The sequence below is a fragment of the Phodopus roborovskii genome, unplaced genomic scaffold (assembly GCF_943737965.1).
Source record: "Phodopus roborovskii unplaced genomic scaffold, PHOROB, whole genome shotgun sequence".
Taxonomy (NCBI): Eukaryota; Metazoa; Chordata; class Mammalia; order Rodentia; family Cricetidae; genus Phodopus; species Phodopus roborovskii.
In genome coordinates this window covers 1,581,170-1,653,258 of record NW_026125572.1, presented here as the reverse complement: position 1 = coordinate 1,653,258, position 72,089 = coordinate 1,581,170, and the positions used below count along the sequence as shown (strand labels likewise).

General features: G+C 37.4%; 2 protein-coding genes and 1 pseudogene across 2 annotated transcripts in view; all 3 read left to right on the top strand.

The window, feature by feature from the left end:
- LOC127216912 (caspase-1) overlaps nucleotides 1–8,076 on the top strand; it is an 8,699-nt gene extending 623 nt beyond the window's left edge. The window contains exons 2-9 of the mRNA XM_051177795.1: nucleotides 41–307; nucleotides 561–617; nucleotides 3,107–3,219; nucleotides 3,836–4,009; nucleotides 4,395–4,629; nucleotides 5,104–5,244; nucleotides 7,386–7,495; nucleotides 7,927–8,076. Coding sequence (XP_051033752.1) covers nucleotides 41–307; nucleotides 561–617; nucleotides 3,107–3,219; nucleotides 3,836–4,009; nucleotides 4,395–4,629; nucleotides 5,104–5,244; nucleotides 7,386–7,495; nucleotides 7,927–8,025 — 1,196 coding nt within the window. The 3' untranslated portion in view covers nucleotides 8,026–8,076. The remainder of the gene's footprint in view (nucleotides 1–40; nucleotides 308–560; nucleotides 618–3,106; nucleotides 3,220–3,835; nucleotides 4,010–4,394; nucleotides 4,630–5,103; nucleotides 5,245–7,385; nucleotides 7,496–7,926) is intronic.
- Nucleotides 8,077–32,004: 23,928 nt separating this feature from the next.
- LOC127216921 (caspase-4-like) lies at nucleotides 32,005–39,148 on the top strand (annotated as a pseudogene).
- A 9,913-nt stretch (nucleotides 39,149–49,061) lies between these two features.
- On the top strand, nucleotides 49,062–61,808 carry LOC127216920 (caspase-12). Its single transcript, XM_051177810.1, has 11 exons — nucleotides 49,062–49,068; nucleotides 50,010–50,261; nucleotides 51,413–51,475; nucleotides 52,169–52,246; nucleotides 52,429–52,506; nucleotides 54,935–55,029; nucleotides 55,388–55,561; nucleotides 57,196–57,430; nucleotides 58,229–58,378; nucleotides 61,175–61,284; nucleotides 61,693–61,808. Exons 1-11 carry the CDS (start codon nucleotides 49,062–49,064, stop codon nucleotides 61,789–61,791), a joined length of 1,341 nt encoding a protein of 446 aa, XP_051033767.1. The 3' UTR covers nucleotides 61,792–61,808.
- Nucleotides 61,809–72,089: the final 10,281 nt, after the last annotated feature.

The window sequence follows — 72,089 nt, the reverse complement described above, 5'->3', positions numbered from 1 at the left end:
CTATTTTTCTGGGCTTGAGAAATCTTTGTGTCTTAAACAGACAACATCCTCAGGGCAAAGAGGAAGCAGTTCATCCGTTCAGTGGGCGAAGGGACAATAAATGGCTTGCTGGATGAACTTTTGGAGAAGAAAGTGCTGAACCAGGAAGAAATGGAGAGAATAAAATGTATAAATGCCACTGTCATGGACAAGGCACGGGACCTGTGTGATTGTGTCACTAAAAAGGGCCCTCTAGCAAGCCAAATCTGTATCAGGTACATTTGTAATGAAGATGGCTACCTGGCAGGAGTTCTGGAACTTGAATCGGGTAAGAACTTGTATCCCAGACTATGCTGAGAGTCAAAACCTTTTAATAACTAGTGTCTGCTTCACATATATTTCATGTGATTTGAACTCCCTCATCTCAGACTCCGGAATCAATGACTCTATTTGCATATCTCTTGTCTCTGTTGCTCCTATTCCTTCTCCCTGGTCTCATGTAGTTCACAGTACCTTCAAACTTGCTGTATAACCAAGGATTATCTTCTAATGGTGAATTAATTTCCTTTGTCTCTCTTCAGGTCCACCAGCAGAAAATTTCATTAGGAGAGACAATTTCCAGGGAGAACATTCCTCAGGTACACATGCTTGCAAATCAAGAACACTCTTTAGATACTCATCTTTTTTCGTTGTCTGTCAGCTTCATAGGGAAAATCAGCTTGAGGAGCTATCAGTAACTCCCAGGCACTGATTCTTTGATTTTTCTCATCTACATGTCTTGCTTAAGCAACAGCAGTTCTCATGGCTTCACCAACTATATTCATACTACAACTTTCTGAGTTTGTACCTCAAGTCTTAACTACCTAATTGGGTACCAGATATTACCATTCGAGTGCCTAGTGCACATATTCCTGTCTCCTTTGGAAATGTACTTCCAAACATCCCCAAAGGTAAACTTGTCAGTCTTCCCATTCTTCTTTTCAGTTTTCTTCTCCTTAGCTAATGCTGATATCATTAGCAGTTGTTCAAATGTGAAACTCAAAATGTATCCTTAGCTTTTCTTTTCCTCTCCTACCTACTTTCAGTGTGTAGCTAAGTTTTAATGGGTTCCCCTCTCAAGTCCTTTACCAACTTATCAGACACCTGTTACTTATAGCGTATAGTAGATGCCCATTACTCACTACATGGTTATTTGTGCACCTATACTTTTCTTGGTCATTGAGAAATAGTTAAACATGCCAATTGTACGGTAGACATTGTTCTATAAAATCTTCAAAACTAATAATCATGAAAAATTATATTTGTGATTGAATTGAACTTGAATGGATAAATATTATATGAAAATTTATTTAACACTATTTTTTACACAAACTAAAGCTGCCAGCAATTTAGACATAGCAATGATAATACAAACCTTTATTAAGACAACATGGATGTCAGTAAACAAGTTAACGTTCACAGTGGTTCTTGCATGATAGAAAGTTGTTTCTTATTCATGAACATTATACAAGTTATTCTCAATAAACAAGGAGCTCTCTCCTAAGCTTGAGATAGCCCACACTGTGTCTCATACACCTATAAGAGACGGCACCAGTAGAACTGTGCTTACAGCCATTCTGTGAGAGACATTGGGAAGACTATGAGAAGATCTTCTAAGAGTTTGTAAGCTCATTAGATGTGCCACAACAATTACATGCATGTCTTCTACTGGCTCCCACAGATCACTCAGATAGAATGTGTTCTGGACTGGGCATAACAATGAAGACTTTGGGAGGGTGGGAGAATCTCACAGACTGAGTACAGGTTTGAGAGTGTACAACCAACCTTTACTGGGAAAAAGGCCAAAATAACCTTAATTTACACATTTTAGAAGAAATATTTACATCCCAAATACCACATTAATATTTAAGTGGTCTTTGATAAAAGGGTGCCTTCACCAGATCCATTGTTAGTAATGTTAGAAATGACTAGCACTGCAGGTTGCAAGAGAGGTTTTCCACCATAGTTCTGAAATACTTTCATCCAGAAGACAATGCTTTCCCTGAAATCAAAAAGGCAAGTGTTAAAAAAATACTCATTCTCCTAAATCTATTAATGATGATTAGTCCAAATGTTATATATTTCATGTGATATGACATTCCTATATAATTGAATACTTTATTTAATTACACTAAAATTATCTCTAATATAATAAATATTTGTTTAATATGTAGTTACTTTAGAATAATATGTGCAGAAGCAAGACGTCTTTTTCCAATAAACGAGTAGTTTCCATATTTTTACAGTATATTAACTCTAGCTAGTTTGTATTCTTTTCTACAACCAACACATTTTGATGTTTTGGTCAAACTCTCAAAACCAATTTACAAAAACACCTTTTAAAATTAATTGGAATCTCAAAATTTCAATTGTTTAATTTCCACTCTCCAGGCATGTTTTGAAAATATACCAAGTTTGCATCAAATTATTTAGAAGTACATCATATGATTAGATATATTGAACTTGTGATTCAATAGGACCCCCAGAAGCTCAAAGAAACTGTTTTTTAAAATACCCCTCATAGATTTGTGCCATCAATAAAAAGTGACATGCATTTACAAAATTTGCAAATTAATGTTAGCACTTACACTTTATCTGACTTTCATTCTAGTAAATACATTCAATGTTGTTCCTTCATTGGTTAATATACAAATACAATAGAAAGTGATCCTGAGTGAATGGACAGAGATCATTTCTAAAAGTTACTCAATGTGATGCCCACTATTGTGCATATGTTAAAAAAATATGTAAACACATATTTTTTAAATTTTTCAATGTGATTGAATGAGATATATTTCCTAACACCCCCACCTAAAATCTCATCCTAGGCTTCAAATACTTTCCAAAATAAATGCTAAACATTTTAATACTTGTGTTATCTAAAATATTTATCAAAATACAAATTCCATAATAGATCTCAGATCACACACTGGGAATCTCTGGTTTGCAATATGCTCATTAGTAGTGGTGTGTATCTCATTCTGCTTTGTGGTAGTGACACTTGTCTTCACACAATAATAAGGCTGGAAGGGACTTGATGTGAGACCAACAGGCTTCAATACAACTGTGGTATTTTTGTCGCTTACAGAAACAGAAGAAAAACAGAACAAAGATGGTGTCACATGTCCAGGACCAAGTGGGAGCCTCAAGTTATGCCCCTTAGAAACAGCCCAAAAGATACGGCAAGAAAATCCTTCTGAGGTGCTGTGCACAGAACTGGGATGGAGCAAGCTGAAGAGCAGTGGTTGTTTGTCACAGACACAGTCATTGCTATGTCCCCAGAGACTCGATAACACACTTTGCCTTACGTCAAAGATCCCTACCTCCTAGAATCTCAAGTTTACTTTGAGTTTACGCCAATTCCTTGGTATACAATAGTAGCAACAGGAAATCAATGGCTAACCTTAGATGCTTACTGTGAACCTAATACTACTCCATATACTTTTATATAAAACAAAGCAGTTAACCTTCAAAATGGCCCATTTTAGAGATTAAGAAACTGAGTCAGGTATGGGTAAATATTATGTCTAGAGTCAATAGAACTCAGTGGAATTGGCTTTACAATTTAGGGATCTCTAGCTTTCTTTTTCAAAATTATCTCTTCAAAGTTAAGGGTAGATGCTCAGAAATCACCTGAATATTCAAAAATTCCAAAGTGCTCTTGAATTAAGATTCAGTGCCCTTCCTATACTTAATCTAATCTTCACAAGGTTGGTTTCTTGAAAGGAATAGAAGGAGGGAATTAAGAATGATCATAAACACATAAAGTAAACATTAAACTAAACAAGGCTGTTCACTGAATCTGCCCTTCATACAGATTTACCCAATAATGAATACATCCACTCGTACACGTCTTGCTCTCATTATCTGCAACACAGAGTTTGAATATCTTCCAAGGAGGGATGGAGCTGATGTGGATCTCAGAGAAATGAAGTCACTACTGCAGGGTCTGGGATATACCGTGAAAGAAAAAGAAAATCTCACAGCTCTGGTAAGATTTCTCAAAATACGTAAATTATGTGTATGTCTCTCATACAATAGATAATGCCAGAAAACATGTTGGAGAAATCTTAAACTCATGCTAGTTTGTAATGATGACATCCTTCGGTGAGGAGCCACTGAATATTACATATGCCTGCCATATGTTGCAATGCTTTACCAAAGTCTCCTCTAACATCTAATTGGAAAATATTTCTACCACCTAAATGATCTCAGCATGACTTTCTTTAGTCTTTATAGCCTTGATTTTCATAAAATTGAAAGTTAGAATTTTTCTCTTCCATGTTACTCATTTTCATGTAATTATTCAAGGACACCCTTTACTGTTTCTAGTGAAATGACAGTTCATCTAACATCACTGGTCTGCTCTCTTCCAGGAGATGACTAACACAGTGAAGGAGTTTGCTGACTGCCCAGAGCACAAGACTTCTGACAGTACTTTTCTTGTGTTCATGTCTCATGGTATCCAAGAAGGAATATGTGGGAAGTCATATTCTGATAAAGTAGCAGATGTTTTAAAAGTTGATACTATCTTTCGGATGTTGAACACTTTGATGTGCCCAAACTTGACAGACAAGCCCAAAGTTATCATCATTCAGGCCTGCCGTGGAGGTAAGTGCTGGTGGATTCACAGCCTGACTTTATCATTTACATACAGATAATACTTTCTAGTGTTTGGGGGTTGACACCTAAATATCAAACATCTGTTTTACTAATCAGATAATTAGGCACTCTGTGGATTGTTATTTCAGATTTTTCAACTAGAAAATATCACGATCAAGAATCAATGCATATATACATATATATGTATGTATATACATACATATATATAACATTTGGATGTTATTGGATTCCAATTAAAAAATAATTGACTCATGGCCTATATCAAACTTTACATACACATACATACATACATATACATATATATGTACATATGTACATGTATACATATATGTATTCACATTCATATTTGTATATATAACTAAAAAACTAATACATTTAGATGTAGAATTTAATGAAAGTTTCAAAGAAACAATAATTCCCTTGGAAATTGTTAGAAATGAAAGCAATTTTTTGCCTTCCTAGAGAACCGAGGAGTGGTGTTGGTGAAAGATTCAGCAGAAGGTACTGGAAAGAAATTCTTAGTGGATGCAGATTTGGAAGATGATGGCATTAAGAAAGCCCACATAGAGAAGGATTTTATTGCTTTCTGTTCTTCAACACCAGGTAAAGGATTTTTTGTATAGATGATCTTCGTAATGGTTACTGTTAGAAAGAAGCACCTACAATCCCAAAGTTGCTATGAGTAGTTGGGAAGGAAGGCACATAACAATCTCCTGAAAACACACACACCAGATAACCTATGCTACATATTAGATATTAAGTGGCTTTAATGTGAGAGGGTTTTATACATCAAAACATATATTCATAAATAATTCAAATATATGCTAAACAGTAATAGTCAGCTCACATCTTGACACTTCCATTTATTACATCTTATATTAAGTCTAGCTGTTTCATCTTACTGAGATTTCTTTGACTTTCTCATAAATATTCGTAAATATACTGCCAAGGTGGCAATGGCTGAATATGATGTGTGAAATATTGGACAATTCCTAAAATATCTAACACTAAGTTATTCTTATTATCAAAGTTTTAATTAGTAATCTCACTAAAGCTACTTACTATGTTAAGGTTTAAATGAAACTCATTTGAGTCTTTCATTTCCTGAATTTTGCATTTCCTGAGGCCTACATTCTTTTACTCAAATGCATCTTTACGTCTTTGCCTCTGATCAAATACCTTACAGATTATGTTACTGACTATGGTCACAACCTCCAGATATAATATACTTCTACACTGGGTAGACCATACCTTAATGTATATATCACTATATTATTTTCCAATGATAAATTATCGTAGTTATTGATACAATCTAGGGTCATAGAGATTTGTAGAATTATTGGCTACTAATATATTCTGGTAGATAGAGAATCATCTTCAGAAACATATCAAGTAGTTTGCAGTGAGGCTCTGTCACATAGTTTCATACCATTGGTCATGCAGACAGCCCTGATTACACTCAATGAGTCATAAAAATTACAAAATAGCATGCACAGAGGAAAGCAGCATATGAGGGGATGTATTGGTTTATGAGTAGGAGGGACTTAATGAGATGGTAAGGAATAAACATAATCAGATGCATTTTATGTGTCGAAGAAATAGTCAATGAACAACAATGTGTTTAACTTTAAAACACAATAGTAAAACACCAACACATTTTCATCTTAAGAATGCCACAAACTATATTACTAGATTCAAATGTTCTTTTATATCATTTCCTAATATCTTGACCAAAAATCCCTGTCTGGTTAGTATTTCAGTTTAATAAGGATCAGGATAAACAAATAGGCTGAATAGTTGTTTATTTAGGGAGAAATAATTCACAGCCTAGACAGATGAACACCAGCAAGTTTCACCAGATGCTTTCCTCTCTATGTCCGGCCAACAAGAGAGTGTTCCCCGGCTCCTCCTCAGACCTCCTTCCATAGGTCACTTCTGCCCCTGGCTCCACCCCCCAATGGGCGTGCTCAGTGGCACAGAAGGAGACAAAGTGAATATCACTCTACAGGTTAGAGTCTTCCTCAGATCTTCCATTCTTGACATCCACCCTGTTGGTTTGTGTATCTCTTTCGTTTGCTGTCTTCACTATTCTTTGTAAATAGTTCAAACTTCATGTATCTTCCACACCCACTACCAAACCAAGTTGCAATTTGCCTGTGTAAATCCCAAACACACAGTAAGATTTTTTAAAAAGAATCTGGCCTTACTAGTACTTTTATGAGAATCAGGCCTTTTATTCTCTACTTAAAGACATTCACATTCTTATAGACATACTTGCTTCTACTCCTCATTTCCTTTACCCAGCTCAGATTTTTGTAGCTATTATGTATTCTTCAAATATCTCTTTCTTTACCAGAAATAATTTCTCTCAACTTGTAATTAAAATCCTTGCATTTCAAAATGTACAACAGACTTAAACCAGTGTCATTACATGGCACCCTGGAGACACACACTCAGATACTCCTTCTCCCAAGCCTAATCACTCTCTTACCCTAGGGACTGCCTTTCTACTAGATTTTTCACCTCTTTGACATAAGGAACTACTTCATCTGAAAAATCTGCATTGCATACAGGGAAGAGGTATTCATTGAATTTTATATAATTATCCATTGAAAAATGGCAGGCAGGCAGTTTTTATGATACAGTATGGACTCTTTAATGTGTCCAGCAATAGTGGAAAGGCTACAGTGGCCTGTATCCAGGGTAAGGTCTGTCATAAGATTTGAAATATATGTTATTTATAGACAACATCTCTTGGAGACATCCTATCAAGGGCTCTCTTTTCATTGTGGAACTCATCAAGCAAATGAAAGAACATGCCTGGTCTTGTGACTTGGAGGACATTTTCAGAAAGGTAGGACTAATGCTGTATCAATTCTGCTTCCCTGGTCTTTGCTATTTAATCTGTCTCTACAGGGATAGCTCAGAACATGTTGGTCTTTTAATAATGTCATCCTTTAAAAAGAGTTTTGTATTATTATTATTTTTAAGTTGGTCAACTATCCCTAAATGGTGCCAATGTTTTATGATCAAAAGTCTTAAGAAATAATCATTTATATTAACCCCTACCCTGTCTTTAGTAGAAAATGGAGAAGAATGTAATATCAATGTGTCCATATTTGTTAATTCTAGCAAGACAGCTTAATAGTCTTGAAGATATTCTCACAGCTGCGGTTCTTACAAATGCCATGAGTTGTTTATTGTCATGCTAACCAGTGCAGTTTCTTTTTTCATTTCAAGTCAAGATTCTGCTCTCTTAAAATATTGACTATAAATCTCTTCTAGGTACGATTTTCATTTGAACAACCAAAATTTAGTTTACAGATGCCCACCACTGAAAGGGTGACTTTGACAAAACGTTTCTACCTATTCCCAGGACATTAAAACAAGTATGTTGTACCTAGGTCTTTGTGTGTGTGTGTGTGTGTGTGTGTGTGTGTGTGTGAGTGAGTGACTGCATGCACGTGTGTGTCTACCATGGGGTTTGGATAAAGACCACTAGAGTAATAAAACTTATCCTGGCCCAGGTTTCTAGGTCTAAGATAATTATTGGGGAGAGTACAGAAACACAGAAGGGTGCTTTGTTTTCAGTTCTCTACAAAGGGTGCTTTCTTAATGTTCTCAGATTTGGATGGTACTTTCTCAGGGTGGGTTGTGAAAGGCCCATGGTCTATATGTCTATATTTCACTTCTGTAGGGCAGAGTACTTAAACATCTCTGTAGCACTTAAACATCCTTGGGCTCTCTGCGTAGTGAGCATACATGCCAGTATTATAGGTGATATAATCTGCACATACCTTAGCAGAACACTTACATTTGTGTAATTTCTCTTTCCTACAGGAAACCAAGAGTTCCATTTATTCTGTATCTGTTTTGGGAATCATGCTAATTAGAAGTGATGTTTCTCTAAATGATGTAATAAATCTCAAACAAAACTGAAAGGCTATCCTGTTTGTTGTTGTTGTTGCTGTTGGGTTTTCCTTTATTTGACCTGGTGCTCAGAACACAACATGAGGAACATATATTGTCTTTAATAAATTTATTCTTGGAAAGTGTATTTTGATTACTATAACCTTATACTCTCTTTGTTTTTTTCTATCCCTACAATTACTCTCCTCCATAAAATTCCCTTTTATATACCCATGTGTCTTTTGTTTTTTTAGATCCACCTAGTTTCACCAGGATCATCATGTAACAATAGGAAGGGACTGTCCACTGGAGCCTGGTAGATACCATAGTAGAAACACAATTGCCAGCAGTTAATTGCTCCTTTCCCAGAAACCATCAGTAGCCAGTGTGTAAAGAAAGTTCTTAGAATTAGCTCTGAAGTCTGAACTGGTTGAGCACCATTATTTCTTTTAAGATATCACTTGCTTGCATTTTCCTATAAACAAATAAACTTGATATCTTCACCACAAGGTGTGTGAGTTCCTCAAATTTAGAACTTGGCAGAATAGATTTAGGAGATAGAACTGGAACAATGACGGCCAAGATGATAAATACAACCTCAAAATCTTCTTGCTACTGTTGAAGCTTTGAACAAATCCCAGCAATTTCTAAAAGCTGTTCTACTTCACAGTGTCCATGAAAATGCTGTTTCAGCCCATACATTAGCCCTGAAATTTCATACTTCTACTGAGAATAGAACACAGACAGCACCCCTAGCAAATATGGGACAATTAGCATACACACATGACACTGAACAGCCCGACAGCGGGATATCATTTGAGCCTGTTACTCAGCAGCATTGATTAGGAAGAGATGAGAGAAGGGCACTCCACATGCCTCTTTGAAACACATCTTGCTAAGCCAACATTCCCTGTATTCTCCAAGTTGGTCACACTGTATTCCTGACTGTTGTCCATTGTCTATGCATGACCCTGATATAACTGTTTGCTTACATCATGTGACCAAGCATGCATCTATTATTGCCTGAGACTGCTTCTGTGAGTGAGGAGCAGTCTATGCTCAAAGGATACCACACACAATGGTAATCAGCCACTCTCAGAACAAATTTGTGCATTAATGCCATCTTACACAGTAAATCAAATGCATTCAGGGAGGACAAAATATACCTTGTTATTAAATATGGTTGAAGGGTTGATTAATAGCAATTGTTCTTATATTTAGTGACCATGTGAGTCACAGAGAACTGTTGACAGCCACATTAATAGCAGAAGTAATGTAAACTAATTAATGACCCAAGGCTTCCCAGAGCTTATAATCTAATACTAGAATACTGATTTGTAGGATGGAATCATAATTATAGGACAAAAATATCAGATTATTCAGAAACAGGTATCTTAGGAAGAAACATTTTGACATTTAGGCAAGGTTGGAAGCATCAAAGGAATTTAGCAAAATAAGTGCTGCTAAACTGAGATGTTGAAAATAAACTAAAGAAAACAGGAAGACTAGAAGAAAGGCCTACTCAGGAGAACAATATTGTAAAGATTTGCGTGTAGACTTCTAGAATAAAAGAGGATGGGATGAGTAAAAATCAGTGAGCAAGGTAGAAACCATATCAGAAAATGAGGCTGACTTTCTGATGAAGTCTAGCATTTTTGACATTTTTAAAATTTTATTATACATTCAAATCACATTCCTCCCTCCTATACTTCTTACTCCCACCCCCCGCCCCGCCCCCAGTTTGATCCTCCTCATAGTTAAGGTCTCCTATGAGGAGTCAACATAGTTTGGCCTAGACTTAAATTGAGATCTTAGAGTACTCAGTTTCATTATCAACAATAAATGAGAAAAGATGAACTATTTCAAAGTCCACATAGTAATTGTGAATGAAAGGATTTTGATGCAAATAGAAAAGCAAAGGGAAATAAAAAATTACACACATTCTGCTTATATTTATCATATATAATGAAGAAAACATACATAGGTAGCTTCCAGGTTCTTGCTGCTACACACATAATTGAACACATGTCTTTGTTGCATGGATGTGGATCATTTGGATATATGCCTAAGAGTGGGATTGCCAAGTCCTATGGTAGATTGATTCCTATTTTCCTGGGGAACCACCATGCTGTCCTACAAAATGGCTGCACAATTTCGCACTCTCACAAGCAGTGAGTGTTCCCCTTCACCCATATCCTCTCCAGCATACATAAGTTGTCATTGGTGTTTCTAATTTTAGCCATTTTGGCAGGAGTAAGATGGTATCTCAGAGTTGTTTTGATTTGTGTTTCCCTGATAGCTACAGATGTTGAGCACTTTTTAAGTGTCTTTCAGCCTTTTTGATTTCCTCTATTGAGAATTCTCTATTCAGTTCTGTACCCCATTTTTAATAGGCTTATTTGATGTATTAGTGGCCTCATAAAAAGAGTTTAGTAATGAAACTTCTGCTTCTATTGTGTGGAACAATTTGAGCATTATTGGCATTTGTATTAGTTCTTCCTGAAATTTATGGTAGAATTCTGCACTGAAGCCATCTGGCCCTGGGCATTTTTGTTTGGGAGGCTTTTGGTGACTGCCTCTTTTTCATAGGGGCTTTAGGTCTGTTTACATTGCTTATCTGCTCTTGGTTTAATTTTGGTAAGTGATAGTTATCCAGAAAATGGTCGATTTCCTTTGAATTGTCAAATTTTGGTTTTCTTTTTTTTTTCTTTTTTCTTTTCTTTTTTTTTTAGGTGTTTTAGTTACAGATTTTAGTTGCTGTTGCTTATAACTAAACTATCTGAGGTGAAGCTGGATCTGTCTGCACTACATATTCTTTTCCATCAATAACAAAACTGGTTTTCCAGTAAAAACTAATATAGCACTTTTTACAGGATTACTCTACAATTTTGTGGAATACAAAAGGATGTATTAACACAGATTGTAACAGTCTATGAATTGGAAACTGATTATCATTTTTCTCAAATACTGAGCAAAAGCTGATGGACCAAAAATTATAATTACTAAAAGTTTAAAAACTTGGGCCCTAAATCTACACAGAGAAAGGGAACTTCTAATGGTAAAAGAAAATTAACTCCTGGCTGCCACCTGAACCTACTCTCAGATAAGGGGAGGTAACCCCCCACCACCTAATTAAACATTCCTTTGCTTGCTAATAGGTAGTTATAAGGGTTTTGAAATAACCATTCAACTTTCAGTTTGGTAAAAGAAATACGTTTTATGCTTGTTTCCTTGGCAAAATATGTCTTAGATTCCATACAGCATTTTGCACTATACAACCTCCTGCTTTAAAATAAAGATTTATCACTTTCACTTAGGAAACAGGTAAATGCAAGCATAACAATGGTCCCCTTACCATAAGGCAGAAGTCGTTCTATGTTGTGTGGGAAGCACATACGCCCGCCTCCCGTGGTTTTGCATACTCAATATAGCATATCTGCTAATGCTGGATTGTATTCTCTAATCGTAGGAGAACTTGTCTACCCTCTTTAGTTAGATGTCTAGGTGAATTGGGATCGCTGTCTCCTTTAAGGATAACCCTTAGAGGTTTTAAATTGCCAGTAGATGCTTCTTAAAAAGGACATAACCATTGAATAATTCCCAATAACTTCTGAAAATCATTTAATGATCACAAGCTATCTTTTTTTAAATCACTAATTTTTGAGGCCTAATTTCTTTAGGATGTAACATGTGTCCCAAATACTTTTGATAATACTTTCTCTAATCTGACCTGTAAAGCCTTCCTTAGCTGACATGGTCTCATTTGCATTTTCATTGACTACTTTCTAGGTGGGGCCTAACAGGGATGCAGTTCCCTGAAGCTTTTTCTCAATAGCCTTTTTTCGAATCTTACCTTAACTTCCATTTTCTCAATTTCTTTTTTTAACCACAAAAATAAGAGAATTTCTGTTTTTTCTCCTCTGTTAAACTCTATTGAACCATTCATAGAAGCTCTTGTGGCTCTCAGTCCATGTTGACTTTGACCATTTTGGTGGGGGGGATGGCGGGGCGCCGTGGGGTGAGGCGCCATGGGAGGTGCAGATCACCAACCATTTCAATTAAGACACTGACCTGGTGTCTCTTTTTACCATATCCCAAGCAATTCAAATAGTACTTTTGTTAGGAGTCACACATTCATAATCACCCTTCATACAGGCATTTGTGTGGTCACTACATACATACATACATCTTTTAGCCCTCCTTTTCTCTATGCCAAGATTAGTTTGTTGAAATAAAACATCCTTAATTGAAATCTCTTGTGATATGGCTGCTATAGATAACCCTTGAATTATGAGCATCCAAAATCAGAATAAATCCCAATAAATTTATCTATGTCACCCCAGTTTCTGACAGGTTTCATTAATTTTTCCATACACTTGGCCAGGCCTTAGCCATAGCAGCAGCTCCTAAGACTGCAGACCTCTAGGTCCCATCCTACCTTTGTTCTCTGGGCCTGGGCTGCCCCCCTGCAGCTCATGTGTGATGTGACTGTAGTTGCTTGAAAAGTAAATAACCACCATTGTAGCAACTCTGAGTTCTTGGCACCCACAGGCCCTGCTGACCTGCTGCATATGGAGGACCTAATCTTTGCTTCTCTTACTTAAGCCCTGGAGCTGCATGGGGGGAGGGCTGTAGGACAGGGGATTTGTAAGGACAGAATTCTCCTTGAGGAGCAGCAGCTTTGGCAGGATGGTAGTCACAGCATTTGGGAAGCAGCGGCCTAAGCAATGTTGGGGGGGTCATTATAATGGTCCCACTCATATTTGGCCACCTCCTTCTCAGGGTCAGCCCCTTTCCCTGCAAAGAGGTTGCCTCGATCTCTCTCATTATTTTTTCTTTTTTCTCTGATCAAGGTTGGACTGAACAGGTCCCGCTTTGAGGGAAGGCTTAGTTTCAGCCACCGAAGAGCACTGGAGGAGGAATCCTTAAGGCACCAATTTCTAGAGGTCCTGCTATTGGGAGGTTGTCTTAAAGATAAAGTGAATCAGGTGCCACTAACTGGAGGCACTAGCAAGGTCCTTTTTCTTAACCCAAATTCCTCTTATCGGAAGGGTTTCCTTAAGCCTGGAAAGAAACAAACATTTTTGAAAAATTGCTTGTCCCATTTCTCACCACCACGGTTGGTTTATCTTTCTTTGTCAGCCAGTCACCTGAAAGACTATGAGGCCATCCCCCTGGGGGACACTCTGGAAGGATCCTTCTCTTTCCTTGGCCACATTCCTTCTCCCCTAGATGTCCTCTGCCATCCAAAGTTGGGCTCCAATACGACCCAACATCAACGAACCAGGACACCTAGGGGGAATCAAAGGGCAAGGGATAGTAAGAATGACAGAAAAGTCAATATTCTGATCAAGCTGCCAAATTTTATTTTCTCAGGGGAGGCTTAGATATGGCCATAGGCAGGATGTGAGCAGGGTTTGCAAGTGGGCAGGATGAAAGGGTCAGTAGAAGGAATGCCCTGAACTAATCTTCAACTGGCTGTAAAACTGTAGCAGGAGGAATATCCTGGGCTGTTCTTTAACTGGCTGTAAAACCACAAGCCTGTATCTGGGAATGCTCTTCTGAACATAGTGCTTATTTCTTAAGAGGCACTAATTTTCTATCTCAGAGGCCTGAGGTAGTGAGGATGGTGATGGTCCCCAGCAATGCCCCCCTCCCCCTCTTACTCCTTCATTTCCTCTTCACCCTCTTAAACGAGGTTCCACAAACTCCAAAGAGAAGGACCTAGTGAAGACCTCCAGCCTGGACTCTGTCCACCTAATGTTTGTTTGCTGTGGATCTCTGCTTCTGCTCTGGTCAGGGTCTCTCTGATGATGACTGGTTTAGGCACCAATCTATGAGTATAGGATATTAGAAATCGTTTCATTGTTTTTTTTTTTTTTTTTTTTTTTTTTTTTTTTTTTTTTTTTTTTTTTTTTTTTTTTTTTGTTTTGCCAGATGTGTTTGATTCTCCCCTTGATTTATGTCCAATCTAACCTCCAGTTCCTGGTCAACCTGGAAGTATGGGGAGTAGGCTCCCCCTTCTAACATGGGCTTCTAATAGACCAGTCACTAGTTGATCACTCCCACAAGTTCTGTGCCACAAGTGCCCCAGTGCATCTTGTAGGTTGAGTATTTTGTGGCTGGGTAGGTATCCCTGTCCCAACACTGAAAATCTTGCCTGGTTACAGAAGATAGCTGATTCAGGCTCTGTGCCCTCCATTATGAGGGGTCCTCACTAGGGTCACCCTTCAGGATTCCATTGCATTTCCTTTGTACTAGGTTTCCACATCCCCATGCCCTGCAATTCCAGAAGTCTCTCCTTGGACTCATTCCCTCCATCTCTCACCCCAACTGCCTGATCCCTCCTATTCTCATCCCAACTTTCCCCTAGAGCACCCCAAAATCAACCCAATTTCTGCCTTTCCAGGGAGATCCATGCACCACCCTAGAGTCTTCCTTGATTTTAGCCTCTCTGGATTTGTAGACTGTAGCACCATTATCATTTACTTAAGGGCTAATATCTAGTTATAAGTGAGTACATCCATTGTTTGTCTTTCTGTGTCTGGGTTACCTCACTCAGGATGTTTTTATCTAGTTCCATCCATTTGCCTATAATTTTATGATGTCCTTTTTATTACCTGCTGAGTAATATTGCATTGTATAAATGTGCCATATTCTCCTTATCTATTCTTGCATTGATGGACACTTAGGTTGTTTCCAGTTTCTGCCTATTACTAATAAAGACCATGTGAGCACAGTTGAGCAAGAGTACTTGTGGTAGAATGGAGTGACCTTTGGCTATATGACTAAGTCTGGGTCCTGAGGTAGATCAATTCCTAAATTTTATGAGAAACCACTGTATTGATTTCTATAGTGGCCATACAAGTTAATCTTTTTTATAATACCCATTCTGTTAGACATGAGATGATATTTCCTCCTGGCTTTCATTTGTATTGTTTGGTTGGTTTGCTTTGTTACATACATGTTGGCAACTTGTATTTTTGGTATAAATATGTCTATTTATGTTGTTACTATTTTTTTAATTTGTTGCCTTGCTATTAAGTAGGTTGGCTCTCTCATATAATCAGCATATTATCTTATCAAATTGAAAACCTCCCATGTTGCATGCTGTGTTCACTTTGCTCATTGTTTCTTTTGGTTCCAGCAATTTTTTACATTAATTTATTTAAACTGTGCTTTTAAGGTGATGGGAGAAAAATCATTGCATAGACTATCATGAGTGGACACTACCTCTGTGTTCCAGTATTGCAAATTGTTTGTCTAAAGTTAAATTTTTGATGTATTTTTTAAAATTTGTTCAGAGATAAAGATCTAATTTCATTCTACATGTATGGATCTAATTTTCCTAAAAATGTTTATTAGAAGGACAATATCTTCCATATTATTGGTACCTAGTATTATGGTTGAAAATTAACTGATGCATACCATAGCTATAACTATACTCTATTATGTAGGTTTTATGCTTGTTTCTCTATGGGCCTCAGTCCACTTTATTTAGCTTTGTAGTTATACAGTGTGTTTCATATAACTTTATTTTTCAGTCAAATTTTCTTAGTCTATTTTATATTTTTTGAGTTATAATACAATAACATCATTTCCTTATCTCTTTATCTCCCTCCAAATCCTCCATGTTTCTCTTTGCATTCTATTCTTTCTGTCTCTCATATCCCTATGCATTCTCTAACTCTCCTTGATTTCTCACACTCCTTACTCTGAAACTGTCCTTACTCTCTTACTTTGGTGGGACATTCATACATTTTGTGAGAACATATTGTTGTGATTGGTTTACTAAAGAGCTGAAAAGCCAATAGCTATGCAGGATGTATAGGTGAGACTTCCAGACAGAGAGAGGAAGTAGGCAAAGAAAACAAAGGTTCAGGGGAGACACCAATGAGACATGGAGTAATTTAAAATACTGAATGAAAGACAAATCTCCATGCAGTAAAGCATGGATTGATAGCAATGGTTTAATTTAAGTTATAAGAGCTAGTGTGACAAACCTGAACTAAGGTTGAACTTTCACAATGAATAACTCTCCATGTCATTATTTTGGAGGTGGCTGGAATGAAAGATGAAGACTCATTGTATCTTACTCCCTCTTCTCTTTTATTCCCCCTCCTCTCTCATTCCTCCTGCTCTCCTTATTTTAATATAAAATTTTATTTTTTTTCATTCTCTCTATCCCTTCTTGCACTCATTCTAACATACAGACTAGTTTATTTATTATCTTTTGTTGCATACAAACATGAATTTTCAATTTTAAGTTGTGATATGAATGTTAATGGTTTTCCTACTTTCATAAAAAATGCCACTTGACTTTAGTCTGTTTTAGTTGTGGCTATTTTAATATTTTTAACCCTTCAATTCCACAAACATATGGTATCTTTTACCACTTAGGAAAAATGTATTTTTAACTTTCTTTTTATTTATTCTTTGTGTCTTTCACATCATGCATCCCTATTCTATTCATTTCCTCATTGTTTTGTATCTGCCCTCTGCCCTTGCAACCCATGCCCCTGCAAATAACATAAAATTTAAGAGAAAAAAAGGAAGGAAAAAGAAGGAATTTCATCATGGAAATTATGGAAGCTGTAGTGTGGCACAATGAGTCATGCTGTAAACCCCTTTGTCCATATATACTTACTGCAAATATTCGTTGCAATGGTCTTTGGTATAGTTCCAGGCCCCTGGTTTCTGCTAAAGTATCAATGCTGAGACCTCACTGGGACTGCTCTTGAAAATCCTGTTTTGCCCTGCATTGTGGAAATCCTTTAGCTTTGGATCTGCAGAACTGGCCTCTTCATGTTCAGATCACAGATCACAGATCATAGATGGGATGGATGTTGGAATGGTCGAAGTCATAATCTTGTTCTGGACCTAGGTAGTTGTTGAGTTGGTTATCACCAGATCTCCTTTATCCTCACTACTGTGGTGATCTCGCAAGCATTGCCCTGGATAGTTCAACCCTTGCAGCCATGAGCAAGGGAAGGGGATACTTCTTCTGCTTTCACATTCTCAGGGTTAGCTCTCCCACACCTACACCATCAGGGCCCATTATACTGTGTTGTCCAGACAAGGTCCACAGTCACTCTCCTGAGTTCTTCAGCTGATAGGGACAGGGGATGTTCTCCCAATCTTCTGACCTCAGGGCCAGCTCTCCTACCTGACACAGGTGTCAAGGGCTGTGAGGGAAGGCATCTCTTCACTGCCCATACCACCATATGGCAGATGGGGGACAGGACCAGCTCTCCCACAATCATGTTCTTGGGTCTTGGGGCAGTTCACTGATACCCTTGTCAGTAGGGTCAGCTCTACAATGCTGCCCAGGTGAGGTGCAGTTGATAAGGGGGTGGGTCAGCTCACTTGCCTACCATAAGTGATAGGGGTTGTTTTTCTTTTGATACAATTATTGCCTATGAAACACAAACTCGAGACTCTTTGCACACATGAAGTTTATTGATAGAGGGGAGAGATATGGGGGTAGCTGGTGGCCAACTGAAAGGAGGGGAGAGAGGGGAGAGAAAGAGAGCAAGGGAGAGAGAGACACAGAGAGAGAGCAAGAGCAAGAGACAGATGCCCTTGCTTTATAAGGGAAACCTGCTCATGCGCAACAGAGTCCTCTGTGCAGCCAGGTAAAGCTTCAGCAGCCAGGTAAGTCATGACATAGAGTAGACATGGCCAGGAGCATCCTGTCCTTCATCAGGGGGCAGTGTCAGCAGACTGCTGGTGCCCAACAGGGGTAATGTGGAAATGCATCTCAATTCTGCCTGTGCTGCCATATGTATGGCAGATGAGAGATAGGACTTGACCTCACAAGCTCACATTTTGTGACCCATTCATCTCTGTCCCCATTAACAGAGTCAGGCCCTGCACCTGGGTGGACAGCATAGCAGAGCTGACTCTGTTAACAGGTGGAATGAGCTGTGCCCCTCTTATGCCCTCACGGCTGGCTCACCTGTGCCTGTTTGCAGAGTCAACTCTACTTTGGTGACAGGAAAGTTGCAGAGATCATTATACCAAGTGTTGCAGCTGGTGAGGGGTTAATTTCATTCCTGTATAGATTTTTATAGCTAATTTTTGTGAAATTTACTTCTTTTTTTTAATTTTATATAACCAAGTCCATTTAAATGAAAACAAACCTTTGTAGACGATATTTGGGAATTTGGGCTTCGTTCTTTCCAAACTACTTCCGGCTGGTAAGGGGTACAGTCATGGGGGATTCTAAGAAGATGCAGAAATCCTGGCTGTAGTCTGCAAGGCTGATTTGTCCAGCTGTTTTGAATGTAGGACCACCTGGTGCTCTGTTTCAGGTGATCCGGCTTGATCAAACCACATTAGTCTGGAAGGAATCCACAGCTTTTCATTTTCTGTGGAAACAAAAATAGAAATTCTTTTCCCCAGTAACTTGTACTTGAACTTAAATTTTGGAGTAAAAACATTTTTTTTATTTAAATTATTATTTTAAATGTCGATCCCAGTTTTCTCTCCCTCCCTCCCTTTTAACCTCTCTAACCTCTCATATGCACCCTAACCACCCTCTCCTCCCATCTGCCCACCACAATTCCATATGTAGGGGAATGCCATCCACTTGGGGTCATGTAGATCTGACAGGTCATGTAATGTAGGGACTAGAGCTTCTCTCCTGTCTCTAGATTAAGGCAGTTATCCCTCCATCAGGGATGTGTTATCAAAGTCCTTCTGTGCACAAGGGATACATCCTCCTCCACTGTCTGAGGACCCTTAGACTGCTCAGTCCTTCTGGCTGAGACCCATATCCAAGGGGGCATGAGTCAGTCCCATGCTGGCTTCCCAGCTGGCTATCAGTCTGATGGCCCTTAGCTAATCCTTGCTCAGGTAAGCTGTCTCTATGTATTTCTGCCACCTGGTCTTGTCCTCTCCATCTGCATCTGGGTTCTAGTTTGACTCAGTGTTTATGTATGGGTGTTTGCTCCTGTTTCCAACAGGCATTAGATGAGGGCTCCATGGATAAGTTAGTTGTTGATCTCACTATCCAGGAAGGACATTTATGGTATCCTTTCACGGAAGCTCAAATTGTTAGTTGCCAGCAGGCTTGTAGTTCTCTAGAATTTTCTTTGTGTTCAATTTTATCTTCAAACCAATATTGGCTCCCTCTTTTATGCTCTCTCTCTCTCTGTCTCTCTCTCTCTCTCTCTCTCTCTCTCTCTCTCTCTCTCTCTCCTGTCTTCTATTCCTAACCAGGGTCAATCTTCCTGGTCGCACATGTTTTCCTTACCTCCCCTCATTTTCTCCTACTTCTCTCTCCATTCGCTGCCCCTCCACTTCACTTGAGCTCTGGGGGGGACTTGTCCCTTCCCAGTTCTGTGAGGGATTTTATATGAATCTCTTAGAATACACCTTGTATCCTAGTTCCTCTGGTGGTGTGATTTATAGCCTTGTGAACTTTTACTCTAGGTCTAAAATCCATATATGAGTGAGTACATACTGTGTTCCTCTTTTTGTGACTGGGTTACCTCATTCAGGATGGTTTCTTCAAGTGCCATCCACTTGCCTGTGCATTTCAAGATACCATTATTTATTTCTGCAGAATAGTATTCCATTGTGTATATGTGCCACATCTTCATTAACCATTCTTCAATTAAGGGGTATCTAGGTTGCTTACAGGTTCTTGCTATTACAAATGGTGCTGCTATGAACATAGTTGAACAGATGTCTTTTTGCATGGATGAGGATCATTTGGGTATATGCCTAAGAGGGGGATTGCCGGGTCCTGTGGTAAACTAAATCCCATTTTCCTGAGTAACTGCCATACTGATCTCCAAAATGGCTGTATGAGTTTGCACTCCCACCAGCAGTGGAGGAGTGTTCCCCTTTCTCCACATCCTCTCCAGAATGAGTTGTTATGGGTTTCTTGAGTTCTTTGTGTATTTTGGAGATCAGCCCTTTGTCGGATATAGGATTGGTGAAAATCTTTTCCCAGTCTGTGGGCTGCCATTTGGTCTTGTCAACTGTGTCCTTTGCCTTACAGAAGCTTCAAAGTTTGAAGAGGTCCCATTTATTGTTACTCTCAATGTCTGTGCCCCTGGAATTATATTCAGGAATCAGTCTCCTATAACAGTTTCTTTAAGGGTACCTCCTACTTTCTCTTCTAAGAGGTTCAGTGTGGCTGTATTGATGTTAAGGTCTTTGATCCATTTGGACTTTAGTTTTGTGCATGGCAACAAACATGGGTTTATCTGTAGTCTTCGACACACCCTCATCCAGTTGTGCCAGCACCATTTATTGAAGATGCTATCATCGCACCATTGTATAATTTTAGCTGTTTTGTTGAAAATCAGGTGGTCATAGATATGTGGGTTAATAACAGGATTTTCAATTCGATTCCATTGTTCTACTGTCTATTTTTGTGCCAATACCAGGCTGTTTTCAGAATATCATTCTGTAGTAGAGCTTAAAGTCAGGAATGGTGATGCCTCCTGAAGTTCTTTTATTGTATAGGGTTGTTTTAGCTATCCTGGGTCTTTTGGTTTTCCATATAAAGTTGATTATTACCCTTTAAAAATCAGTGAAGAATTGTGGTGGGATTTTAATGGGTATTGCATTGAATCTGTAGATTGCTTTTGTCAAGATTGCCTTTTTTTTTTTTTTTTTTTTTTTTTTTTTTTTTTACTATGTTTATCCTACCTATCCAAGAGCATGGGAGATCTTTCCATTTTGTGGTATATTCTTTAACTTTTTTTTTTTAGAGTCACAAAGTTCTTATTATATAGATCTTTTACATGTATGATAAGCATTACACCAAGATACTTTATAGTGCTTGTGGCTATTGTAAAGGGTGATGTTTCTCTGATTTCTTGCTGTGTCTCTTTGTCTTCTCAAAAAAGTAGGGCTACTGATTTTTTTGAGCTTACCTTTTATCCTGCTATTTGCTGAAGGTTATTATCAGATGTAGGATTTCCCTGGTAGAGTTTATTGTGTCACTTCTCTAAACTATCATATCAGTTTGACTTCGTCCATTCCAGTTGGGATCCCTTGATCGCCTTTTGTTGTCTTATAACATTAGCTAGAACTTCCAGAACAATATTGAAGAGATATGGAGAGAGAGGTCAGCCTTGCCTTGTTCCTGATTTTAGAGGAATTGGCTTAAGCTTCTATCTGTTCAGTTTGATGTTGGCAGTTGGTTTGGTGTATATTGCTCTTATTATGTTTAGGTATGTTCCTGTTATCCCTGACCTCTCCAAGACCTGTATCATGAAAGGGTGTTGAATTTTGTTGAAGGCTTTTTCAGCTTCTAGGGAGATAATCATATGATTTTTCTTTTTCTGTTTGTTTATATGGTGGATCACACTGATAGGTTTTCTTATGTTAAACCATCCCTGCAATCCAGGAATGAAGCCTACTTTGTCATGTTGGATGATTTCTCTGATGTATTCTGGAATTTGGTTTGCCAGTATTTTATTGAGTATTTTTGCATCAATGTTCATCAGAGATATTGGTCTGTAGTTTTCTTCCTTAGTTGTGTCTTTGTGAGGCTTGGGTACAAAGGTTATTGTGGCCTCATAAAAAGAGTTTGGCCATGAACCTTCTATTTCTATTTTGTGGGACAGTTTGAGGAGTAGTGGTATTAGTTCTTCCTTGAATGTCTGGTAGAATTCCGCACTGAATCCTTCTGGCCCTGGACTTTTTTTGGTTGGAAGGCTTTCGATGACTGATTCTATTTCATTGTGTGTTATAGGTCTATATTAGTTGTTTGTCAGTTCTTGATTTAATTTTGGTAAGTTATAGTTAATTTTCAATTTTTGTGGAATAAAGATTTACAAAGTATGATCTCAAAATTGTCTGGATTTCCTCTGTATCCGTTGTTATGTTCCCTGTTTCATTTCTGATTTTGTTAATTTGCATGTTCTCTCTGTGCTTTTTCGTTAATTTGGATAAAGGTTTGTCTATCTTGTTGATTTTCTGAAAAAACCAACTCTTTGTTGCACTGATTTTTTTGTATTGTTTTCCTTGTTTCTATTTTTCTGATTTCAGCCCTCAAGTTGATTATTTCCTGGCATCTACTCCTATGGTGTGAATTTGCTTCTCTCTGTTCTAAGGCTTTCAGTTGTGCTTTTAATTCTCTTATGTGACTATCTTCTGTTTTCTTCATATGGGCACTTAGTGCAATGAACTTCCCTCGTAGCACTGCTTTCAAGGTGTCCCATAATTTTGGGTATGTTGTGTCCTCATTCTCGTTGAAGTGTAGAAAGTCTTAATTTGTTTCTTTATTTCTTCTTTGACCCAGGTGTGGTGCAATAGCACATTGCTCAGTTTCCATGAGTTTGCAGGTTTTCTGTGATTTGTGTTGTTGAATTCCAATTTTAAAGCATGGTGGTCAAATAAATACAGGGGACTATTCCTATTCTCTTGTATCTGTTGAGGTTTGTTATGCCACCTAGTATGTGGTCAATTTTAGAGAAGGTTCCATGTGGAGCAGAGAAGGTGTATTCTTTTGTCTTTGGATGGAATGTTCTATAGATGTTTGTTAACCCTAGTTGAGATATGACTTCTGTTAGTTCTTTTGTTTCTTTGTTGAATTTCTGATTTGTGGTCCTGTCTCGTGGTAAGAGTGGTGTATAGAAGTCTCCCACTGTAAGTGTTTGAGGTTTAATATGAGCTATGAATTTTAGTAGCGTTTCTTTTACGAATGTGGATTCCTTTGTATTAGGGGCATAGATGTTCAGAAATGAGACTTTGTGTTGATGGATTTCTCCTGCGATGAATACGATATGACTGTCTTCATCTCTTTTTTGAAATTTTGGTTTGGAGTCTAGCTTGTTAGATATTAGGATAGCCATGCCTGCTTGCTTCTTGGTCCCATTTGATTGGAAAATCTTTTCCCAACCCTTCCCCCGAGTTAATGTCTATCTTTGAAGCTTAGATATGTTTCTTGTATGCAGCAGAAGGATGGATCCTGTCTTCATATCCATTCTGTTAGCCTGTGCCTTTTTATAGTTGAGATAAGACCATTAATGTTGAGGGTGAGAAAGGACCATTGATTGTTGATGCTTGTATGTTTTAGGTTTGTTGTTGGCAGGGTATTGTGAATATATTTGTTCTGCTTTACTCTTGGTTTCTGCTGTACTTAGATTATCTGTAGCATACATTTTTGCGGGCGTGGTTACATTCCTTGGGTTGGAGTTTTCCTTCCAATACTTTCTGTGGGGCTGGATTTGGAGATACATATTGGGAAAATATGGTTTTGTTATTAAATATCTTGCTTTCTCCATCTATAGTGATTGAGAGTTTTGAAGGATATAGTAGCCTAGGCTTGCATCCGTGTTCTCTTAATACTTCTAGAACATCTATCCAGGACCTTCTGGCCTTGGGGGTTTCCATGGAGAAATCAGGTGTAATTTTGATAGGTCTGCCTTTATATGTTACTTGTCCTTTTTCCTTCACTGGTCTTGATGTTCTTTCTTCATTCTTTATGCTAGGTGTTTTGATTATTATATGTCAAGGGGTCTTTTTTCTTTGGTCCAGCCTATTTGGTGTTCAGTATGCTTCTCGTACTTTCATGGGCATGTCCTTCTTCAGATTGGGAAAGTTTTCCTGGATGATTTTGTTGAATATGTTTTCAGCACCTTTGAGTTGGGCTTCCTCCCCTTCCTCTATGCCTATTATTGTTAGCTTTGGCCTTTTCATGGTTTCCCACATTTCCTGGATGTTTTGTGTTAAGGATTGGTTGGATTTTTTATTTTCTTTTGTCGATGAATCTATTTCTTCAAGTTTATCTTCTGCATCTGAGATTCTTCAATCTCATGAATTCTGTTGTTAATGCTGCTTGCATCTGTAGTCCCCAATTTTTTGCCCAGTTTTTCTATTTCCAGCATTCCTTCGGTTTGTGTTGCCTTTATTTTCTTTATTTCACTTTTCAAGTCTTGAACTGTTTCCTTCACCTGCTTAATTGTTTTTTCTTGGCTTTCTGTACTTTCTTTACTTTCTTAAGGATTTTGTTCATTTCTTTCACTTTTTTATTTGTTTTTTCCTCCATTTCTTTAAGGGATTTTCTCACATCTTCTTTGAGGGCCTCTATCATTTTTATGATGGTAATTTTTAAGTCATTCCCTTCTGCTTCGTCTACTTTGTTGTAGTGTTCCATTCTAGTTGGTGTAGATTCCCTAGATTCTGGTGGTGTCATGTTTGACTTTCTGTTGTTAGGTGTTTTCTTGTATTGCCTTCTTCCCATAGCTTCTTCCTGTAGGTGTTGGTGGGGTCTCCCCCTCTCTCTATGGTTATTCCCTGGTGGGTTTATGTGGGTCAGTGATTCAATATCTGTAGCTCTGGGTGGTCCAAGCTCTTTAGGAGGTCTCTTCACAGACAGGGCCCCAGTGATGGGGTCAGGGATGAGGATCCAATAGGAGATGCCTCTAGCCAATGGCTCTAGCCAATGGCTGGCGGAAGAGGACAAAGGCTGAGCTGAAACTTGGGTAGTTTCTGCACAATAGTCAGATCTCACTAGAAACTGGGACTCTCAAGCTGAGGCCTCTTTCTTTAGCAGAGGCCCTGCTTTGGAGGTCAAGGATCTTGCTGGCGCAAATTCAGAGTGGACCCGCAAAGGTAGGCAGATCTCTGTGAGGGGCCCGTGACTCTAGCAGAGGACTGGAGGTGGGGTCAGAGAACAAGCAGTTGGAAATTGTGGTGGTCCCGCGTGGATAGGCAGGTCTCCTTTGTTCAGAGTTGCTCCGAGAAGTCTCCGAAGTAGTGTGGACTATTGTCTCAGCTCCACCCTCTGCCCCAGTGTTCAACCAGAGCAGTGGGATAGTGGGCAGTTTAGGGCATAGGGTGGGGGGGGCAGGCTCATGGTGGGGATGGGTGGGGATGTATCAGAGGTCCAAGGGTGCTCTCAAAGGGGACAGGACACAGGAGCAGCTGGATCTGTGAAATTTACTTCTTGAGTTATTTTTTTAAATACCTATTTCCATAGAGCAACTACATTTTCATATGCTGAATTTTTTTACATTTTCATGGAAAATGTTATACAATATTCTCTGATCAAAGTTTCCACAATCCCAACTTGTACTAGATCATCTTTCCAACTCATCCAATAATGCTCCTTATTTGTCTTTAAAAAATAAAATCATAAGGAAACAAAAATAAAGCACAATTAAATAGAAATATATATATATACACACAAACAAAACTAATAATTTAAAAATTTATAATCATCTCTTCCTCTTCTCTTTCTCCTAGCTCCCTCTCCACTAACTGCCACCCCCTACTCACAGTATGCTCAGGAGACCTTGTTCCTTTCCCCTTCTGTGAGGGAGCTTGTATGAATGTCTTAGATTCCTCCTTGTATCCTAGTTACTCTGGCATAGTGAATTATAGGCTGGTGATCCTTTGCTCTATGTCTAAAACTCATATATGAGTGAGTACATAACTAGAAAGCATGTGGGACTAGGAAGATTGAGTTGGGGAGGAATAGACAAGAGCAAATGAAGAGAGAAAGAGAGAGAGAGAGAGAGAGAGAGAGAGAGAGAGAGAGAGAGAGACCATAAAGGAGGGAGCTATTTTATGTTTGAAGAGAAAACTGACTCTAAAGATAATGTTCAAAGACCTACAATACTGACCACAACTAACAATTTGAGCAACAGTGGAAAGGCTACCATAAATTCCCTTACCTGATAATGAGATTGATGACTAACTTATCCACCATCATAGAGTGCCCATCTAGTAGCTAGTAGCTTATGGAAACAGAAGCAGATACCCACAGCTAAACACTGATCCAAACTGGAATCCAGATGCAGAGAGGGAGGACAAGACCAGGTTAGAGAAAGATATAGAGACAGATGACCTGAATAAGGAGGGCCCTCAGACTAATACCTGGGAATCCAATATTTGAACCACTCAGTTAGAAGGCCCGGGAAGTCTAAGGGACTTCTGACAGTGGAACCAAGATGTATCCCTGGTGCAAAAATAATGACTTTGGGAGCACATTACCCATGGAAGGTTACTCCCTTAACCAAGAGGCAGGAGGGATGGCCTTGTCCCTACTCCAAATCTGACTTGACAGATTTAGATGACCCCTCCTCAAGGGATCCTGTGGAATTGGGGAAGGGAATGTGATGGGAAAGTGGGCAGGGGGTGTGGGAGTGTGGAAGAGAGAGAGGGAGCCAGGGAGGGAGATGGAACTGGTATTGATATGTAAAATAAGAAAAATTTAAAAAAATGAAAATCATAGTATGTAATCAAAATAACAGTAAAGGCAAAACCATTGCAAAAACAAAGCAATATGAAACAAAATGACTAAATTTACATTACCCTTGAGGGATTTTTTTTTGCTTGGTTGGTTGGTTTTCTGTATTGGCCATCTACTGCTGAACCTATGCTCTACCCTTGAGTATGGTTTGAATACCCAATATTCCTTTGGAGAAAGAAAATTTTAAACCATATGATCTACTAGTAGAAAAACTAGTTATTATTATTATTACTCTACTTGATACACTTTTCAAATAGGCTATCCCTATATATTCAAGACTGTCCTCACATTCAAAAACCATACTTCTTTTTCAGTCTCCCAAGTATAAAAGTTTAGATGCACACACTATTACACTTATCCATTTTAGAGCCTTCATGACATATTAAAAGTCCTTTTTGTTCCCTTCAAATCAGATAGTTTGGATTTTGTTGTCTGATTTCCAGAACTTTCAGTATTTTATGGAACAAATGTGTATAGTACAAATCTGTTTCTAATCACAGAGAAAATTATTTTATGTTAGCTATGGTGAATTTTTTATATATAGTTTTGTTATATTGCAAATCCTTTTATCCCATATAACTCATCACTCATTTAATAGTTTTCTTACCTTGTATATATAAATCACTATGACAGAGAAACAAACCTCAGGCAGAATAGAGGCTTCAACATAACCTTGAGTTCTCTTTAGATGTCAAGCCTGTGTGATGATGTCTGTACACATATAAGACCAGGTGTCTTCTATATAGCCTCAATACCTTAACCAAACAGAGTTTATGTATCTCTTCGAAGTCCTGAAACATCATGCTAGTATGTTTTCATACATCTCCTCACCAAATAACATGTAACATTATCTGAGAGTGTCTATTGATTCTGAGGCCCTGGGTTTCAAGCCTAGCTCTCCAGTTCTATTTAACTTATAGTAGTTTTCATGATTTGATCAATTAATAACTAAGTTGTCTGTGTGTATATGTTGTAAATTTTATTAATATCTCTTTCACAGAAACTTTTTGTGCTATCTTGGGGAGAAAGAACACTCATATGAAACAGTTGGCACAGAGGCAAAGCAGTAAATGTTTACTATTACAGATGCTATGTATGATCTTAATTTGTTTATTTTGTAGTAACTTGATAATTAATGTTATAATCTTAGTTTTAATTGTTATGATATTTGTAATAAATAAGTTGTAATATGGAAAAGGCTTAGCATGACAATCTTGTATACAAATTTCTACAAAAACTCAAACTGGAGACTTGTACCACATAGTGGTATGGTTAGATTGCATTGTTTTCTAGGACATCTCCATTTAGTAATAAGTGAACAAACAATGCTATCTCTATTGACTTAACAGCTATTAGGTAATTTTTTGTATTTTATAATTTTTATGTGATTTTTTAAAAAATTTCAGAAGAAATGTCTAACAAATGCTTAAAAGAACACACAAGACAACAAGGACAATGAGCCCTGTGATCTGGATCAAGTCTTTATTTACTATGTTGGTAAATTTTCTTTATGCCATTGAGGTGTGAAATTATTTTGACATTGGTAATGTTAAGAATTGTTTAAATATTCTGCCTCTCCATATGCTCCATGCCCAAGACTTATCTTTATAACTAAAATTGAAAATGGTACATACACTACCCTATAAAAATGTAATCATCTTAAAGAAGAATACAACTCTGTGCCAAATAATTTTGCTATACTGGAAGATTAATATTCATACTATATTTCAAGTTTTTTATTCTTGTTATGAACAAAATTAAATAGTTAGGATGTTTGATTCATTTATGTGGAATTATTATATTTATAAATAATTGGTTAAAGCATTCTAGGTGCAAAGCCATGAGTACAATATTTATTTAACATAATGTGGGTAAAAGTATAGTGTGTTAACTGAAGAACCTGAATGTACTGAGAAAGAAACTGAAGGGTTGAGAAGATTGTAGATTAGTGGAGTTTCCTGTACTCACAAGAACTGGCTTCCCTGAAAGCACACATTCTGGGTGGTTCATGATCATTCAAGAGTGACCAAGAGAATGAGAAAAAATAAAAATAGTGAGTGACCAATGCTTCAAAATAAAGAGAATCAGCTTCCTTATTAATGACCTGATAAGCACAGTCTAGTGTAAACTTCTAATGGTGAACTATTTCTTTTCTTTTTTACTTTTTTCTTTTTTTAAGTAAAAATTTCCCCTATATCTGCCAGAGTTCCCCTACTCTTTTCTCTTTCTGAACCCTCACATCCTATCTACCCCCTCCCCATCCACTCCTCCATCTCTATCAGAAAGGGGCAGGTTTTCCATGTGCTTGAACGAAGCAGCATGACACATCAAGTTGAGGCAAGACCAAGCTCATCCCCTGCATCCAGGCTGGATTAGGTAATCCAGCATGGGAAATGTGTCCAGAAAAGCCAGCTAAACACCAGAGACAGGTCCTGATCTCACTGCTATGAGACCAAGCTACACAACTGCCATTCACACAGAGGGCCTAGGTAGGTCTCGTGCAGAGTCACTAAATGTTGATCCAGAGTCCATGAGCTACAATGAGCTCAAGTCAGCTGTCTCTGTGCATTCCACATCATGATCTTGACCACCTGCCTTCTGAAATCCTTCCTCCCTTTCTTCATTAAGACTCACAGAGCTTGGCCCAGTGTTTGACTGTGGATCTCTGTATCTGCTTCCATCAGGTATTAGATAAAGTTTTTGGATGACAATTGGGGAAGTCACTATAGTAGTTTCATGGTATTGAGAAGGTGACTGTAGTGAGATGGAGCCAAGAAATACCACAAAATCACACCACACAACAGAACTCCGAGGCCTCTGAGCAAGAGTAGAAGGAAGAAGGGTGATGGAGAATAGGGCTTGCCTTGTGTATATGTAGCACATGTGCACAGGTAGTCCTCTACTTACGGGCTATAGCTGATGATATATTCTATTAGTTCCCTGAGTAGGCCAGTATAAATGCCTGAATAATAACAGTCACCAATCTTATTATTGTAACAAGTATGGTATTTCCGCCCACTGCCTGGTCTTGTCCTGCTGCTGCGCCAGCCCCAATTAACACACAGAGACTCTGTATATGATATAATTCTGTTGGCCAGTTACTAGTTTCTTATCGGCTAGCTCTGTCTTAAGTATTAACCCATTTCTATGTATTTCCACATGGTCTTACAAACGAGAGGCGGCTGGCGGTTCTATTCTCTCCAGACTCTCCATCTTGACTCCTTCCTACTTCCTCTTCCCTCCTTGTCTCCTAGTCCCTCCTATCTTCCTTTCCTATTGGACAATAGTGCTTCATTCATTAACCAGTATGAGAAACATATATACAGAATGACATCTCCCATCATCTCCTCATTTCTGTCTAAATAAAAAGAAGGGTTTTAACCTTAACATAGCAAAATATATAACACAACAGTTATCAAATAAGAATCACAGTTAACAATATTTAGTCCATTAACATTTAGCAAGATTTAAGAAAATATTCCATCATCTATTCTATCTTTGTGTCTAAAGTCTAAGAAACATCTTTAATACTAACTAAGGAAAACTATAACCAAAACTATCTGTCTTCAACTCCCTCAAAGACCACAGAAGGATAGTATATAAACTCTATAAATGACAGAGACAACTCACTGCCTAGACACCCGAAGTTCTTTTGTAATCTTCCATCTTCAGCCCATAGGCCATAGTGTGTCTGGTAGACTCTTCAACAAAGCAGGAAACTTTAAACTGTTTTGTTGTATTGGCAGTTTGTCAGTCACTTTTTTCTCTGTGTCTTGCATACTGTCTGGCAGACCCTTGCATGAAGCAGGAACTCTCTAGCAATGTCCATCTTGAATGAGCAGTCACTTTTGTGTGGGTCCTTCATGTCCAGTTTTTACAGCATAAAGTCAAACATTCCAGACAAGAGCAGTATTTTGTCCAAATGGCTAGTCTTGCCATATTGGAAGTAAACTCCATAACAAGTTTCTTCAAAGTCCATCTTCATCTTCCTTTCTGACTAAGGTAGTATTGCCAGGAGCATTTATGTCTCACTGTCACGAAAACCCTAAAATATTTTAAATGCTATAGTCTGTAGGTCTTTGAAAGGTTTGAAGAATGCCTATCTATCTAAAAATACATCTCTGTGTATCTTGAAAAATCTAACTTAACTCTAAGTTTTGACTATCATAGGTAATTATCTATAATCTGTACTACATTATACATTTCTGAATGAACTATATAAACACAATACCTAATCAAAAGGAGAAATATACATATCACAAAATTGACCTTAAATTGTATCAATAAATGAAAATCCATTCCAAAACAAACTATGCATATCTATACCATAATTCCTTTTTTACCTGTAAAAAGATATTGGTTGTGATCATTAACCTTTTATAACCAAGTCCATTTAAATGAATACAAACATTTATAAACAATATTTGGGAATTTGGGCATCATTCTTTCCAAACTACTTCCTGCTGATAGGGGGCGCTGTCAAGAGGATCCGAAGAAGACACAGAAATCCTGGCTGTAGTCTGCAAGGCTGGCTTATCCCAACTGTTTTGAATGTAGGATCACCTGGTACTCTGTTTCAGGGGGTCTGGATTGATCAAACCACATTAGTCTGGAAGGAATCCACAGCTTTTTATTTTCTGTGGAAACAAAAATAGAAATCCTTTTCCCCAGTAACTTGTCCTTGAACTTAAATTTTTGAGTCAGAGCATTTTTAAAATATATAAATTGAATTAATGCAGCAGCATTTCCTTTATCAGTTGTTGTTATTTTCTCAGCAGTCAAACAATGCAGAGACAACACAATAGCATACATTAACCAGATTCTCTCTGAGCTTTTCATCTTTATGTGGCTTTATTATTACTCTGTTTATTTTAATTTTATTTTTTCATTTTTTGACACAGGGTTTCACTGTGTAACTCTTATCTCTCCTGGAATTTACTCTGCATACCAGGTTTACTTTGCAAATCACAAAGATCTGCTTGCCTCTGTCTCTTGAGTGCTGGGATTAAAAGCATGTGCCACTACATCCAGTTCCTCTTTGTATTTTTAAAACCATTTTTTTCATGTCTATGTATATTTTAGAACACACTGTAAACCTTTAGAGGTTTTTCTTAATATGAATCGTTCTTTACTGTGAATCTTTATCTTTTTGTCGCCACGAGTCTTTATCTGGTAAACAACAACATTGCTGAAGTGAAAATCATATTTGTTCCTGCTGTGGTTTAACAAAGATGGTGGCAGGTACTTTTTCCGCCATCACTGAAAGCTGTGCCCACCACCTTGCTCTGAGCTGCCATCCAGTAAGCATGCTACTGGCTTGGAGATGTGGTCGCTGCCATTGCCATCTCTCATACACACCAATAAATTGTTAGCAGTCATTTTTTAAAGCCATGCGGTATTTTGCCGCTTATGCTGAGTCAGGAATCTTCCCTTAAAAGGAGCTGCGGAAATTTTACTTGTCTCTGGAAAAACAGAATCAAACCGAGAAAAATGCTGCTACCAAGAAACCTTGCTTGTCTCTGTTCTTTTGTTTTTAAAACCCTTTTTTAAACTTTTGTTAAATTTTATGTGTAAGTTCTTATTAGCCAGGTTGGGCGCCATTTGTAAGGAGTATGGTTTTTCCTCCTGCCACCTGGTCTGGTTCTGCTGCAGCGCCAGCCCCAAATAACACACAGAGACTCTGTATATGATATAATTCTGTTGGCCAGTTACTAGTTTCTTATCGGCTAGCTCTGTCTTAAGTATTAACCCATTTCTATGTATTTCCACATGGTCTTACAAACGAGAGGCAGCTGGCGGTTCTATTCTCTCCAGACTCTCCATCTTGACTCCTTCCTACTTCCTCTTCCCTCCTTGTCTCCTAGTCCCTATCTTCCTTTCCTATTGACCAACAGTGCTTTATTCATTAACCAGTATGAGAAACATATATACAGAATGACATCTCCCATCACATTACAGTAGATGGCCAGTTCAGATACCCTCTCCATCATTGCTTGGAGTCTTAGGTGAAGTCATCTTAGGGATTACTAGGTTATTTCCCTGTCACCAGGTTTCTCCCTAACCCGGAAATATGCCCCCCCTCAAGACCTCTCTTTTGTTATTCTCTGTCTCCATCCTGCCCCAAATTGCTTCCCATACCTACCCAGCCCAATAGGTTCTTTTAAGTTCCCATTGCCCATCTCCCCACCACCAACACCAGCTTACCCAGGAGATCTTTTCTCTTTCCCCTTCCCAGGAAAGTCCATGCATCTCTCTCTGGACCCTCCTTATTATCTACTCTCAATGGAGCTGTGGATTATAAACTGGCTACCTTATACTTTACTCCTAATATCTACTTATGAGTGTGTACATACTGTGTTTGTGTTTCTGCATCTGGATTACTTTATTCAGATTTTTTTTTTCCAGTTTCATCCATTTACCTACAGGTACAATGAAAGAGGCATGTAGCCTTGTGGGGAAATGGGAAAATAGAAATTGTTTTCAGTTATTTTGTAAGACCCTCAGAATGAGAAGTCTTCCAGGTTCGGTCAATACCCCAAGAACTCAATGTCCAGTCCAGTTGCTACAAAACGCAGAGGCTTTAATGAACAGGAAAGTTTTGCACAAACGGGCTCCTCCAGCACGCAGGCTAGAGAGAAGCCTCCTCCCCTGGGCCCAGGTGTTTTTAAAGGCTAACCCACAAGCTTAGGCAGGGGGTGGGACCATCCGTCCATTGAGTACTGACCCTTGGAGGCTGGATGGTCTGCTATTAGGATCAACAGACCTTAGGGCCTCAGGTGTGCTAATTAATTTTCTCTGGGCACACCGGAGTTGCAGCTATCTTTGTTTCCCAGGGACCCTATTCATCACCTGTTGACTCACAGGAAAGGAGGGGCAGTGTGAATTCTTGTCATCTCAGGACCTGGTGGGAGGAAGCTAGCAAATTCCAAGGAACAGATATGGGTTAGCTTTCCATGTCAGACCATCATTAACATTACTTTTTTTGGTCTTTAAATTTCACATTGTAAGACTGTGTCTAAGGTTAGTTCAAACTCTTGTTGGCTTATACTTGGATGAGTCTTTCTGTTTCTGACAGAAAATAACCACCCCCACAACCTGCTTAAAGTGCTAGAACAGCTGGAAAAGAATCCCTTAGAGAGTACCTAGAAAAACCGGTACAAAACAATGTGTTGAAATTAAAAGAGGAAGAAAAGCAAACTTTTAACAATGCTGGATCTTTGTAGATGCCATGAAAGCAAAATGCAGTAGAGTGAGCAAGATGCTTCTTCACACTTTTCTCAATGTGGATAAAAGCAGCCATTATGGTAATGTAAGAGTAGGAAACCCACAGAACAGTACAAGCCCTCTTGATCTTCCAAACTTTGTGTAACTGATGTATCATTTTCTCTAAAATAGTTAACCTTTTAGAGACTGCTTTGTCCTTTCATGGGGTTTCTAAATAAATAAAAAGCTTGTCCTATGTTTAAGCTGTTTTGAGAAATAGCTACTCATTTGACAATTACATATAGAACACTAATCCTAAAATTTATCACCTCTCATACATCTTACCATCTGGGAAATGGGAGCATTCTAAGACTTCCTTGCATGGCCTTGTAGGGTTAGAAACATAATAAAAGCAGGAACTTAACTCTCCACGTGTTAGCCCTCAAATAAGGTTCTTTCCACCAGACTACATAACCAATGCCTCCTGCTCAGTCACTACTTCTGCAAAGATGTTCCAAGCCTTCATGAAATGAAGATTCATAAAACTGAACACTGTCTTCCCACATAGAATTAATGAGCTGCTTTGGCATAAACTGAAAGAATCTCAAGCACAAAGCTAAAACAGAAATAATGCATGCAATAAAGATCATAATTAGATAAAGGTATTGCAACCTCAAAAATAACATCTAAAATCCATACTAAAGGGACTGTATTCTCAGCAGAAGAAGGCATAAGTGAGCACTCTCATGAGAGGAGGCACAAGTGAATACTCAACATAGACGTCTTAAGGAGCCCTAGGTGATATCTAGAATGGAATCTCCAGAGTGACTTCAGAACAATTTGACTGCACTGGCCCAGTAGACCAGGCCACAGCTGAAGATGGAATATTAGAATAGGCCAAGACTCCAGAGAGCCATATGGATATGGCTTTAATTCTTAGGAATCTCAGAGTAGGTCTGAAAAGAGTGAGGGATAGAACAAATCCAAGATATTTGTTTCATTAAACAAATATGTGCCAGGAAATTTTAGTCATAGAGTTAAGAACTTGAAGTTCTCTCTGCCTAGGATGACACTTTTGTCTTATTCTGCATGAATCCCTCATTTTTATATCAAATTTATGGGATTTCTATTCAACTTATAAGAATTGGAAACAAAAATTTTATCCAAATTCGAAAGTTTTAAATTTTTTCCCATACAAGATAGTGACTAGGAGACACTTGAATATAGTAACAAATGCAAAAATTGAAAAAAATTATGATATATTGCACTAATAAGAATTACTGAAATTATTTCCTTAATTTTTTCCCTTCACATTATCTGTGATATTAGAAAAGCTGAGTAGATTACACTCTGGTAAGCAAACTATATTGTAGGACATTTTAGGGTAAGCCCCCTGGAAATTTAAGTCTATGCTGGGTATGGAATGTCAGATTTGGTCCCAAATTACAGTGGCGTTATTCAAAGAATTATCAGAATTTAGGAATTTATCATTGGGTTGTTCTACTCTCTACTTCAAGGATTTCCCAACACTTTCCTAGCTGTACAAGATCCTGCAATGCAGATTAGTTATTCTTAATCTTCATATATTAGAGAAGAGTTCTTCCTTTGTTTTCTTCTAGACCATTCTGCTCAACCACCAAATCAGGCCTCACAGGCAAACATAGAATTTTTCATTGTGTGATGTATTTTGCTACACATCTAGAAATGGAGGAAACTAGAAGAACCTGTGGACACTCTTGAGCTTTGTTCCCCTGAGCAGCTCATGAGACCTATGCAGAGAAAAGACTCAAGATACACTGTTGTCATTTATGCTCAGGATAGAGAGAAAAAAAAAACAATTATTAATTCTAAAGACAATTTTTTAAAACTCTGAGTCCAAGATATGGGGTTGGACCTGCTGTATACTATTATTTTTTTGATAATTTTTTGAAACTGAAACAACCTTGTTTTACATGTCAATCCCAGTTGCTGCACCCTCCTGTCCTCTCCTGTTCCCTCCACCAACTCCCATCACATACCCTTTCTGTGAGGCCTTCCATGGGGAGTCTTCAAAGTGTGTCACATCATTTGGGGCAGGGCCTAGGCCCTCCACCATTTTCTAGACTGAGGGAGTATCCCTTTATGTTGGATGAGCACCCCAAATCCATTCATATACTAGGAGTAAATACTGATCCATTACCAGAGGCCCCATAGATTTGCCACATTCAGGAAATCTGGTTTGGTACTGGTTTCCCAGCTATTGGGACTGGAGTCCACAAGCTCTCCTTTGTTCAAGTCAGCTGTTTCTGTGGGTTTCTCCAGGCTGGTCTCAACCCCTTTGCTCATCACTAATCCCTCACTGCAAGTGGATTCCAGGAATTTGGCTCAGTGTTTAGCTGTGGTTATCTGCTCCTGCTTCTAGCAGTGACTATGAAGGTTATAGGATGGTATATAAGGTAATCATCAGTCTCATTATTGGGGAAGGACATTTAAGGTAGCCTCTCCTCTTAGTTGGGGTCATCCTTGTAGATCTCTGGACATTTCTCTACTACAAGATTTCTCTTAAAACCAATAATGTCTCCCTCTATTATGGTATCTCTTTTCTTACTCTCCTCTATTCTTTCCCTGACTCAATCTTCCTACTCCCTCATGCCCACCTCTTCCCCCTCCTCTTCTTCTTAACTCCCCCTCCCCTCCTCCATGCTCCCAATATGCTTGTGAGATCTTGTTTCTTTCCCCTTCTCCGCTTTTCTGGGGGTGTGAATTCTAGTTATCTTTTAATTCAGTAATAAAATTCACAGTGTTCATTTAGTTCATTTATTTTTTCTCTTCTATTCAGAGTTTATGAGAATTTTGTCTGCAGTCACAGAATAAAAATATTTACAAAACAACACAGTTGAGTAGTAATTATCTGTAGTTTAGTTCAAAGCACATACACTGAAGATGTTTTATTATTAAAACACACATAGCACAATGTTGATATACTAAAGATTTTACCACAATATTCCTGAGTTCCCTTTGTTTTACTACGTGTTTAACTTTAGATGATAATATCTTTACATTTTAGATCTGACTTAAACCTTGAATCCTAAGGAAATTTAATTAGGTATAAAAAATGAAAGAATAGTGATTTTCCTGGTTTCCCAAAGAATTTTGTGTAACTACCCTAAATGATTCTTGCTATGGCGGTATCTTTTGGGTGGGAGGTTGAGGGGAAGAAAGATGAGACCTTAATAAGGCAATGTTTCTGATGGGCGAATAGCTCTTCCAAAACTCAAGTAAGATAAATTCACTGTATGTCTATTTTTTACAGACTTACCCAATAAAAGTAGCCAAAGGTCACTCTTGAAAGGCTCTTATGTGCAATACAGAGTTCAAACATCTCTCTCTTTGAGATGTTTGACATAATTTTCATAAAAGCCCTTCTTGAAGACCTGAGCTATACTGTAGTGTGGAAAGAAGAGCTTATGGTTGAGGTAAGAGCCACTACAACCTTATTACAGTAAACATGTCATGTTTTACTCACAAATGAGCATTGTAATGCTAAACAAAAAGGAAAAAACCTCTACTAACCTTGGGATACATGCAGATGCAAATGCAGATGTGTGTGTGTGTGTGTGTGTGTGTGTGTGTGAGAGAGAGAGAGAGAGAGAGAGAGAGAGAGAGAAACAGAGAGAGACAAAGAGAGAGATCAACCAAGTCAAATTACGAAAATGAAATCTCTGCCTCTTTATGTCTCAAATATTTTATGCAACACACACATGTGGCTGATGTGGGTTCATATAATATTCTTAACTCAAAAGTGGAGAACAAATATTCAGTGCCCTATCATAAATTAGTAAACAGGAAATAGGAGTCAGGGAATCTACATTCTACATTAATAAAATGTAGCACAGTGAATGGTATACAAACATAAAAATATAGCTAAGGATATGCATATGTGTTTATTTATATAATTGATGTCAAATGCATGGTAGAAAGGTGAGAAAGTACAGGAGAGAGATCTGGAGAGTGGGGAGCAGTAATGATGTGGCATTCTAGAACACCTTAGTGATGAAAGTAAAGAAGCTGAAACACATCTCCTGGGAGCAAGAAGGCTCCACAAAGATGTGAGAGGAGTGACTTCCAAGCAGAAAGAGCTGCATAGGCTACATCTAAAGTACACAAGTAGATATACATACAAAAATACATAGAGTGAGGTTAAGGAAGACTAGGGTCTGGCAGATATAGGAGATTGGATATAGAAAGACAATGAAGGCCTAAATTTAGTTTTGCTCCAAACACATAGGAAGGGTTTCAAGGACATCAATCTATTAATAAAACCTGCCTGTGCCTATGAAAGAAGAGAAAACATCTATGTGGAAAATCAAAAGTAATTCAAAAGACATGACTGTGAGAGTCATCAAGGCTATTCACAGTTTGACACTAGGCATGGGAAGAAGGAACTCTGTTCCTCTACAAACAAAAAGCAAATCAAGTATAACTAATGAATATCTGCCACGTAAAATAATAAATGCTACCTACGTATGTTGCCAAAGTCAATTTAACTGAAATAAGGAAGTGAAATTTATCTTAACCCCCAACCTACTAAAGGAGGACATGGATCTTTTCTGGGTATGAAGTCAGAGATGAAGGACTTTGCTGCACACTCAGAGCACAAGACATCAGATAACACATTCCTGGAGCTTATGTCTCATAGCACATTGAATGGAATCTGTACAATGAAGGACAGGAAAAAAGCATAGATGTGCTACAATATAATACCATCTATTAGATATTCTTTTGTTGTTAATGTTTTGTTTGTTTCTTTTTTTCTTTTCTTTTCTTTTTTTTTTTTTTTTTTTTTTTTTTTTTTTTTTTTTTTTGAACAGGATTTCTGTGTAGCTTTGGAGCCTCTCCTGGCATTAGTTCTGTAGACCAAGCTGGCCAGGAGCCTCTGCTGGCACTAGCTCTGTAGATCCACCTGCCTCTGCCTCCCAAGAGCTGGGATTAAAGGGGTGCACCAACACTGCCAATCTCTATTAGATAGTCAACAATCTCTGATGTCCAGAACAAAGGGGCAAATTCAAAGTCATCAGTGTGCAGGCCTGCAGAGGTGGGGAGCTCCCTGATGGAATTACGAGTTCCCAGACCACTAGCTGCAAAGGTGCTGGCAGAGAAATTGTACTCAGGCTTTGTGTCTTGGAGAAATAACCTTAGACTCTGCTTAGTTCCCAGAAATTACCAGAACCAATAGGAAAGTCCATCAAATATGGCATTGCAAGAATTTTCTTGCCTAGTTGAGAGATTTTATACAAGGATTATCCAGTATGAATGAAGAAGGACATTTGCAGACTCCACAATTGATTTGCCAAAATATTTCAATATTAGGCAGTGCAAAACACTAACTACTGCACTTCATCATGAGACTTGCAAATGCTTTAGCATGTCTTCTTCAAATTCTTTTAATAGGTAAACTATTCCTCGTGGACCCTGTCATAGAATTATTGTATGTAGAATTTGACAGGATGTTTGTAAAAAAGAAAAATGTTTGTTGTGGGTGAGTATTTGAGAAAAGCAGCCAGCCCTGTGATATATACATTTTTATCTAATAATACTGTAGGGATTTGATAAAAAATGAATCAATTATGTGTGTTAAATGTTGTGAAGTCAAAAACATCACTGTGCCAGAATACCTCAATAACACTGAGTATTGATTTTACAGTACAATATCCTAATTACAATAAATAGTTATTCTTATAAACTGTGTATAGGAACACATTTCCTCAAAAAAGAAATTAAGATTTATTTAAGATATAATGAAGGACTCAAGATTTCTGCCAGAGTATTGCTATATAAATGTTGTCTTTGACCTGCAAAGCTGTATGATAGGGAAAGTACATATGTTGAGTTTTAAAGAAGAAGGCAATGAAGTCCTTCTCCATATGGCTCAGCTGGACAGCATCTGCTTCCTCATTCCTAGGTGGATCTTCATCTCTGCATGACTGGACTTTGAAGACTCTCTGATCCCTGTAGAGAAGCTGCATTGTGTGTTGCTGGGATACACTTAATAGGACTTCTGAAATATACTACCTCAGTGGCTTTGAGAGATCATGCCAATTAATTTACATGTATGTGTGTGCCCCCCACATGGAAAGAGAGGAAGAGAAAGGGAGAGAAAGAAAGACAGAGAGCCGAGATACAGAGAGCAATGTTCCCACTAGAATCATTGAGAAATGCTCCAATTTATTATGAGATGACTGTGTCACAAAAAAGAAAAATAGTGACAGAGTATTAAAATTGGAAAAATTTGTTTGTTAAAAACAGAAAAGGACTTTCAGGCATATATACATCATCTCTGCCCACCTGTCTGCAGCTAAGTTATTTCAACTTAAAAATTTTTGTTACTTATAACCCCACACTAATTTAAGTAAAAGTTATTAGATATGTTTGAAAGTGACTAATCTCAGCTCTCCAGAGACTGAGGCAGATTACTTTGAGTTCTTGGCTAGGTGGAGATGAACAGCAAAACTTAAACAAAAAGAATATGCTATGTGATAGGCATACACATGGACCCATGTATTGTTTTACTATTCATCATAGCCAAGTTGTCTCATCAACATAGGTATTTATTAATAAATGAATGCATACAGATAACATGGGTATGTATACAAGGTAGAATTATGCAATAAACTGTATCTTTTGAAAGAAAATGGGTTGAACTGTGGAGGCATTTTAACCAAAACAAGTTAGATTGAGAAAGACAATATTATGATTTTGTTTACATGCTTAATATAGATTAAAGATTAAAAAGACACAAAAGTGGAACAGGACTATATGCAAAAAGGATGTGGACCAGCAAGAGGGGGATGAAAAAGGAGGGTGGGTATGGTATGGAATAATCAAAACATATATAACAGTACAAAAATACCATAATAAACAGATTATATTATGTATTTAGTACATGGTAAAATAAAAAGTTATAATTAAACATGGCCATACTCGATTGTTGAATTTTTTATACTAGTTTATATTGTCTGCAGTGATTATTAGTGCATCTTCATACATGCCTTGACTATTCCACTCTCATTTCTGATGACTCATTCTATCTTTTCTCACCTTTTATCACTCTACCTTCTTCCTTTGTTCCCCAATCCTCTTTTTTTCCCTTAACAGCGTGCTTACATTTTCAGGTCACTATATATATATATGTATATATATATATATATATGTATATATATATATATATACATATATATATATATATATATTTCAATTTCCATATAAGAATCTGTGAAATAACATTTCATTTCACGAACTTCATTCTATGACTGGTTCATTTTGCTTAATTTGAGTATTTAAATTACCAACTACTTTCCTTCAAATTTCAGGGTTTTATTACTTTGTATATATTTATAGCACTCAATTGTGTATAAACACCACATTTTCTTTATCGAGTTGTGGTAACCATGGTAATCTTAAAGTGCCTTTTCACTTCTTATAATTTTCAAGTTTTCCTTTGGAAAATATTTTGTAGAGGTATTTGGTATTTGGTCACCCAAGCAGTGTCAGGAATGGGTGCTATTTTGTGGCACAGGGCTGCAGTCAAATAAGCTATTGGTTTGTTATGCCACAAAATCTATGGCACTATTGCACTAGTCCAGCACAAACTTGGATAATGTTTTGTATATTAGCCCTCTATCAGATGTGTCATTGATAAAAGTCTCTTTTATGTTCCATTCTTTAAACTGTTACTTTATCTGAATGACATAGTCCTTTTTCATGTAGAAACTTTTCAGTGCCATGAGGTCCCATTTATTACTGTTGATATTGGTGCTTGAGGTAATCAAAGTTTTCATTTCAGAAAGTCCTTTGCCAATGAATTCAAAGCTATGTCCTAATTTTTCTTCTATCAGGTTCACTGTAACTGGTTCTATGTTGAGGTTTTGATCCTTTTGGATTAGAATTTTGTGCAGACTGATAAGTATGGAAATATTTGGATTCTTCTGCATGCAGTCAACCTTTTTGATAATCACCATTTGTGGTAGAGTCTGTCTTTTTTCCAGTGTTGATTTTTTTTTTTAATCGTGTATGTGGATATCCAATTAGACTCCATTTATCAGCATGTCTTTTGTTTTGCCAATAGCATGCTATTTTTATTTCTACAGTTTCGTAATATAACTTAAGACCTGGAACAGATTGGGAATGGTTCTGCAGTTATTTTATTATTCAGGACTGTGTTATTTGTATTATTTGAACATCAATGGCTATTGTATTGAATCTATAGATTGATTTTGGTAGGATTTCCTTTTTTGCTATATTAATCCTACTTATCTATATGAATAGAAAGTCTTCCCATCACATGATATGTTTATATCTTCTTCAATTTCTTGAAATTTCTAATCACATTAATTTTTCACTTTCTTGTAAAAGGTTATCCAAAGACATTATATATTTTTGAGAATATTGTGAAAAATGTACTTTCCCTCATTTCTTTTAGTCTGTTTATCATTTGTACCTGGGTTGGCTACTGATTTTTGTGATTAAATGTTATGTCCATCTACTTTGTTGACCAAGTTTATCAGCTGTAGAAATTTCCCAGTGGAATTTTTAGGGTCACTTATATATGCTATAATAGCATCTGCAAATAAATGTACTTTTACTTCTTTTCCAATTTATATCCCTTTGATTTCCTTTACTTGTCTATCTTATTGCTCTAGCTAAGACTTCAGTTACTATATTCAATAGATACAGGAAGAGTGGACAATTGTATCTTGTTCCTGATTTTAGTGTAATTGCTTTTATTCTCTCCATTTAAGTTGATTTTGGCTGCAAACTGCCTTTATTTTTTTTTATTTTTACATGTGTATCCCAGTTCCCTCTCCCTCCCTCCCTTGCTCCCTCTTACCTCTCTGCCCCCTCACATGCACCCTGATCTCCTTCCCCTCCCATCTCCCACCCCAATTCCACATGTAGGGCAATGCCATCCAGGTGGGGTCATGTAAATCTGTCAAGTCATTTGAAGTAGGGACTAGGACTTCTCTCCTGTCTGTAGGTTAAGGCAGTATACTTCCATGGGGGATGCACCCGCAAGGTCCTTTTGTGCACCAGGAATACATTCTGGTTCCACTGTCTGAGGTCCCTTAGACTGCTCAGTCCTTCTGGCTGAGACCTATATTCAGGGGGCCTGAGTAAGTCCCATGCTGGATTCCTAGGTATCAGTCTGGGGGCTTGTTAGCTCCTCCAGTTCAGGTAAGCTGTCTCTATGTATTTCTGCATCCTGGTCTTGTCCTCTCCCTCTGCGTCTGCATTCTAGTTCGACGCAGTGTTTAGTTGTGGGTGTTTGTTTCTGTTTCCAACAGGTACTAGATGAGGGCTTCATGATGGTAGATAAGTTAGTTGTTGAACTCACTATCTGGGAAGGGCATTTATGGTAGACTTTCCACGGTTGCTCAAATTGTTATTTGGTGGCAATCTTGTAGGTCTCTAGATAGAAGACAGAAGAGAGAGAGAGAGAGAGAGAGAGAGAGAGAGAGAGAGAGAGAGAGAGAGAGAACATAAAAGAGGGAACCATTATTGGTTTGAAGAGAAAACTGAATGTAAACTGCCTTTATTATGTTGAGTTTTGTCCTTTGTATGCCTAATCTGTCTAACACTTTTATCAAGAAGCAGTGTTGGATTCTGTCAAAGGTTTTTCCTTACCTAGTGATGTGATTGTTCGATTATATATTTCAGTTTGTTTATATAATGGATTGCATTTATCAGTTTACTTGTATTGAACCATCCCTGCACCTCAGGGATGATGCCTACTTGACAATGGTGAATATTTGTTTTGACACATTCAGTTTATAAGAACTTTACTGAGAATTTTTGCATATATTTCAAATGGGCTATTATTCTGTTATTCTCTTTCTTTGTGTGTCTTTATATTGTTTGGTTATCATGAAACTGTGGCATTACAAAACAACTGTTAATATCCCTTCTGTTTCTGTTTTGTGAAATAATTTGATGAGCAGTGACATTACCTATTATTTGAACATCTGATAGAATTCTTATATAAAATTGTCTGGCTCTGGGATATTTTTGTTGGGAGAATTTATTATGTATCACTGTATCAATGTATCTATGGTAAATAGGATGTGATTGACTAGTATAGGGACAATGATTTCATAAGTCAGCTATTGCTGATTGTGTGATTCAGTCAACATTCAAACCTAAAAAAAAAGTTGCTGAGATTTTAATCTACTTTATTGAATATCCATCTTGACTAGGGGTTAAAATTAAATCATCCTCCAAATTGAATTCTCATGAATAGATGGAAAGAGAATGGAGATTGAAAGGCCTTTAATTAAATATATGTTCACATCTATGGAGACTATCGTGTTACATGGGATGAGATAGTAATGTTGAGCTATATTATCATTATTCATCAACAGCTCTTGTTCTCAATCCGACAAGATAACCATGCTACACAACTCTAACATATATGCAGAGTGTCTAGGTAAGTCCCATACAAGCTCGATGGTTGTCAGTTCAGTCTCTGTGAGCCCAGGTTAGTTGATTCTGTATGTTTTCTTTTGGTGCTTAGAACCTCTGGCTCTTGCAATCCTTGCCCCCTATCTTCAGCAGGGTTCCCCAAACTCTGCCTAATATTTGGCTGTGAGTCTGCATCCGTTGCTGGATGAAGCCTCCCAGATGACAACTATGTATATAGCTGTATATATAGCTGAACATTGTTAGGCATCATTCCCTTAACATTGTTTTACCTCCAGTACTGTTTAGTTCTATGCTAAGTCTCTCAGTCATCCAGTCTATTACAGGTCTTGGTGCTCCAGTCAATGTCAGCAGTGGGCTCACTCAACTGGCAAGGGTTTTAGGCTAGACCAGTCATTAGTGGGCCATTCTCTCAATCTCCAGGCCTCTCTTACCCCAACACATCCCATAGGAAGGAGAGACTGTAGGTTAAATGTTATGTGACTGGGTTGGTTTCCCACTCCCTCAACTTAAAGTCTTGCCTGGTCACAAAAATGGCCCTACTGTTAAGTTTGTATTCTACTTACACACATGTAGATTTTAGTTATCACCTAAAAAAATAAAGCAAATAATAACAATTATGGTGGGTTGCCAGGCTTAACCTTAATGCATGGGAGAGGGGCTTGGCCCTGCCCCAACCTATTGTGCTAGACTGTGTTGTTTCCTCATGGAAGACCTTACCTGTGAGAAGGAGTGGACTGGGCATGGGCTGGGTGAGGAGGTGACAGGGTATGGGCAGGATGGCCTGGGAGGGAGAACTCTGGTTGGAAGGTCAAATGAAATTAAAGGAAAAAATTAAAAAAATAGAAAAAAAGAAAAAGAAGCCTAATGTTGTGGCCCATATGATGTTCACCTTACTGTAAAAGAGAATCAGGGAATTTAGTTCTCAGTGTGTGATGAAAATGGAGCCTGTGATAGTTGGCTTTAATAGTCAACTTTACAGAATCTAGACTTATGTTGGAGACAAATCTCTGAGGTAGAATGCCTAGCCTAAAACTGGGGAGCACCACACAGCAAGCCTAAGTCCTGGAAACAAGCTGAGCACAGGAATTCATTGTTATCTTCTTAAGCATGAGACAAAGTGGCCAGCTGCTTTAAACTCCTGGCATATCATTACCTATGGTGACAGATTGTACTTTCAAACTCTAAACCACAGCCAACCTTTTCTTCCTTCAGTTGCTTTTGTGGAGAAAATTATTCACAGTAAGAGGATAAATAGATAATATAAAAGGTAATGTGATATTCCCTGCACACATTAAGATGTCAATTACAAAAACGTATCTATCAGACAGGTTGTTGAGATGGTCCAGTGTATAAATCCTTTTGATGCCAAGGCTCAGGAAGTGTGTCTGATCCTTGGTTCCCACATAACAGAAGGAGAGAACTGAATTCTTCCACAAGTTGTCTTCTAACCTCCATACATGGGTAGTTATCACACACACACACACACACACACACACACACACACACACACACACACGCCCACACACACATGCCCACATGGACACAAACATTCCAAAAAAAACCCTTAAATTATAACAAGGAAGTCTTGTAATCAGAAGCCTGCTACATGGTTGGCTGGGTGTGATATTTTACAGCCAATCTGAAACACAATATGGTGTGTCATTTCAGGGACCAGTGTCTATACTGAAACAAAATAATTAAAATGAGCACATGAAAGACATATTTTTATTCATGACAGTACTAGTCACAATACTTAAATCATGGCAACAAAGCAAATAGTGACTGGATCATCAAAGTGTAAAAGCACTACAGTATATAAGCAAATCTGAATGTCATTAAGATTTAAATCCAAGAGGATTGTATAGCATACAGGGTGGCTACTCTAGACATGACACCACACGAAATAATTGAGTTGCAAGAAAGAGTATGTGATTGCACTGCGTACCTAGAGTAATCAGATTCTTAGACATGGTACAATGGCAGTGGCAGAAGTCAGAAAGGGAGGAAAGGGGCAACATATTAGGTTCTTTTCTTTTTTAATTAGCAATGACAGGATAGAAACTTGACAGTGGGACTTTATGAAACAAAGATATTCCTTTGCCTTGTGGTTCTGACAGACAACTTAGCTATATCACAACATGGAAGAAAAAACTGGAAGGGAACTATCTGAACATGCAATGGATCAGTACTAAGGCACACTTTTTTTTATCAGATGAGACCAAAAGTGACTAACTGTGGAGCCTATCTTGTAACAGTTTGTGTTTATAAAACCCAACACTGTGAAAAAATTATTTCAGCACATGAGAATTTACAGGAAATGTTCAGACCACAGCAAACAGCAATTGCTGGTAAGAGTGGTGCAGTATCGTGGTTGTGTGTTATATTGATTTCAGATTGATGGGGATCAAGAGAGCCAGTTTCATATTATTTTTGCCAAGATAAAATTTTTGCCAAAATAAAAAATGAATATCAAAAGAAAGTATGATTAGAGGGAAATGGAAACTCATCTGACTTAGACAGAAGAGAGTGAAGCCACTTGCTAGTGCCAATGAAATAAAAATGAGGGTTAAATGTATTTTTCATGTCAATATGATAGAACAGGCCTCCAATCTCTGCCAAGAGTTTTCTGTCAACCTGGGTGTCTTAGCTAGAGTTTATGTTGCTATGAAGAGACTCCATGGCGATGGAAACGTTTATAAAGGAAAACCTTTTCTTGGGTGGCTTACAGTTTCAGAGGTTTAGTCCATTATCATCATGGTGGGACATGGAGGCATGCAAATAGACAAGAAGCTGAAGAAAAAGCTGAGAGTTCTACATCTTGATCCACAAGCATCAGGATATGAATTAAAACACTGTGTGGATTAAGTATTGCAGACCTCAAAGCTTACCCCCACAAGGCCACACCTACTTCAGCTAGGCCATACCTCCCTTTGGGGGGCATTTTCTTTCAAATAACCACATTGGGGTTATGAACCTTGTCTCAAAACATTAACTAATTCATAATACTTGGAGTATAAAATAACAGAAAGCCTTGGTATTACCAACAGGAGAAGAGGCCATTTAAGCTACTTACATTTCATTTTTATATGAAGTACTCAATGACTTGAAATATGTAATAGACATTCTCATGCATTTGGAAAATGGATAGATGTGGAAAATGATGTCTTTTACTACAAAAGCTGCTATGTGGCTGTGGCTATTTTACATGAACTGTTACTATCTTACATTTCAGGCTCATGGTTGAACTCACCATCATTTTATTATGGGTAGAGGAGATGTCCTCCCTGAAATAACTTAGGGAAGTTATATCTGGAATAAAGAACTAAGGAAATTGGAAGACCTGATTTTCATTCTAAGATTTTCTATACTATACTATTCATAGAATTTTAGTTTGACAAACGTTTTGAAGTTATAATCTACAAAACTTGCTAGTTCTCAATATGTCAGAATAGATGCCATTCATTATGAAGTTTTAAAGAACAAGTTATAATTCTGTTATGATTGTATGACACTGGCACTGTGATAGCTTTTTGATTCTTGATTTGATTGGATTAAAAGAGGCTGTGACATCCTTAAGGCAGGGATGATTGAGAGGGAGTTTCTGAAGAGGATTGACTATGGAATGCGGTTCCGTTAATTCAGAGGTCCTGAAGTGTTTAAAACAGGGAAAAGGAGAATTCCAACTGATCATTTGTCTTCTCTTTCCTCTACTTCCTGTTCTGCCAAGAAATGGGCAAGCTCTTCTTTTCCTGGGGCCACCAGGTAATCTGCATGAGTGTTCATGTGTCCAAGTTGGAAAAGTGTATGGGCCTTTCTGAAGGCAGGACCTGCAATGGCACATAGTTCTTTGAGGGTGATGTGTTAGTAACCCCAATCAACTCCTGATGTCAATAGAGAAAGGAAGCTACTACATGAAGGCTCCTATCAGGAGACAACAGCATTAGAACTGTATTAAGTATTTTATAAAGAACAGGAAAAAAAATTCTTGAGGAAGGCAGCTAATATGTAGCTCACTGAATCATAAAAGAAAAGCAATTGTGTAACATTCATTTCTATTTTATAAACATCCCCATTATTTAACTTCTACTGCCATCATTTATGTATAAATTTTTGAAAACTGCAGTGAAAGACTCTCTTTTATATTTTATAAACCAAAATTGGTGCTGTATCTCCAGGTAAATAATATCCAAAAATAACAAATAAATATGCTGACTCAGAGAGAAAAACCAAGATTACTTACCTGGGTTGGGGTTGCTGGTATCAGCAAGGTTTGACAGATCCCTGCATCTCTTTCCTCTGAAACCTCCAGATGACACTGCTGTATGGTTTCTTATCTATGCAAAAAGAAGAAATTACATTGCATTTTGAAATTGTGCTAAAACACAGACTGGACTTAGAATGTATTTATGTGTGAATATATATTTTCAGTCAGAAAACTGTGCAGTGTCAAGGAGAAAGACTGCATATCAAAGTAATTCCCTGGTTCGCTTTCTTGACAAAGAGCAAGAGAATTTATCAAGCTGGAGTTTCCCAGTGACACAGCACCATCGGTATGCTTCTGGAAAGGAAAGGCAGTTTCTGAGATTGCTTTCACTTTCCCAGTTTTTATGGACAAGAAGCCAACACAGCCATGGCAGGTGAGTCCTTTCTTTGTTTATGGTCGTATTGAGGGAATTACATACATGTTTTGGAGAGAAGAAATAATGGGTGGAGGGACTTCATAGGAACATAGTTGTTTTTGTCTGAAAGTGACCAGGGGAGTCCGGGGGGGGGCGTGGGGTAGGGCCTTTGGCAGCCCAGATTGTAGTCGGAGCAGGCAAACTCTCAAAGGTCCCAGCTTACTATTTTACAATTGCTGGAAAAAGAGGAAAATGTAAGGAACCTAGACGCATCATTTCAGTATTTTACTGTGGTTTAATTCCCTGACTTGCCTTTTGCCTTTTGATTCCCTGACTTGAGGTTCTCCCCAGTTATGCGGGTGTTCTGTTGTTAGGGTGAGAAGCTGTACTATTGAACAACAACTTTCATTTTCTCCATCATTCTGTTTGCCACGGGGACTGCTCTCAGCAGCAAGCAAGTCAGCTAGTTTGATTTCTCCATTTCCACAGAGTCCTGGCAATATAAATAGAATGGGTGACAATCTAGCTGTACTGTGTTCATAGGTTCACTATGACATATATATCTTTTGAAGTTATTAATAAACATGAGCAAAAGTGGAAGGACCATGAGCGATAGGCAGAAATGTCAGACATCAGAAATCTATTGCTAAATTGCTTAATGGAGTTCTCTCTTCTAGCAACCTCAGTTTCCTCCCATATAAACTTGAAGAGTGTTGGATAAGATAGATGCTGTGGGTTCTTAAACAACGAGAAGTCACTCAGGCATCTCAAAAAATAAAAGAAATAACTTTTAAAACTGGGTCTTATTCTGATGTATTAAGCAGAATTTCCAAGAATTCAGGGATTCCTGTTTATTTAGCTATCTATGTGGTTCTTAAGGGCCATGAAGTTCAAAAGCAGCTACTTTAGGAACAGATATCTAAATTCCTTTCCATGCTTAAATGCTTTAATTTGCACAGGCAAGAGGACATATGAAAAAGATCCAATCTACAAGATCAAGGGTTTGGCTAAGAACATGCTGGATGGCGTTTTTGATGACTTGGTGGAGAAGAATGTATTAAATGGAGACGAGTTACTAAAAATAGGGCAAGGTGCCAGCTTCCTTCTGAACAACGCTGAGAACCTGGTTGAGAATATCTTTGAGAAAACAGAAATGGCAAGCAAAATATTTGCAGGTCACATTGTCAATTCCAAGAAACAGCTGAGTTTAAGTGAGTAGCTGTGGCCAAAGTGCCATCAACTCATTTTTTTTCTATTGCGACTAGCCTTCTAACTTTATTTGTCTTGTTTACAGGGGAAGTCTAACCTACCCACATCTCCAGGCTGTTGCTTGTCTATTTGTCTAATAGGTTAACAAAGCTCCATTTCACCCCAACTACTTTTGTATTCCTGCACATTTTACTTTTGATTTAACAGTTAACATCATTAATTACCCCCACAGAATTTACACACTCATTCCATTATTGAGTTTCACTCTCCAAAACATGGTCTTAATAAGGCAGGCCTCTTGGGATGCTTTATTAATGAATACACATTGATCATGTAAAAGTGACATCTGAAAGATGGCAGGTGCTCAGAAAGCATTAAGTCATGTTGAATTAGGAGACAGCTTTTATAGTGAGCTAAGCTTCTGATCACACACAGAAATTTGGACTTATTCTTAGATAATGACTTGAATGGGAGACAGGAGAACTCCCCACCCTTCTCTTATCTAAGGCTTAATTCCAGAGAAGAATGCTTCACCTTTGTTTCTACTGGGAAAAAATAAGGCAAACAAAAACACATGAATTTGAACATTAATGGAATATTAACTTATCTTTAAAAACAGTAAATATTATGATTTATGTGTGTGTAGTTGTTTCCTTCATACTTCAGGTTTTCTGTTTTGGAAGGAAAATGCCAAATATCAAAGAGCAGTGGTTGTTTATGTCCTCCATTAACTACTTAGCACAAGGAGACAAGTGGTGTTTGATCTGCAGGTCCATAGAGCCTACCTGAACAAGTGATACAGAAAATATGTATCTTAAATTCGTGATGCTTTCTTCTGTGCTATTTTTGTTGTAGGAAGGCTATCTTTTTTAAAAAAAAATAAATTCTATCATGGAGAAACTCTGGTTATAGATTTTGGCTAAGTCTATTTATGTAGTAATTGCTGAAGAAACAAAAAGTTCTTGCTTCATAGAAGAAGCAACTCCTCTTTTTATTTGGATAAGCTGGAGTTCGCATAAGAAAATATGAAGCTTGGGAACAGATTGAACCTTCATGTTTCAGAGAACAACATGGTGGTTTACTTCCCAGTGCTGTGAGAGGGCCCAGATATTTATTTACATCCCTGAAGAATCTGCTGTTCCTATTGTTTCAGAATTTCATTCTGATGATGAGGTTGATGAATCTAAGAAAATATCTGCATCATCTTCTCAATCAGGTAACTGCCCCCCATGCCCCAGAGCAGAACATAAACCACTTCAGCTAAATTTTTATGTTCCACTAAAGAGCCTTATATATTTTCATTCTTTAAACCCCAGAAAGGAGGAAAGACCAAATCCACTACTGTCCAATAAAAGGTGTAGTTTGAGGTGTACACAGGACTGGCCAGTGGCTGCCTCACCCTAAGTCAAGATTTGAAAGAGCATCCCCTGTTGGTCTCTTGTGGTCCTTTTTTTATAGTAGAGATAAGGGGGTAAGATAGTTGGCTGTTTTATGAGGAACCTGCCATAAAATGCAACTAGGCTCTCTGAATGAGGGTGATTGTTTATTGGGTTACTGCAGTGAGGCCAGGATTTATCTCAGGGGCACAACCTGTCATTTTGGAGCCCATTCCCCATGGAGGGATATTTTGTTCAGTCTAGATACAGTGGAGGAGGGGAGACTTGGTACTGCCTCAACTGATCATGACAGAATTTGTTGACTCCGAATGGGAGGCCTCACCCTCTATGGGGGATGGAAAGTGGTGGGGGGAGAGAAATGGAGTGGGAGGAGGGGAGGAAGGGGAAACTGGGATTGGTATGTAAATTAAAAAGATTGTTTTTAAAATATCTTTAAAAAAGTTATAAGCAAAGGGAAAGGATGATGGTAAGGGACACTGAACAAAGAGCACTGATATTCCTCTTTTCTCTAGGCTCTGAAAATGGAATTAAAGACAGCAAAGGTGAAGAACAAACTTTATCAGAGCAGGCGTCCAGTTTCTGTTTGATTGGTATGATGGGTAAAGGCACCAAACCCCTTGCTCCACGGGATCTTGCTTATCACTGCAGGGTGGGGGTTGCAGGTTCCCTGCTTTATAGCAGAGACTATTTTACTGAGCCTTGCTTGGAATGTTTGGGTTTTCTACACATCCACCAATAGTCCTTCAATTCCTTGTTGGCCACTTCTCTTCAGAAGAAATAAAAGAAAAAGAAGATGAAGAAATGGAGGAAGATGCTGGAGTGGCCCATGCATCACATCCAATACTGACAGGTAATATCAGTTCCAAGGTGTATGAGTATGCTATTTGTGATAAAGCAGATTTTAAAAGCCTTTCCTGGTTACACAATTAGGATAGCAGCTAAGAAGGTCATACAGCAAAGCTGTGACTATCACTGAGAAGTGTCCAAATGGCCCATATTCTTAAATGATGTTAATAATAGTTTTACCATTATAAAACCCGTAAGATTTCCAGAACTATTAGCACAAACAAGATTATTAATTATGTGAGTTTTCTGTTTTATATTTTTATAATTTATTATATAAACATATATGTGCAGTATATATATATGTATACATACATATATATATATATATATATATATATATATATATAGTCAACTAACATGGTATGAGACACACATTCCTTGTGTTCACCAAACTGATGAACAGTGATTAAGGAATTATACTTATATAGGAGTAGTGTTCGTGTGACTGTTTTATCTTTAGAAGTTCTTGACAAACTAAGGAATAAAATCTTTGTTTTTTTTTCATGTTTATATGCATATACTTTATATTAAGTGAAATATCAAATTACTGTTGTTGTTATTTGGTTTGTATAACAATAAGAAAAATAAATCAAGATCAAGATTCCCTTCCCATTGAGTTTATAATTTAGTGAGTGTTGATATACAATCATCATGTAAGAGGGATATGCACTCACATGTGTAGCCACACCAAGCCCCACTGGGAAGAGGTGCTAACATCATTTAAAGCTGTGAAGGGAAGTATGCAAAACTGTTGGGAAAAACAGGAAGCCAGGGTAGAAGCCCTGAAACAAGAATGACCTTGTAATGTTTTATCAGTCCATATGGAAGGCTGTCATCTGACTGTGAAGTAGGAAACTGGGAGTGAATTAAGTAAAGCTGTGGGTTCAGAGTCAGAGTGGAACTTCCTAGCAAATGTTTTCAGTCTATTATGAGAGGTGTGTGTGTGTGTGTGTGTGTGTGTGTGTGTGTGTGTGTGTGTGTGTGTTGCTTTCATTAGGAGTTGTAATTCCCAAAAAAGTTCAGTCAAATTGTAGACACTGCTCTTCACAGTCATCCTTGCAAGTTGACACCAATCACTAAAAGGTGTTTCAAACATGTGAATATTAACAAATGCTTCGTGTGTAAGCTGTTTGCTTCACCCCAGCTTGCATATTATAAATCAGAAAAAAAAACATAAAATGAGAGATATAGTGAATAGATTTCTCTGAAGGAGAATATAATTTTCTCTTCTTGCTAAAATTTAAAAAAGATTACCAGTTAAATGTTCAAAGAAATTCCTCAATCTTCCACTTCTCACTTTCCACATGTCCTTTCTTTCCTTTCCTTCCTTTCCATTCTATATCATAGTGAAATGTCCTTCCCCTTTACACCTTTCTTTTATTTTGTGTTCTATTTTAAAATATTTGAATATATTCACTTCCTTTCATGCTGTACACTTCCCTTATATATCCCTGTCCATATTAAAATTAGCATTTATTGGTAGAGCCAAGCACATTAAAAAAGAGTAAGAAGAGAGGGGCAAGGTGGGGCAGAGGAAAAAACAAAATTCTAAGTAAAACTCCAGTAAAATTCTTGTGGGTGAGTGAGGTGTGGAATTCAAATCATAAAGAGAGACAGTGTTCTTAGAAATGATGTACCTTCTCTTGTAGTGTGAAAGAAAACACGGACACAGATAGAGACACAGGCAAACAGATTATCTCTTGCTTACAGAGATCAGAAGTCTCACTGTCCTTTGGGACATCAAAGAAATAAAATCAAATATTCACAAGAACTTGAAAATATCCAGTCTTTACAAATGAAGTCCTTTTTTCTTTCTATTGGGAAACATAGTGCTAGATTCTGGGACTACAAAGATAAAAGACTTCTTTCTATTTTTAAGTTTACAAGCAATAAGCATAAAAACATGGGAGAATTCATGAGATTTTTATGGGAAAAGGAATGGAATATTGTTCACATGGTCCAGATGTGAGAATACATATTTTTCATATTTTTCAATAGCTAGAACTTTAAAGAACACTGTAGACTGACACAGAATTCCAGTCATTACTAGAAGGATCTGAAGGGTAATATAAGGGTATAAAATGGAAATATCAACTTCTAGTGTAATTAAACTAAATGGAACTAAACTTCTTTACAAAGTTTAAATCCCTGAACTCATGTGATTCTAACGTGTTGAATCTGAAAGTCTAGCCAAAGTTGTAAATACTAGAAAAGCAAAACATCAGCAGGGTTAGTGATAAACAAAAAGAAAACAGAGGAAAACATCAAACATCAAGACTCATTTCCAGTCATTTTATCTATGAAATGTGTCCTCCTTTTATTACGGTTTTCTGAGGAACAGCAGCTGAGCAGTCTAGAACAATGAACATGTGGCCACAATATGTGCATGACTGCAGGCCAGTTTCAGTTCCTGCTTCTGTTTTCTCTTTCAGCTCCTCCTGAAATCCAGAGCATGGAAGCCCAAGACACGCTGAAGCTTTGTCCTCGTGATCAGTTCTATAAAATGAAGACAGAAAAGGCTAAAGAGGTGATGAGTTTTAGAAGCAGGGGACTGGAGTTACCCCATGCAGACAGTGTGGACTCTTTCTAGTTCTTATAATAGTTTTCTTCTGGTCAGCTCATCTTGGATTTCCCATTTTTAAAACTCATCTCAGAACACGTTCTCAAATCCATTCTACCACATAATCCAAGCCATGTCACTAGCCAAAATTCATACCCTACTCAGCCCCCATATATGTTTTCAGTCGTAGGTCCTATCATGTAATCAGCAGCATGAGTACATCAGAAACATTTTGTTCACTATGGATATTTTTGTCAGCTTTGTTAAGATTTTGGAGGTATTGGGGGGGGGCAATTGATTAAATCAGTCTGTCTGTAACCTTCAGATATATCCAGTGATGGAGAAGGAAGGCCGAACACGTTTGGCTCTCATCATCTGCAACAAAAAGTTTGACTACCTTTTTGATAGAGATAATGCTGAGATTGATATTTTGAACATGCAAGGGCTACTTCAAAACCTTGGATACTCAGTGGTGATAAAGGAAAACCTTATAGCTAAGGTAATGGGCCTAGAGAGCATGGCAACCTTCCCTGAACTATTTTCAGCCTCTCTTTGGTAACAACAAGAACAAATATGTCAGAGTACAAAGTCTAAGAGACCGTTCTGAAAATACCCATGCAATGTTATTTCAATAAGACAGGGGTCTTATAGACTGTCTCTATTACCTGCTATTCTCAGAGAGACAAGAATAAACACAAGAGACTTTAACAATATAGTAAAAAAAAAAAAAGTCTAATTATTGAGAGTTATACAAGCTTTTGTAGTTTTGGTTTTACCTAAAGAAACCTGGATAAATTTGGTTAAAGAATGTAAAACTTATTATTTTTTGGTATCAAGAAATTTTATATTATTGATTTTGTCAACATACACTTTTTGTCTGACTCTACTTTTCCTCCCCTTTTTAAATTTAAATTTGAAACAAGGTTGTTTAACATGTCAATCCCAGTTCCCATACCCTCCCATCCTCGCCTGATCCCCCCACTAATCCTCATCTTCAGAATCTGTCATATCATTTGGATCAGGGTCCAGGCCCTTCCCCATGTGTCTAGGCTGAGGGAATATCTCTCTATGTATAATGGGCTCCCAAAGTCCATTCATATAATAGTGATAAATACTGATCCACTACCAGAGGCCCCATGACTGCCCAGTCCTTCTAACTAACACTACATTCAGGGGATCTGGGCTGGTCCTATGCTGGCTTTCCAGCTATCAGACTAGAATCCATAAGCTCCCCCTTGTTCATATCAGCTGTTTCTGTGGTCTTGATCTCTTTGCTCATAAATCCTCTCTATCTGCAACTGGATTACAGGAGTTTGACTCAGTATTTCGCTTTGGGTGTCTGCTTCTGGTTCTATCTGCTACTAGATGAAGGCTCAAAAATGGCATATTAGATAGTCATCAATCTCATTATTGGGGAAGGGCATTTAAGGTAGCCTCTCCACCATTGCTTAGATTGTTAGTTGGGGTCATCATTATAGATCTATGGACATTTCCCTAGTGCCAGATTTCTCTTAAAACCAATAATGGCTCCCTCTATTATGGTATCTCTTTTCTTGCTCTCCTCTATTGTTTCTCTGACTCAATCTTTCTGCTCCCCCATGCCCACTTCCCTCCTTCTCTTCCTCCTAACTCCCTGGCCTCCCCTCCATGCTCCGAATTTGTGTGGTATATCCTGTCCCTTTCTCTTCTCCAATGGACCATGTATGTCTCTCTTAGGGTCCTCGTTGTTTCTAGCTTTTCTGGCAGTGAGGACTGTAGGCTGACAATCCTTTGATCTATGTCTAAAAACCATATATGAGTGAATCCATACAGTGTTTGTCTTTTTGTGACTGGGTCACCTCACTCAGGATGGTTTCTTCTAGCTCCATCCATTTCTGTCTGCCTCTTCTTTTAATGAAAATTTCCCAAAACTTAATTGTAACAGAGTTGGCTTTGATTATAGGCCATCTCAAAGAGTCTTTAGACATCCAAGTTTCTCTTGAATTGCATACTATAAGCTATGTAAAACTGGCAACTCTGGTTTTCACATATTGTGAATATACATAATATGCATCATTTCTCTTACAACTCTACTCTGTACAAGTCAATTCTAAAAGTCATCTGTTATTGAGAATGACTCTAAGGTCTTTTCAGGAAATGGAGACAGAATTAAAGCAGTTTGCTGGCCGTCCAGAACACCAGTCATCTGACAGCACATTCCTGGTGTTTATGTCCCATGGCATCCTGGAAGGAATCTGTGGGGTGAAGCATAGGAACACAGAGCCAGACGTTCTTCATGATGACACCATCTTCACAATTTTCAACAATTCCAACTGCTGCAGCCTGAGAAATAAACCCAAGATCCTCATCATGCAGGCCTGCAGGGGCAGTGAGTCTAATCAGGCCCCAGGGTGCAGTTCTGACATTACTTCTGAGTCGGGCGGGTATATGTCATGCTCTAGAAGATAAATGAGGGAGACATTTTAGTATTAATGGTGCATTTAATTCAAAATGAACTACCTTAAGTTCTATGTTTTAAAGGAAAAACAAATAGCTTAGATTAATAAGAAATGTTCCAGCATTGTTGTTCTAGACATGCTAGTTATTGTGTTGTCTTGGTCAGTGGGAGTTTCTCTATTAGTACAATATTTGTGGGCTGAGGTGATGACTCAGTGAGTAAAAATGCTCACTGTGCAAGAACTAATCTCAAGAGTCTATGTGAAAAGTCAGGCAAATCATGGTTTCACATAACTCCAGGATCATAGAAGGTAGAGACAGGCAGATTACTAATGCTTGTTAGCTACTCGATTAGCTCTAAATCCAATGTGAAATCCTACCAAGAGAATAAAATGAAGAGTGGTAGAGCAAAACAGCTGATATGGTATAATTCTTTTTGGCCTCTGAGTATGCACATTGACATGGATAACTTATACATACATACATATATATATATATATATATATATATATATATATATGTGTGTGTGTGTGTGTGTGTGTGTGTGTGTGTGTGTACATGCACCACACACACATACAATTTTCAATAAAATATCCATATTTTCAATAAAATAACCATGCAATGTATCAAATGAGAATATACTGGTAATAGATGTACTTTATCTCTGTGGCGTGTGTGTGCATGCACACACACATGTGTTACTTTGTTTAAGTAGTTCATTCTCTCCTAGGACATAATGGAATTGTTTGGGTATCCACAAGCAAAGGGATAGCCACTGCTGATACAGATCAGGAGCATGTGGTGAGCTCCAAATGGAAGAACAGAGTGACAAAGGCCCACGTGGAAATGGATTTCATTGCTTTCAAATCTTCTACCCCACGTAAGTGACTCTAGACACTGTGGAGTTGTTAGTAGTGTGCTTATACAACAAGTGTGGCTGAGCTAATACTTTCAGTGAACTATGACTAATTCTATGACTAATTATTGGGATGCTTTCATTGGTGTAGACATTTAAAGTATTTGGATCTTCATATTTGCTTAGAAATGTTTCACATAAACAGGTTGTTTTAGAAAATCCAAAGTTTAGATATTTCAATTGTAAAGAGGGAATAATGTTTTACTTTGACCTGTTCTTAAAATTTATCAGTGATACATAAATCCATAACAGTCTGTGATTTCCCAATACTCAACCAGTAAAAACTGCTAGGTCCATAGTAATACTATAGTAACTCTCAGCTTATTATTTTAATCTAAGTTTGGGAAATGAGTTAAACTCTGTAATGTCTGCCTTACATTAACATAATCAACAAATGGCCAATGACCTTATTGTGACAGGGAAATTATAATTAGGTAATGTACAGCTGAGAAACAGAACATTCACAGCAGCTGACAGTCAGTGTAGCTAAACATACTTTTTCATAGTCATCTACAACAGGTTCTATCAAGGATTTAGATAGCAAGGCATCAGGAGACATCAAGTTTGCACAAGTCATGCTTCCTTGTGTTCACATTCCATAATTATAAGGGCTAATATATGTATGAATCATTTGGAGATGTTTATATGCAGCTGTTGTAAACTTTCTAATAAAACATGGTGATGTATCTGCTGCTAGTCTGTGGCCATATGTGAGACAGAGAGATGAGCAGACTGTCCAAGTGTGTAGCAGAGAATGAAGGCTGGCACAGACAGTGGGCATCCACAACTAGATAGGGCATGCTTTTATTTGTTTTATGTATTGCAATTTTAGTGAGCTTTTATTTAAAAGAAAAATTTTATACCTATAAGTGACAAAAGAAACTAAAAATTATATGTGATGTAAAAAGAACACAGAAATATTGTTTAATGGTGGAAATAAAGTTCAGTACACAAAGTTATTTCATTAAGATTGTGCATTCAAAATTTTGTTAGAACTGGGCTAGTGAAAAGTGCACATGTTCCACGAAGAAAGCACAGGTGGACACTGATTTTAGCTAACTCAAGCTTGTGAGGCAGGCATTAGCTGGGGCAGGGGAGGGAGGAGACATAGGTACATTGTAACTGAAACAACGGTAGTCCCTAACATTAAGTGCAATAGAGGAATATTTGATTCAAAGGATAAAGAAAAAGAAAATGGGAATCCTACATGGTATAAGCAACATGTATGGAGGCAATGAAATATAGAAAAACTTGGCAGAAAAGACAAGGTTTCCTAGGCACAGAACCAAGAGAGAAACTGGACATAAAGGCAGTGGTCAGATAAGGGAAGGTCTTAGGTAATTTTCCTTGGTGATAATTTTGGTGAGGTTCAAGTAATGAAATGATGGAGGTCTGTCTCTGAAATGAATGAATGGATGCAGTGAGGAAGTTTAGATCACTGTTACAGGACTGTGACCCAGAGAAGATGATGATAATGTGTAAAGCAAGTCATTGGCTCAATTAATTAGTAATGCAATCAGCATGACTCGCCGACTTTGATCAGGAAAAGATTGCGAATATGGAAGTTATACAATATCCAAGAAGATGATGATGGTGAATGTTAAAAGGTTATTTCTATTTGTCTTAAATGTTGTACTAGCTTGTTTCATACAATGTTAAATTCTACTTAGCAGAAACCTATATGGAAGAATGCACTATAAATACTTTCTTATATTTTACAAATTAAAATATTAACAAATGTGACTGTTTTAAAGGGGGGGATTTCTTCAAGAAAGTTTGAGATGGCCATGGAATAGCTTGGGGTGGAATGACTAATAAAGAGTTGAACTGTTGTATATTTCATAGAAGAGATCAGCATGAAAGATTAAATTTGTGGATTTTATGTTGTCAAAAATATTTTACAATCTCAACAATAAATAAAAGCAGCAGGAAATTGAAAATAGTATTAGAAAAAGTCTTGAAGTGAGGATGAAAAACCTCTTAGAAGTGAACACTAAAGATAGAAAGACTAACAAGTGTACTTGACTCCTCAGGTCTCCAGGAGAGAAACCTGAAGAATGGATTTCAGAGTTATCAGTAACGCTATGTCAGAGCTGATGATTTCTAGTGTGAATGATTGTCTGGGTGAGGACTGATCAGTGAGGTGCAATTAGTGATCTGGAAATCATAGATGATGTCAGCAGATCTATTTTGTGATATTGGTAAATGTAGGAGGAACAACTCAGTTAGGAGTGAGCAGAATAGTCTGGAAGGGAGCTCTTGAGGAAGACAAGGACTAACCATAATAGAGGAAAGAGGTAGTAAGATGATGGTTAAGTAATAGTTGGAAAACTGTCACCCTGTGTTTTAAGAATAGAAGTTATGATCAAATGTCAGGGAAATGGTCTTCATAGGAGATTGTTCAAAGGAAAAAAGTGCAAATATTTATGGCAGGAATAAAGCTGGGTGAAGAGCGGGGAAGCAAGTACTGCTCAAGGTGAAACTTGTTCTCTACCGTGAAGTGGGTGCTGGAAGGGCTCTGTTCTTTCACAGGACTTGCATGCCAGAGGCTGTAACTTTGGCCTTGCCTATTAAAAACCCATGTTCTTTTATGCCTCTGCAGCTTTCCTCTGTGTCTCTTATGGAAACCTAAGCTCTCAGTGTTACTCAGCTTTGGCCATCTGTCCTCTGTGAAGTACCCAGTCATACTTTGTTCCTAAACTGTGATGCTTGAGGTCTTCCACACTTCATCCTTTTCCATCTGCATGCTTTTATTTGCAGATAATATTTCTTGGAAGGTAAGCATGAGTGGCTCTCTCTTCATTTCTAAACTCATCGACTGCTTCAAGAAGTATTGTTGGTGTTATCATTTGGAGGAAATTTTTCGAAAGGTACAGGTTTGGCTTTAATCTTTTATATCCTTAAAAAGTGTAAAGAGCCATATGCCAAGAGCCATAAATGGTTTTATCTTGATGCTACTTATTATTTAAATTTATTTAAAATTCAAATGTAAGATTTTGAATTTATTTAAATAAATTATCCCAATTTATTAAAAAAAAAAACAATTTTCTAGAATACCACATGAAAGCAGTGTTTGTTTTTCCAAAGCCCTCTGATTTGTACACCTTGCATGATCACTATTCATGTCATCCTGTCTGCAGACAGAAAAAGCTAAACAGCTATACTACTTAGCCATAGCTCTAACTTCCAGGGTGAGATTTTCTCACCTTTTGCTGTTAATAGCAGCAAGAGAATTTTCCTTCTTAGGAGATCACTAAGGACTTTCTTCATCACTGCAGGTTCAACATTCATTTGAGGATCCTGGTGAACTCACCCAGATGCCCACTATTGAGAGAGTATCCATGACACGATATTTCTACCTCTTCCCTGGGAATTAACACAGGTGACACATATATCTGGGGAGAGGATTTGGAAACCCATTTACTGTTAGTAGAGACAATCTGCATGGGTTGGAAAGTGCTGGTGACACACCAGCTTCCTATTACTGAAGCTTTCCCTTAATAAAGTTGGAGTAAAATCTTGGTTTTATTTGCTTTCAGCTATAGTAAAATTATTGAGTAAGAAATTATTAGTCTTCTAGTAGACAAGTGGAAATACACGGAAAATTAATATTTTCTTTCTGGAACTCAATCAGTGAGGGAAAATATTTGGGTTTGATACATGTATGGAATTCTGCAATTGGACACCATGTCCACAAATTATCTCTTACGAAGAAGCCGGTTTGATGAGTTCCTGTTGAAGACAGTGTGAGTCACCATGTAGACTGAGAAGGCTTTGTCACAACTACTGAACCACCCATGGGGGAAAGGGTATTGAATACAGTCCACATTTTTCTTTTGTCAGTGTACTTCTAACTTCAAAGACCATTCTAGCTACATCTTAAATGTAGTACAGTAAGATCTATCACGCTCCTCTCTGCCATTTAAGAGACCCATTTTCCATTAAGAAGTTCAGAACCAAGCTTGCTATCTATTGAATTTCCACAAACATCAGGACTAAAAATACAATCACACGTGGACTGGTGAACAGATGAATCTGGAGGGACTACGCAGGTTTCTCATTTTATTAGAGTTCATTACAACATAAATATAAAAGTCAGATTTTTTAAAATAATAATCACTGCCAAATATTTGAAATAAAAATATTTGTATAAAGCTTTACTTTTTGCCACAGAGGAACCCTGTCTCTAAAAACCAAATGATAATAATAATAAATAAAAATTTAAAATAAAAAAGCTTCACTTTTTTCCCAATTTTGCCTGTTATTGTGCTGCTATAACCTTTAATAATGGCAAAGCAATGTTTTTCACAGTTTTTATTTTCAAAATATCTATCAAACATGAAGAACCCAACATGGGCATGTATAATTTGATACCACAATAAAATGAAAAAACATATATATTACTAATGCATGATAGTTACCAATAGGTAGAAAATGACTCCTCTAATATTAATACCCATTAGTAGTATTGAAAAGTTGTGGAATTCACCGTCTCACTATTAATTAACCATTTGGCTTCTCTGATTCAAGTTTCCAGGTGTGAAATGTTTAGACTAACACCTTCCTCCACAAGTTGAAGTGTTCACAGAAGGCCACTCCCATATTGCCTTGCATGTGGACAATTGCTCGTTCCATAAGCCATTACCATTATATGTACTGGCTTACCTGTGGGTGTAGGGAGTCATGCCATGCTGGCTTGAGTATCTTCATTAGTCCTGTGTTGACTGTACTCTACATAGTTATTCGGATTTTGTATGCACCCCTGAGTAATTTTGAGGTTTCAGTTAAGAGGTTTCAGTGGGATTTAATTATGTTCATTTGATTGTGTGGGGCTGTGACTTACTGATTGTTACATTTCCCTGTTTATTGTCATCAAGAGTTTTGTATTTATATTTCTATAAACTTTTCAAATATTTAAAGAATGATATCCCTAGGCTATTTTATTTTGTCATAATTATTAAATAAGATTTGTTTGTTTTCATTTTTCTGCACACAGTTCCCAGCCGAGTATTTCTGTGGGTGAGAAGAAAAGAAAATACAAAGAATCCTGGATTTTTAAATGTGTAAAATCTTTCAATTAGACATTTTATAGAACATCTAGATAATTTTCCATAGGTTTTCTTGGGCGGGGGCTGATATGTTACAATTTGCATGAATATTATATATTAGTTTCTTCCTGCCAAATCTTTGTACATTTTATTTCATTTTATTAAATTTTGTATTCATGGCCTCTGTAAAATGAATGAATGAGGAAGATACCAAGGAGCACATGGACACTACCTTTTGGTAGTATAAGAAACATTTATACTTATAACCTAATAATCAGAATTTACTCACAAAGCAGATCTTAACTACAATGGACCTGAGAACCAATATGTCTGCTGCACATGGTAAAATGGCAAGTTAAGAGTAATAATTCCACAGGGACAAGATAAAGGAGAATGATCTCCTTTGTTTTTCTCTGTCATACATGTCTTCCATGCCTAGTGGCTGCCTAACATTCCTTTTAATTGGATTGTTAGGATATACTGTACAAATTTAGGTTAGTTATAAATTTGTTGTCTGAAGTATTTTTGAAATAAAAATCTCCTCATACACATTTAAATTTCTGTCTGTTAAAATTAATGGAATAAACCTTCAAAACAAAAATTACAGGGTTAAAAACATTAAGGCTAATTTTTTAACATAAAATATTGTATGAAACACTATACAAAGTTACATTCTTCAGGAACAGGAATTGATGAAGCCCACCTATCTCTACTTTGTCCAATCTTGAGGATGTTGCATCGTTATTTTTCTTTCATTGAGCCAAAAATAAAATCAGCACTTATTATGTTGTTTGCTGCAGCTTCAGGCAATGAAACAAGAACCGCAAAACTCAACAAAACTGACATGGAGTTTGTAGGTGTTGGCCAACCAGAAACAGAGATGGAAGGGGGCAAACAGGTGGGAGGCACTCACTTAAAAGGGGAAGCTTGCACATGCTTACAGAGTCCTCACACAGCCATGTAATACATGATGTAGCTACACAACACAGGGCCCTTTGAACTGTCTAAGTATCTGCCCGAACCCTGGGGTTCATACCCTGCCAGTTGTCAGGAGACATGGTCAGCATAATGCCAGGGTATACTCTGCTAGTTTTCAGGGGACAGGGTTGGCATAATGCCAACATTTACTCTGAGTTCCTGTATGTGCATTAAATGTTAGTTTGTGTCTCCTGGGAGATACAAGTTCTATGTAAACATGACTTGAAGTTTCACCCGGGTCACCACTGTGCCTTCAACCTTATTACAAGGACTGTGGTCTTTCTCTTTCCTGAAATGCCCATTAACACTTCAAACCTTTTATCCTTTCCACCTGGTCCTTCTAAACATTCAGTCTGTGTTTACTCTGCACTCATCAAAGCATCTCCAGAGCACTGCTAAATAAGGCTTTGGTGGTTCTTGTCTCCCTACTTCTTTACATTTGTTCTGCTTGACTCCCTCAGGGCCTCCTAAATAGCTTGTTTTTGCTTTGCATATGACCATATCTTCCAACAGGAATACATCTTTATAGGGATTCCTCCTTTTATTTGTTCTGCTATTCACAGTGTTTAGCACAGTGCCTGTCAGAGAGGAGACTCTCACTAATTCTTAATTAGAGACAGGCATTGATGAAGAAAGAATTATTTGATTAAATATTGAGATTTTCATGAATTTTGTAAGTGTTCTTCACTTAAGAGTTGTTTTACTCCAGGATTTTCTTTAAACTAATTTTGTCAAATATATTAATTTCCCCCCTTAATTCTTCTTGGGAACTTTTATGTGTCCAGAATACATAACCTACAGCCTTATTCCTGGCTCTTAATCTTCCCAGAAAAAGCAAAACTTGCATATTAGTTAATGTAATGGCATGGTATAGAGTAAGCAAGATAGGCACATGTTCCATTTAAACAGAGATGTTCAATACAGATATCTAAATTTATTTAGTTGTAAACTGAACAGAAATAATGTAGTTCAGTGAATTTTCCTTTCTAGATCAACCATGCTCTTTCCATATTCATATAATGTAGATCCCCAAAAATTCTGTAACTTTATTCTCTTGCACTCTGTATGTCAAACTAATGACCCAATCTGCCCATTCTATTTCCATATCTCCTCTCTCCCTCTGGCTGCTTACCACTTAGGTCACAAATCATTTATTTGTCATCAGAAATAACACAACATCTTATCATCACCCAGCCAAGATTCAGGTTGCTGCTCTTGTTTCTGGTTGTCCTGGAACTCACTCTGTAGACCAGGCTGGCCTCCATCTCACAGAGATCTGTGACAGAATATTTGTTTACAAATGTGAAAATATGTAGTTGCCAAGGTGCCTTCTGATTGGTTTAGTAAAGAGCTGATTAAACAGTACTAAACAGTAGCTAGGCAGGAATAGGTTAGGCAGTACTTCCAGTGACAGACAGGACTCTGAGAAGAAAAAAGTCAGAGACACCAGAGAGGTAAAGGAAGCAGGATATACAAGAAGTGAGATAATAACCACAAGCAAGCCACGTGGTAGAACATAGATCAATATAAATGGGAAAATATAAAGTTATAAGAGCTGGTTGAGACAAATCTAAGCTATAGGATGAACTTTTATAATTAAGAAGAAATCATAATGTCTTTATTTGTGATCTAGCAGCCCAAAAGAAATTTTAACTGCAGAGACCCATCTACTTCAGCTTCTTGAGTGCTGAGATTAAAGCTGATGACACTATGCCTGTCCACATGAATCTCACTTTTCTCATACCCCCAAATTACCTCTAGAATTATTGTAAGGAATGCAAGCACCTCACTTTGTTAATTCTTCGTAGATAAAAGCACAATACAGTACATTTTCATAACCTACAAGCATTCTTCAGAATTTTCTATTACATGCTATTTGAACCCCTAAGATACCAAATAATGTGTGATGTGTGTCTCTGTAAACTTTTGCATATCACAATGTAGCTTTCTAGGACTATATGTTCTCTGTTCCTAGTGTGCTTTGAGCTGACAAACCCATGACTGAATCTCATAATAATGAGGATCAATCAACATCATTAGAACACAAAAAAACATAGGAAAAAATAACTATCTGTACCTTTTTTTTTTTTTTTCAACTAGGAACCTCATCAAATCATCAAATCTTCTAGTTCATGTACTTGATCTCCCAGAAAAGTTTTCTGGATAACTTCCTTACTACTACTAGAATATTCTCCAACACATCTGTAGGTTTCTGTTTGTTTATCAATTGGAGTCTGAGCAGAGCAAATCATATAATTAAATAGATGGAACTTAATTTAGAGAATAGTCAACCTAGTTTTGTGATGGGGAAAATAAAACAAACAAACAAAAAAAGAGATATTAACAAAGAAGAACAAAAGTACTTAAGGAGGGTATCTACCAACCTGAAGCCTAGAGTTCATAAAAGTAAGTATCAGGGTTACCAATACGTTAAGTGTTTCAAGAGGATGAGGCCTGGGTCAGATGCATGAGGAAATGTATTATTTTGATGTGGGGTCCTGGGAATAGAGTCTTCCATCTTTTCGTTTCTATGTTATTCAGAGTCATTCTACAGGGTGTGATGAGGCTGATTCTGGGACTGGTATTAAGACAGATTGCGAAACTAACCACTTTTGGAGTATATGAACATTGCTAGTCTGGTGCACACATAAAAAGCAACATTAAAATCAATACAGACAAATAAGTGACTCTCCTATCTTAAGCTTTCTAATATTTACTTTGATAATTCTAGAAAAACCTACCTGGGTCCTGGTTGACCAAGAAAATACAAGAATTTGCAGAATTTTAGTGCTTGCATCACAGAACATGAAAGAAAGGGTGATACTTCAGATGATTACATAACAATTTAAAAAGCTATGCGAGTATACAGTGGTGTTATGAAATAATCCTTCTATACATTGTGAATATATGTCACTATGATTGGCTTAATAAATGAGCTGACTGGCCAATAGCGGAATAGGATAAAGTTAGGCAGAAAAGGTAAACTGAGAATGATGGATGAGGAAAGGTGGACTCAGAGGAGTCACAGAACTTGTTCAACACACAAAATGAGATAGAGACAAAAGCCTTGTGAACACATAGATTAATAGAAATTTGTTAAGTTGTGCCAGGCATTGGTGTCACACACCTTTAATCCCAGCACTTAGGGGGCAAAGGCTGGCTAATCTTTGTGAGTTCAAGGCCAGCTTGGTCTACAGAGCTATAAAACCAGGGCAGGCTCCAAAACAATACAAAGAAACTCTGTCTTGAAAAACCAAAAAATAAATAAATAAATAAATAAAACAAAACAAAAACATAGGGGTGGCAAAGAGGGATTAAGTTGGTTTTAAGTTGTAAAAGCTAGCTAATAATAAGCCTGAATCATTATCTGAACATTTACAGTTTATATTATGTCCCCTAGTGATTATTTGGGCACAGACGGTAGGAACAGGAAATCTATGCTTACAAATTCTACCCAATGACCAGGTTCATGTACATCCACATAAAGCCTGAAAAACAGCTTTAAAGGGGGATTTAAAACAACACACACACACACACACACACACACACACACACACACACACACACACACACACACTAAAAGAAACATGGCTTCGTAGAAACTCTTTTTTTTCAGATGGGATTTATTTGCTAGCAGTACACAGGGACATGGCTCCTTTAAAGCACTGCTTCCTGGTTCATGCTGATTGCACAAATGGCTATTTTGGAAGGTCCTGTTAACAAACACTTAAATGGCATTTATGAGCAGCAGGCTGCATGGTACTTGGTGACAGCATGGGGCCCAAAACTCACCAGAATTCAGGTGGTAAATGTAGCTCCCACAGATACCTTCACCCTGAATATAGGCTCTCATAGATCAAAAGGTAGGGCAGAGCCAGCTGCCAAAGATATTGCTAAGCAGTGTAAAGGGTCATGTGATCAGAAAAAAAAATTGAGACATGTAATAAAGACAGATTCAGATGAAAAAAAAAATAAAACTCTAAATGGTTGACAGTTGTTTAGAAATGAACATAGGCTTGGGTAAGACAAAAAAGAATATATAGAGATTAAAGAATATAATTTTAAAATAATAAAATAAAGTCAACTAAAAGGAGAGTTAAGTACTATAAGAAAAAAAAACACATAAAGACAGGAAATACATAAAGAGTCTGGATCCTGTATGCTATTGTGCTGTCTTTGAATTTTTTGGCTGCTAAGAGGCACCAGATTATGAAAACTAATAGATCAAATCAAGCTACATATTTCTAAAACATCTTGATTTCAAAATTTTAGTAAAAACATATGTTACTTTGGGGAAGAGATTTTTGCTTTTATTTCCACAGCAAATGAAAGGCTGTGGATTCTTTCAAAGTTAATGATGATCAGTTTGATCAAGGAATACCCCCTGAAAATCCTGACAACATACATTAAGAAATAACCTAAAAAAACTACAAGACACGTGTTGTATATTTTACCTGTTCAAATACATAAAAAAGAGTAATCTTTAACTGACTATTTTCATTGTTGTTTATGTTTTTAAATTACTTTTTAATTTAAATTAGAAACAATAATATTTTATATATCAATTTTGTACATTTCCCAATTTATACTTGTTCTAATGAATCTATGTATGTTATCTTTAAAAGTGTATGTATTTTCAGAGAGAGAACTAAACATCAATGAAAAGAGATGGATGGCTCAGGTGATCCAGTATCCAAAACAGCTTCAAGGATGCTGACTGAAATGATAATGCTTCACAGAAATCTATAGCCAAAACCTAACTAATATCCTGATTATTTTCAAGGTTCCTTTAAAGTTTATGAATGCCCCCAATCAACAAGAAGTAGTCTAGTCTAGAAAACTATGCCTATATTCCCCAAAAATGGGTTGTGGGTATTTATTATTATTTAAGTGTGTGTTGGTTACAATTTGTTATTTGTAATGGTCAGAAATAAAGAAGAACAAAAGAGATTGATGGATCTCTTTGTAAAAAGAAAAGTGTGGAGGGGGTTTAGAAATGGTAGAAAGGTAGGTTACTGAATCCACCTTAATCTGAAAACTAATTACTAATCTTAAACATTTTATATTGGTATGGTATTTGGTTTATCAATACAAATTTAAAGTTAAGAGTATATATATATACTCTTATTTGAGTTATTATTGTTTATGTAACACATTTAAAAATGTAATGAATATTTAAATGCAAATTAATAGTCATCTATAATACTCAGACTTCTAGTCAGGTAGGTTTTCAAGGTAATACACAGATATATGAAGATAGAATGGTCTTCAAACACTTCAAAGACCTGCAGAATATGGCATTAAATATTTCTAATAACCTAAGGGTTTTCATGACAGTGAGACATGTCTGCTTCTGGCAACATCGATCTACTTCAGAGGAGATGATGGGCATCAAAGAAACTCCATATGGAGTTTGCTTTCATTGTGGCCTAAGCTAGCAATTAGGTCAAGAAACTGTCCTTGCCTCAATTGCTAAAAATGTACTCTCCAAACATGAATAGCAGGGTGCAAAAAAGTCAATTGCCAAACTTTTACATAACAAAGTAGAACAGTCCTTCAAAATTTTCAATTTCACAGGAAAGTCTGTTAGTTATGCTAAGCTTGTAGTTCAGAGTTGGATGCCCCAACATTACAGAGGAACTATGAGTGACCATCCAGGCCATCTGACGTCTCTGTCATTAGGTAACATTTCATCCTTCCAGGGTCTTTAATGGGGTTAAAAACTAAATACTTAAACTAATAGTTGTCCTTAGTTATGTTAAAAAGTAAATTAGATATAAAACATAATACTCACCAAAATAAGATACATAGTAAAGTATTTTATCTAAAGTTGCCAAATACAAATAGGCTGTAACTGTTTTTGCTGTATATAATTTTAGTATGGCAAAGTAAAAACCTTCCTTTTTTTAATTAGAAAAAAATGAAGAAGTGCTGTGGAATAACCAATATGTATATTGTGAGAAAAAATGCCACTATGATTAATTTAATAGACAAGATGATCATCCAGTAACTGAACAGAATAAGGTTAGGCAGAAAAGCCAAGCTGTGAGTAATGGGAAGAAGAGTGGAGACAGAAGAATTGCCAGCCAGATGGAGAATATGTCAGACACACGAAATGGCATAAAGGTAAAAACCATGAGCCTCAGAGCAGCACATAGATTAAATGAAATGGGTTAAATTGCAAGAGCTGGGGCTCTGAGGGATTATTTGGAAGCAGGCATTTGGAACACAAACACTTTAACTACACTGTGGTATCCTGTGTAGTAATATTGTTGTCCTTTATATAATGATCACAATCGTATGCTCATATGATGGGAGATGTCATTCTGTAAATATGTTTCTCATACTGGTTAATGAATAAAGCACTGTTGGCCAATAGGAAAGCAAGATAGGCGGGACTACGAGACAAAGAGGATTCAAGGAAGTAGTAGGGAGGAGTCAGCATGTAGACACTAAAGACAACAGAGATCCAGGCCCACTCTTAGGTAAGATGAGACCACATGGAAATACTTAGATTAATAGAAATGGGTTAATAATTAAGACAGAGCTAGCCGATAAGAAACTAGTACCTGGCCAACAGCATTATATCAAATACAGAGTCTGGGTGTGTTATTTGGGGCTGGCGCTGCAGTGGGTCCAGGCTGGCAGGGAAAACCTTACTCCTAACACACATATGCAAAGGCAACTCAAAACAAAAGCCAAGGTGCTCATTTCTGTCTTTTTCTGAAACTGGCCAGACAGGACCTTAGGCAAATATTCTATGTGAGGCTGATGCTTCTGTGCTCATCTAGAGTCAGAAGATTACAGAGTGAGAAAGATGTAAATGAAAGTAGGCTTTACACTAAGAAAAATTAAACAAGCTACAACCTACAAGAACCAGCTGGGAGTCAAGAGAAGCCACTGAATAGTAATCTTTTAATCTTTCCCAACTTCCAACTTTGGTCATCAGTGCATACCAAAAAGAAGCTAACACTAAACTCACCCAGAAGCTAACTATCACAGAAATAGAAAACCCAGATATAAAATCTGCTGTACATGAAAAAGTCTCATGGTCCCCCAAATCAACAAGGTGCTTGGTTTACTCTGTAAGTTGCTCATGTCCTTTACCAACTATCTTTAAGAACTGCATAAAGACCATTCCATTTCTATCTTTCAGACCACATAAAAATGCCATATATGACTAAAACTAACCCAGAGCTATGTAAAGTCATGGATCATGAGAATATTTGTTCTAGTTTAGTTACATTGAGTTGATGAAAATCTAACATAATGCCTTGTATATTTTATACATGTATATACTTATAATACAGATTTATCAATTTCTCTCATTTTTCTACAATGTCTTTCATTATGAAATCAATTTCATGGTCTTTGAAATAATCTGTGTGTTGATATATTATGAATCTTCTATCACCAATTAATTTGTCTTCTAAATTTTTCACTTGATATTTTAATATTGAAATTTAATAATTTTCAATGGGACATTTCTAATATTCAAAAACATACTTTTAATTTATTATAAATGCTTCTTTTTCCAACCTTACTCCTGTTCCATTCTTCTCACTGTCATGGAAGCAGAGACCAAGAAGCCATCCTTCCTCTCCTCAGGCCTTTAAATCCTACACAAAAATGAATTACAAATTCTGACA

Excerpts from the sequence above, each read along its gene's own strand:
- LOC127216920 (XM_051177810.1), top strand. Across the intron at positions 52,507-54,934 it reads ATCACATCCAATACTGACAG|CTCCTCCTGAAATCCAGAGC; the intron begins GTAATATCAGTT and ends TTTCTCTTTCAG. Across the intron at positions 58,379-61,174 it reads TTTCAAATCTTCTACCCCAC|ATAATATTTCTTGGAAGGTA; the intron begins GTAAGTGACTCT and ends TTTTATTTGCAG.